Here is a 71,745-nt window from a genome sequence, read left to right as displayed (position 1 = left end):
TATTGTCCTTGGCTTGGATCACCTCTTTTAAAAAAAAAATCAGCTTTATCATTCAAGAAATTATTGCCATTTCAATTACAGCTGAGTGTTAATTTATAGATAAATTTAAGACATTATGAATGAAATGCATCAAACTACACCTCTATAAAAGCATCCATGTTTTAATTATGGGCTAAAAATGTCTAGTACATTAAGCATGAATTATAAAAATCCAGACTCTAAATACAGTGCTAGAGAATCTCACAATGGAAGGATGAAAGAAAATTCTTTTCGACCTACATCATGATCAGCAGACTAGCAAATCTTAATCAGAATGATAAGGCCAAAATAGTGAAACCTCACTTTTCCTATAAAAAGTTACACATCATCTCCTATAGGGACAGCTATCACACATAAAGAAACAAAGGCAATGTGATTGCTGCCCTGCCCACACAGGAGTGTCAGGCATCCTCCTCCTGAGGGATCTAGTCATCATCTTCCTCTCCATCATCTTCAGCATCTCACTTTCTTTTCTCTCCCCACAGACCCTCTTCTTCCTCCCCTTTCTCCCCTTCATCAGTGTAATCTTCATCCTGAATTTCTTCTTTCATTAAGTGTGAGAGGCCCACCTACCCTTCTCCCTCTCCCACTTCTGAACCAGCTTCATCTCATCTTCTTCTTCCTCCTCATATCCTTCCAGTAGACTAGATTCTTCGCCTTCCTCATCTTCATCTCCATCCTTATCATCCTCTTCTTCTGAGTCTGGAGCCTCATTGTCCTCCTGATCACATCCATTCAAGCATGTGATCTGCTGAACAGTTTGAAAATACTTTCTCTGTAATCTTCCAGGTTTCTCATCTCACAGCTAAACTAGTCAAGGCTTTTCAATATATACTCACTTTTAATTGGACACTAGCCCAAGGGCCATGTCCCATGAAAGACTTCACTTACCAGGAGATTTGGATAGATGTGAGGACTTCCCATTGGGATTCTAGGTGAGAGAAGTATGGGAGATGAGGAAATAGAAGGATCCAGAGGGTCCTAGAAACCTACAAGAAGAACATCATGACAGGCAGACCTGGGCCCAGGGGTTCTGCTCAAACTACTGTACCAACCAAGGACAATGCGTGCAGTAAACATGAACCCCTACTCAGATCCAGCCAATGGACAAGACATTCTCCACAGTTGTGTGGAGGTCAAGGACTGACTCTGATACAAACTCTGGTGCCCCATATTTGACCACACCCCCAGATGGGGAGGCCTGGTGGCACTCAGAGGAAGCATAAGCAGGCTACTAAGATGAGACTTGATATCTATGACCATATAGTGGGGGAGGAGGTCCCCCTTGGTCACAGACATAGGGGAGGGGAATAGAGTAAAAGCGGGAGGGAGGGAGGAATGGAAGGATACAAGGGATGGGATAACGATATAGATGTAATCTGAATAAATTAAATTTTTAAAAAAGATTTTGCAGCACTTCGACTGTGCTGAGCTCTTTAATTTTGTTTCCACTCAGATTGAAGTAGGTAAGATTCAGACTCTTCTCTGACAGGACTTCCAGGTCTCCAGAAATTATGTTGTCACTAAGTTCCAACTTCGGCAGTTTATTTAAGCTGGGAAGCTGCACCAAGGAACTTAGTTCCACATTGGCCATACTAAGAAACTCCAGCTCTTTTAAGTTTTCCCTCAGGCCTTCAATCTCCCCATTGACACACAAGCAACTATCAAGGACCAACAACTGTCACCTCCTCTCGGGCTCTGTTCTTCAACTCCAGGTTAACCTTCTTCATCTCCATGTCCTCCTCCTTTCCCTTCGCCTGCCCCCACCCCCACCCCAACCCTAAAAAAACCTCTAAAGGTCTGGAGACGAATGAAAAGAGATGCAAAGACAACCACCCACTACCACCCAGGTGTGGGGAGAAAGAAAAGAATAGCAAATGGAGTCCGATGACTTGGGATTAACTCAGCTGCCCCCACCTCCTAGTCCACACACCTGCGCGTGCACACTCAGGCATGAACACACTTCCACACACCTGCGCGTGCACACTCAGGCATGAACACACTTCCACACAGAGAGAGATGCGTGCCCGCCTGCAGCTCCTTCCCCTTCAATAGCTACTGCGAGATCTCAGCAAGTCTTATTTAGGGTTTCTATTGCTATGAAGAGACACCATGACCATGGCAGCTCTTATAAAAGAGAGCATTTAATTGGGACTGGCTTACAGTTCAGAGGTTTAGTCCAGTGTTATCATGGAGGAGGCATGGCAGACATGGTGATGGAAAGAGCTGAGAGTGCTACATCTGGATTAGCAGGAAGAGAGTGTGACACTGGGCCTGGCTTGAGCTTCTGGACCCTCAAAGCCTACTCCTAGTGACACACTTCCTCTAACAAGGCCACAACTCCTAATAATGTCACTCCCTGGGAGCCTGTAGGGGACATTTTCTTTCAAACTAGCACACAGCATGAAGGAACCAGCGTCTCCGCTATTCAAGCTGCTGTTTCTCTATCACCCTCTCACACACTCAAAAGATGTGGTCCTTAGTGGCAAGTGGTACTTCCATGATGACATATGACTGATGCCTGGCTCCTGTCCTACTAGGTGTGCTCATAGCAGCTGACACTATACCATTGTGACATAGCAACTACTATACACAAATAAGCCATATTGCTGTCGATCCATGTGCAGACATGTTTTTCACTCACCTACTTGCATTTCCCTGTCCTCTACAGGACACACAGGACCAGCCACTGCTACCGCATCACCTACCGCCACATGGAGCGGACACTGTCCCAGAGGGAAGTCAGCAGTGTCCACCAGGCTGTGCAGGAGGCCGCTGTGCAGCTGCTGGGTGTGGAGGGCCGATTCTGATACCATGGCTTTACCCAGGCAGCAGCCTTTGTGGAGCTCCAGGACTCACTGGAGATGGGTAAACTACAGTGCTTGTGAACTGGAGCATCTGTCATTGTTTGACAAATGGGTCTGGTTTAGGAGTTTCAGGAAATAAAGGATCACTTTGGAGAAGCATTGACATAGCATTTGTCTTTTATTTGGGGGAAGGAGAAAGCAAGCACTGATTGGAGTTCCCTGCTATTTGTTTAGAGATGCTTGGCCCATTGACTCTCCGTGTGGTTAATTGGTCCCTGGGTTCCATTAAGCACCAGGCATGATTCTCACCTGACAGGCTTTTCCACCCATGTAATGAGTGAAGCCACAGAGAGACCAGCCTCAGAAACTGTAGATAGCGCCCGCATGCCTAGTGTTTGTGTGCTTCCCTTGGCTGTATGCCACAGATCCTACATTTTGACAAAGTGGAGGTTCGTGGCAACCTGTGTTGAGCATGCCTGTCATCCCCATTTTCTTTCAGCTCAAATCATGTCTTAGCAGTTTTTTAATTGGGGTAAATAAATATATGGGTTTTCTAACATAAAGGTAATGTGCACCCCACAGAGGGTAGGTAGTATGAGGTAAGCCTAACTTCCACATGCACTGGGAAACCAAAAGATGCCTATGACTTGCTTCGTGATGAATTCACTTTTTCACAGTGGTCTGGAACCAGATCATCATCACCAGCCCAAGCCTGTCCAGGAAGCCTTTGAATTCCTGCCATCCTTTCTCCCTTCTCTTCTTTGTTTTGCAAAGGGCAGGCTTCAAAGAGGCCACTGATGAAATGCCAGGGCTTCCCTTGAAAGTGGAGAGTCACATCTCTAAACTAGGCAAGGCAGCTATTTGCTTTCATAAACCCGAGGCCAGGGCGGGGGACAGCCCCTTGGCCCTGGGATTGGACCTCCCTGCCTTCTGCCCTAATGCACAGGAAGGAAAGGACCAAGAACTGCCCTCAGTCCAGGAGACACACAGAGGGCCAGGGCGGCCAACTCCCCAGGTTGTTCCCTGCAGGATGCCTCCACTTCCTAAGGAAGGCAACCTTTAAGGGAGAGCACAGGGCTTTGATGTCTCCCCCTTTCCATCCCGGGCACTTTGTAGTCTGCTTGCTTCACTCATGACCAGCCTTAATAATCAGATTCCAGGCCTGACAAGATGCTGGAGGCTGATGGAAGACTCCTGAGTGCTGAGATAAATATTTGATGAGAGGTGGCCATTATCGGCAAGCATGTAGGGGGTGGGCAGCTGCTCAGAGTGTGGCTGTGTTTGGAAACAGGCTTGTTGCAGATATAATTAGCTAAGAGGACATCTTATGGGTGAGTAGACCCTGCTCCAAAATGGCTGGTATCCTTCTGAGAAGGGGACCACATGAAAACAAAAGAAACCAGCCCAGCTATCTATGAAATTGGAATTCCCAATGCTTGCCAACAAGCCATGGAAGACAGGGGAACAAAGATCTGCTCAATGCTTGACATCAGACTTCTGTCCCCCAGAACTGTGACAAAGTACATTTCTAGTTTGTGGCAGGGGATAGTCATGGAAACCTAAAATAGTACCTAAAACAGAGAGGCCACTTCCCTTTTTCGTTACGATTCTGCTATGAGGGTCCTAACTAAGATTCCTCTTACTACCAAGGGAGGAGACACTGAGCTGTCACGTGACTCCTATGAACCCCTGCATCTGGCACTTTCTTGGGATGGTATATGGCATGGGCATCAGAGTTAAGAGTTGGGGTCCTTAACTCTGTCTGGAGGTCTGGGACACACAAGCTTGCGAGCACTGAACTGAGGCAGCCAACCAAGGAGCCTGTTCATATCAAGAGTGTCCCACCTATCGATGACCTTGCCACATGAAGGCGTGAGTAATGGAAGAATATCGACTGTCCTCGACACCCACGACAAGAAGAGCAAATGACCAAATGTCAGTCTGCACCGCTAGGGGACCACCCCTCTGGACTCTCCAGGAGCTTGCCACCCGGTGGCCAGGACTGGAAAACAATGAGGCAGGAAAGCCCAGTGGAAGAGGGCTTGCCTAGCATGTGTGACGTGTGTGATGTACAGGTTTCCATCTCCGGTCCAGAGTCAGGGGCCACTCTCCTCTGAATGTGCCAGATCTCCTCTGACCCTGGAGTACAGCAGAGCTGAGCCTGGTTAATACTTAGAGAGAAACAACACCTCAGGGGCTGCCGAGCCCCAGGGCTCCAAGTAGCCTGGACAAGAGGGTCAGTGAGTCCCTTCATCACATCCCCTGATTGGCCCAGGAAAAGGAAGTTGTCATAGCCACGGTTCTGCGGCCAGGACATACTCCTCTTCTCCCTCCTTTCCTTCCTCTCCTTCACTCTTCCTTTTTTCTCTTTGTCCAGCATCCCCTCCCATCGTCTTCATCTCCCTCCCTCCCTCTTCCTCCAGCTCTTCTATGTGGTCCTCCCTTCATCAGCTCTCTTCTTCCCTGTCTCCTACCCAGCCCTCCTAGAGGAGGCTGCCCTAGCCTGCATATTCAGACCACTACGATACCATGTAAGCGGCAGCTTCCATCAGAGAGAAGCACTGTAGGCCTTGCTGTCCCCTGCTTACCTCCTTGATGAGGGAAAGAGCACCTGGTAAATCAGGGCTCCTTTGCCAGGGCAGCTGGCCCTGCTCCTGTCTCTGTACATTAATCACCTCCATAACCAGGCAAGCACAGGCTGAACAGCCTCTTAGCCGCACAGGGAACTTCCCTGTCTACAACTCTGCCACCACAGAACCCCAGTAGAGGAAAGCTAAAAGGCAGAAGTCTCCTTGCCTCACGCCTCAAGCTGACCAGCTCTCACAGGTCACGCTGTGCTATTCCAGCTGGGCCCTAGCCTACAAATGACTGTCCATTTCTGTGTCCATCCAGCAAGCAGCAGCTAGAGTTTTGTAGGGACTCACCCTGGACCAGGAGAGGGCCTGGGAAATCTTCCACTTTTTGTCTAGTGCAGCGTCAGGACTGGGAAACACTGTGATGGTCATGGAAGGTGTGTTGTCAAGGTGGACATGGCAGTTTTCAGGGTGACTAAGATCTCTCACTTTGGACTATGGCAGATGCAAGCCAGAGCCACACCTGCAGGAAGGGAGCCTAACTCCTAAAATTAAGTGACAGTATGTGCCATAGCTGCTGACACTAGGCTGGTGAGGAATACAGATTCCCAGAAGGCCACCATACCCACTGAAGGATTATAAGGACAGAAAGACATCTGTAAATCATGGCACTTGGAGATGTACCAGAAGATCTGACCTGAAAGAAACTTTAGGACTTCCCCAGCACACACACCCACGCACACACACACACCCCTACCTGAGAGGTGATTTGCCAAGGCTCACGGGTGTAAAATGGCTGGCGTGAATTATTTGAATAATTAGGCTGTGAAGACCAGAATGCCCAACCTAGCTGCAGTGACTTAATCAAGGGCCCCACAGAACCAGAGGTCAGAGGAGCCACACCACCATTTCTTAGCTCTGCTGCCTGTGGTGTGTTGGTCCTTCATGGTTGCAGCAGGGCAGTGGAAGCCCAAGCAACATACCCCCTGTGCAACAACTTCTGAGTTCTGGGAGGGAGAGAACAAGGCATCTTAGCTTCTCTTCATAAGTGTCTTTCCACAATAGAGAAAACATTTCTCACCCTTCCCTCCAAGTGCGTCTGGCTAGAATTAAGCAAGCCCTGTTTGTATATTCTGGGCCTGGCACTATTTCTAAATACCAACCCCTTTCCTGTGCTGTGTCCTCACTGAGTGGGGTATGGGGAGGAGGGGGAACTTAGTAAGCTAAGGCTGAGTCTAAACTGAACAGTATGGCAGAGGCCAGTCCAGCCAGCAGTTGGCTTACTGGCTCCTATATCCCAGGGCCTACAGACAAGTGAGAAGAGTTTCAGCTTCAGGCCCAAGGAAGGGAGTCAGCTGATGGTCCAGGCTTTCCCACACTCTTGCTGGTGCTGTTGAAGATGGTGGCCGGCATGACACATTGCACTCTGAGGCTGACAGTGAGGGAACATGTGTACTCACTGCCAGGGACCTTTCCTTGCAGTGTTTATGAGCTTCTTACAAAGGCTAATTTATTTATGCCCATAACGCATGATGAGATCCGTGGAAAATATTTTTTTTTTGCCATGCCCAGTGTCTTTCTCACCCAGAGAGGTGGAGGAATGGGTCCAGCTGCACACAGAGCCCCCACAGGGCTTGTGCTACTGTTGGCAGAGACAGGATCTAGTGCCAGAAATCAAAATGCTAAGCCCTTTGCCACCTTTTCAAGCTAAATGTCAAGGAAGCAATTATGGGTGACCCAGAGGCTTGCAGCAGAATAAGCGACCAACCGGGAGACTGTGCACAGCTCTTAGTGGCTCAGGCCAGGCTGTAGGGGAAGATGATGGTGTGGGTTGGAAAGGGCAGGCAGAGTCATGCCTGCCTTTGATGTAGGTTGTGCAAGGTCTCAGATGTCCATGGCAGAAGCAAGGCCAGACGCAGAGCCCCAGGCACCCAGGTAAAGGCTTCTTCGTATTATGTGCGTTGTTTTCTTACCACCAAGAAACTAATCTTCAAATTTCTTCCCAAGGATCCCAGCTTTTTAGAGTTTCTCATTTGCCAGACAACTGTAATTGTCAGATAACCAATTACTCATTTCCCACTCTAAAGACTAGTCAGTGGTATACATGCCAGCCAGGGTCCCCCATGGCAGCAGTAACTCTAATCCTGGCCTGAAGCAAGTCACTTGTCCTTGTAGATACCACCAAGAAGCTTTAACGTAGGAACACAAACCAATCCACCGCACCTTCTCAAACCATCCAAATAGCCCCCACAGCCCTGAGAATTCATAGAGCCTTCAGCCTCTGGGGACTCAGAGCCATCACAGCTGCAAGGAGAACCTATCTGTGTTTGCACATTTTCATAAACTGTCACAGGGTTTGTAGCTAGGATGGAACCCCAGCAACCCAGAGCTGAACCGTCCCATCCCCTGGGTTTCAATTTCCCCATCTGTAAAAGGGAATGAGATATATTCACTAGGGCTCTTTAAATTTGTTCACCCATATTACTGGGTAAATGTTGTATTTAAAATCTACTAATGGGATATAAGAGATGGCTCAGTGGTTAAGAACACTGGCTACTTTTCAAGAGGACCCAGGTTCTAGGAGATCTGTCGTGCTCTCCTGGCTTCTTCAGGTATGCAAGTGATGCACAAACATTCAAACAAAGCACCCATACACATTAAGATGAAAAAAAATACTTGGAAAAAGAATTGTCATTTCCACAATGAATGAAATGCAATCTTATCATGTGACCTACAGCCCCATGTAGGTGTATACTCACAAGTCTATTTGTTGCTTACCACCTTGGACAAATACTCGATAAGCAACTTAAGGGACAAGGGATGTAGGTTTGAAGGAACCCAGTACACCATTGCAGGAAAGGTGTGGGAGCTGGAGGCTCTGGGATAGCAGAGTGTGGCAGCCCAGGAAGCAGAAAAAGCCTTCAGACTGAGAAAGCAGGCCTGGGCTATAAACCCAAAGATCTGCTCCCTAGAAATCTACTTCCTCCAGCTCTATCCTCACCTCCTGAAGCCCCAAAACAGTGCCACAGGTTGGAGGGCAGGTGTTTAAACACATGCGCTTTTGAGGTACATTGCACACTCAAACCCATAGCTAGCTACAAGGAATCAACAACAGTTGTTCAAACAAAACTTACATGCCAGTATGCGTATACATCCTCTTCATGATTGTCCAAAGCAACAAACAGTTCAGTGCTCATCGTCCAATGAAGGAACTAATAAAATGGAGCCTGTACACACAGCAAAATTGTATTTCCCGCTACAGTGTGGATTATCTTAATGCTTAGGAGAGAAGCAAGAGCCCAGGGTGTTTTATTCCAATCATACAAAATACCCTAGACAGGCGAATCCAGAAAGACGGAGTGCACACTAGTGTCTGCTTGACTTTGGGGTACAGAAGGACCAGAAAGTCACTCCCTAGCACACACAGAGTTTCCATTTATGGTGATGTAGAGCTGGATTATACAATTGAAAAATAAATAAAATACTTAATGTTATAGACATCACAACAATAAAAAGCAATAGTCCTTATATTCCAAAATTAAATAAGAGGCCATAATTTAAATTTGTAAATGATGCCTGCAAAGTCATAAAATGTTGGTCCAGCAAGAGCCCTTCCTAAACCCATACCAAAGACCATCTTGCAAGAGTCACTGCAGATGCTACAGGCCATGGTGGCCCTAGTAGTCCTGGTGAAGGCACTGCTGCCCAAGGCTCTGCTCCCTGTGGCTGCTCTATTAGCAGGAACGACATCTGAGAAGATAGGGCTTGACTCCATAACACAAGGAAGACCTAGCAGTCAGCTCCCTTGTGCTCAGTATTCTACAGAAAAGAGTAACAGGGAAGTAACCTAGGATGTCCAGGGCACTCAGAGATAATGCCTACTTCACAGATGGTGAGACCATAGCTATATACCTGCTGATGGCAGGTGTGCAAGAAATACTGGTGGTCATGGTCCCTTCCTGTTAAGTATTAAGAGAAGCAAAAAAGTATAAGGTCACAATAAATACTGCACTATAAACATACTTAGAAAAAGGCACCATGCTGGGCACAGTGGTATAGGCCTATAATCCCAGCACTCTAGGAATGCAGAGGCAGGCAGCACTCTGTGAGTTTAAGGCCAGCGTGGTCTACAAAGCAAGTCCTGGACAGGCAAGGATATACAGAGAAAACCTGTCTTGAAAAACTTAAAAAAGAAACAAGCTAAGAAACAGGCACCTGCCTCTCCCATTGTCATCTTCCTCTGAACATATCAGCACCTTGACACGTGCAAAACACCATCCAAAGACAATGTTTGCTCGCCTTTCCAATCTAGAGGCTTCTAAGCTTTATCCAAGATAACCATAGCAGCCAGTCATTTGGCCAGGAAACATTAACCCTTGTCTTTGGTTCTCCGGCACTTGCTTAGCAGTCTGGCTGTTTTAGTTAGGACCTCCATTATTATGAAGAGACGCTATGACAAGGGCAGCTTTTACCACTGAAAGCATCTAAGTGGGGCTGGCTTACTTCAGAGGTTTAGTCTGTTATTATCATGGACGGGAAGCATGGCGGCATGCAGGCAGACATGGTGCTGGAGAAGCTGAGAGCTCTATACCTGGATCAGCAGGAAGACAGAGTGAGCCAGCTTTAAGTTTGTATGATGTTCAACATTCAGAGAACTGTGAGCATGATAGAATCTGCCATATACTCTTTACCTGGTTCACCAACAGTTTAGAGTTATATCCTATTTGTTTTCTCATTCTTTAGAGTTTGTTTTTGTTGTTTTGTTTTTGTTTTTGTTTTTGTCAGTGTTTCTCACTCCACTCTTCACCCACACCCTACCCCCTGCCACTGTACCCCTGTATTTCCCCCAAATGAGAACAATCCTATACATAATTGCAAGATCATTATCAAAATATGGAGATTGGATATTGACTAATATTGTCACTGTCTTAGTCATTGTTCTGGGAAGGAGTTTATGAAAATCAAGGGGCTCTCCTGACTCCCTGCTATCTGACGTTTCCTCCTTCATTTTCTGGACGTGGCTCTCCACCCTTTGAGAACTCAGGGCTGTGAGACGGGATTTCTTCATCACTTCCTGGAAGGTAAGACCAATGTCCTTCCACACAGAGTTGTCAGTGGTCCCCAGCTTGTGGTCATGCTTCTCCACTCCCATGGCCTTCATGACTTTTGCCAGGAATATGAACACCACTCTGTTTACACGTACATAATCAGGAGGGGAGCCCTGGGGTGTCCTATCACTCTGAATAGAGTTAATTTGACCCCAGGCCAGTGATTTTCAGTTTCAGTTGGGTTCAATTATTCATTTCTGGTTTCTTTTCTCTTTTCTTTTCTTCCTTCCTTCCTTCCTTTCTCTTTTTTCTTTTTCAAGACAGAGTTTCTGTGTAGACCAGGCTGGCCTTGAACTCAGAGTTTTACCTGTCTCTGCCTCCTGAGTGCTGAGACTAAAGGTATTCACCACCACCTCTTGGATCATGGTTTCTTTTTTAATAATTCACAAAATCCTTTTAGGAGTGTAACCTGAATAATTAAAGCATTGTGTGAGATGAGACTAAAGATATCCATGAAGTGAGTCAAATAGCATATGGTTAAATATGGCAGCTAATGAGTCATTGGCATGTGAGTGTATAATGAAGAAAACTTTGCTGAAACACCTCCTTGTATTTTATAAAACAGTGCTTAAATATTTGACATAATTCAGTAACGTTCTGAAAAGACAGTCAGCCTAGCTTGCATGATGCATTAGTTTGCAGTAAGGATCAGATGTAAGGTTCAGATGTATCAATTACCTTTCTCATCTTGTCACTCAGTTTCTGACAGAAGCAACTTAAGGGAGGAAAGACTTGGGCTCTTAGTTTAAGAGGAGACAGTCCTCCATGGCAGAGAAGGGGTTTCATCTGCAGCAATGGGAATTGTGGCATGCCTTGTTATGCCTCAGTGGGTCAGGAAGCAGAGCCAGCTCAGACAAAAAGTAGGATCAGACTGTGCCCCACAAGCCCAGCCCCATCCACAGCCCATTTCTCACGTTTCACAGTCTCTCAGAACAGTGCCCCGAACTGGGGACCAAGTGCTCACACACGAGTCTGGGAACACTTAATTCAAACTAGAACCCTGGGTGCTTTTACCCAGCATCTTCATTTTCTCAACAGTTGCTGGCGCTGGATGCCCAAGATCAAGGTGACACAGGGTTTGATTTTGCCTGAGTCTTTCTCCATATTTTATAGATGACCACTTATTTTCTGTGCCTTCTTGTCATCTTTCCTCTTGCCTGCTGGCCTCCTGTTTTTCTCTTCAGGGTGACTCTCATGTTGCCCCCAAGTATGATCACAATCTGAGGTGCAGGGTTTGGCTCCAGGACATGTGTTCAACATTGCTCATTTTGATGTAATAATGTGAGTGTTACCTAGTGAAGAACGGAGCCCCCACCAAACAATGGGGGATGGGAGTTAGGGACAACCAGAGCAGAGGGTCCATCAGGGACACTTCTTACTCCCCACGTTTTGATAACACTGACCCTCTAAGAGCAGCTGCTGACAGGAGGAAGAATCCATGAACAACTCCTCCTGGTGTCTGCACTCACTGGCCTGGCTTTAGCTCAGTCAGATGCCTTACTCTTCTTTCTGGTGGATTTTGTTTCTTGTTTTGTTTGGAGCTTTGTCTCTGTATCTCATGCTGACCTTGAACTGTTGATCCCTTGCCTCTGTCTCCCAAGTGCTGCATCCAGCATGCAAACTCATACCCCTCTTTTTCCTAGTGAAAGCTAATTGCAACTTGTGGCACAGTCATCTATCAGACAGCCCAGAATAACTTCAAAAAGAATTATGGTGGCTTACACCTACAATTCCAACATTTTGGACGAGAAGGCAGGAGAGTTGCTGTGAGTTTAAGGCTAGTCCATAGTACGCAGTGCGTTCTGGGTCATCCTGTAAAGCACCCTCTCTCATATATATATATATACACACACACATACACATACACAGTATGGGGCACACATCTGTAAGCTCAGCACTCAGGACATAGAGACAAGGTGACCACAAGTCCCAGGCCAGCCTGAATCCATGTCTCAAAAAAGAAAACAAAAAAAGAGTATATATACACTGTCACTTGAGCTAAATCTTTTCTTCATAAGCTTTATTCACATATATATGTTAAAAATAAATGGTATATATTTATAGTAGGTGCTGTGATATTTATATGTCTACATTTTGTGCCTGGCTTATTCCTCTTAGCACTTTGTCCTCCAGCTTTATCCATCTTATCACAAAGGAAAGACTTTCCTGAGGGTCGAAGGTGAATATCCGCACACCTGAGGGGAGCAGTAGGCTCCTGTTAAAACAGCTTGGCCGGACTCTGGCTAAGGTGACTTCAGAGGCCAAAGAGGAGCACTCATTCAGAAGAGGCTGCAGCAGGGCCTGACTTCAGCTACGTGCAAGTTTATGTTGACAAGCATGGGTCTAGAGAGGTTTAAGTGAGGGAAGAAGAGCCACTCTGGATGTGACACCATCCTGTGGGCTGGGGGCCTTGCCTGCATAAAAGGGGGTGAGGGGAAAGTGTAAGAAGCACAAGCATTAGTCTCTCCCTGCTCCCTGAACTGCAATGCAGTGTTAGCACGGCCTCACAGCTCCTCACCATGGTGGCCTCCAGCCTCGATCTCATTCAAAAGTTTTCCTGCCTTAAGTTACCTTTCTGAGGTTGCATTTGTCAGATATTTTATCACAGAAGTAAGAAAAGTACCCAGTGTTGCCATCAAAGCAGAAAGGAGGTCATGCTTGGAGGTGTTGGCCTAGCACAGCATCTAGTCCTATTTTGTCCTTCCCTCCTTTTGTTCTTCAGATGTGCTTTTCACTTACTGTATACATTAGTCAAGTTTCTGTTACCATGACAAATATCAGAGAAATAAATAAAAAAACCAAAAACTATACGGGAAGCAGAAGAATTTTGTTTGTTTGTTTTTCAAGACAGGGTTTCTCTGTGTAGCCTTGGCTGTCTTGAACTTACTTTGTAGAAGAGGCTGGCCTTGAACTCACAGAGATTTGTCTGCCTCTGCCTCCCAAGTGCTGGGATTAAATTCTTTTTAATTTAAATGCTAATAAACATTGTCATTTAACCCAAAAGAACGGGAGTGGAATAGAAAGGAGAATCATATAGCTCTGGTAAGCTTGAGCAACTAACGAGAAAGGTATTTATTATTTATTCATTTATTTATTTTTACTAATAGTCTGTTGCCACATTATTTCGGGGCCTGTGGTGAGGCAAGATATTATGGTGGGAGCACATAATAGAGGAAGTGATTTGTCTCATGCCATCCAGGAAATGGGGGGTGGGGAGGAGTAGAGAAAGGGAGGAAGGGGGATGGGGAGGAGGGGGAACAAGGGAAGGAAGGAGGTAGGCAAAGAGGCAGAGAGCGGTGGGAGGGTGGCAGGCAGAGAGGCAGAGAAAGAAAGTGAGAGAGGCAGAGAGAGGCTGAGAGGTAGCGGGAGGGAGGCAGAAAGAGAGAGAGACAGAGACAGAGACAGAGTTGGTTGAGTCTTTATAGTCCCTTTGGGCATGCCTTAAATACCCTCTACTTCCTAGAAGTACCAAGGCTAGAGATCAATCATTGGACACATAGGTCCTGGGATGGGACTATCCATCCATACACTGATGTACGTGTATATTCCCTCAAAAGTTAACAGGGTGTGATGCTTTCCTGTGTTGTTACCGAGTAACCATTTTGTCGACCCGGAAATGCCTTCATTCACATAGGCTCCCCTGCTTTTTGTTTTGTATGCCGTTGCTGTGTCAGTCACCAGGATGAAAACGGCAGTGAACCCCTTCGTGTGTAAAGCTTGTCTCATCTTATGGATTAGTTTATGTGAGCTAGATTCCCAGGTGGAAGTTTCAGAGTCAAAAGGTACTATTTCATTTTTATAAAAATGTTTCTGACGATCTGAAGGAGACTGGGGGTGGGGGTGGGGGTGGGGTGGGGGTGGGGTGGGGGTGGGGGTGGGGTGGGGTGGGGGTGGGGTGGGGGTGGGGTGGGGGTGGGGTGGGGGTGGGGTAATGAGCAAACTTAAAGATCCCGAAGGAAAAGCAAGGGCTGCGTTACCAGCAGAGACACCATGCTCTGAACGCGGGCTTTTGGGGTGCCTGTCTTTCCTAACCCTTTCTGCATGCCCTTAGGCAGAGCTGAGAGCGCCGCTGAGCAACTTGAGCGCTGGGCTCAGACCCACCTCAGGCAGCAGATCCAGAGGGTGCACAGTTACCAAGGAGACCTCTGAATCTCCCCTCTTTTCCAGGTTAACAGTCCCGAATCTGCGCTGGGTGTCTGAATAGAATTAGTTCAAATTAGGGAGATAAAGAGAAAATGGCTTTAAAAGACAACTTACCCGTTAACCTCAAGGCCCGGCACCAGGTACACAGCAGAGAACTTTCAGGCCCACTCCTTTTTCTGAAGGGCTTCGTGGTTTGATCTTTTCTCTCGGCTGCATTTGTTTTAATTTTACTTTAATAAAATATAACCACCTGTGTCTTCTATGCGCCTAATTACATACAGCCCGCGGAGTGGCAAATATCCCCACCGCGTGAGCACACGGGCTCTGATGACAAACAATGAGGTAGCTGAGTGATTATCGACGCCGTGGGGAGACTAGGAAGGAGGCTCAGGCCCTCGTGCTGAATCCCAGCAGGACTCCACTGCCACCCCACTTACCACGATGGGACTTTGAGGAGCTGGCAGCGCACCGCTCCTAACTGCTCACAGGAAGCCCAGGAGCTTCCACCACCCTCCTTACCAGATTTTCTACATCCCCATTAGCTTTTCTTGAAAAGCCAGCCTCGGGGAGCCAGAGAATGAGATGCCATTTCTGAGGTACGATGTTGCCAGACCAGCATTCCAGGTGTTGAAACTTCCTATCAAGTCAGGAACCAAGAGCAACCCTCTCTAAAGCTGTGGGCCAATGACATAGAACAGCAGAATTCACTACTAAATGGCGGTTGCACTCAGAGCCCATCAAAGGGAAGATGGAGCTACAAGCCTGGATCCTGCTGGTGAAGGGAAGGGTAGGCTGCCTGGGCAGGGTTCCCCCTCACTCTGGTCCATGTGTGAGCAAACATCACAGGGTTGGAGGTGTCCCTGAGAAGGGAGCAAAGAGAAATTTGGGATGTAGGCCTGGGACAGGCAGAGTGGGAGAGATTTCCCACCCACCCTACGTTATATGATTCAAGGATTTTCGAGACTCCTGAAAAAGACCACTTGTCACTCATGACCACAGGTCTCTGTGATACATTTCCAACAGAGTCCAGAGGTTTGTACAATACCAAGGTATCATAGTTAGGCTGGGTTCACCCCAGAAGGCAGAGATGGATGACTTAACTGAGTATGAGCTGCTGAGAGAGTGCTCCACACTGTTAAATGGTTATGCCCTACTAAAGGTGAATGAAGACAGGTTCCAGAATGTTCATAGCAGTGTTGTTTGAATTCAAAAACAAAACAAACAGAAGAGCAGTTTAAATGGTCACTAGTAGAGCTGTGCAAACATGAGTCAATCATAAAGGAGCACTGTGCACAGTGACAACTCATGACTACGATCCAGTGGTTGACACATATACTTATATGTACATACATCATATACATGTATATATGTAGGTGTGCACATGTGTAAGTACATATAAATCTCAACAATGTGATGATGATGAGGTAAATCAAGGTACAAAAACTATATATATATATGTATATGTTCATTTATAATTCATTGAAATACAAATATCAAGATTCATTTATGGTAAATATAAGACATTGAAAAGAACGCCATAGGCTCTGTGGAGAGACAAGTATACTTACCAATTCTGTAAAGAAAAGCATGCCCAGTATCAATGCTAGTTTGAAGCCTGTATTTGTTTGTGGAGAATACATTATACACCAGGGGCTGGATCCAAGAGCTTTGAGAATATTGTAATGTCTCAGTTCTCCCAATGGGTGGTGGTTGGCCAGTAGCTCTTTGAATTTAAATCTCTACATACATTGTCTGTGTGTGTGTTAAATATTTCACAATATTTTCTAACAACTATTGAACAAGCAATGAAATGAAAAGCAAAACGAAGAGAAAATAAGGGAGATAATATCTGGCTTTATTTTTGATGTATGAAGATGAATTGGGAAAGAGCCTAGACAGAAAGAAAAATGGTCATTTTAGGATTCACAGAGCTGGGAACGTACACATAGTGCTAGTCTTGGAGGGAAAATACAGGCACCACTAATTGGACTCAGTAGTGTTAGTATATATGTACACGGTAGTTATAGACGAAGAGGCCACAAATTCTGAAGGGAATGGAGTGAGACATAGAAGAGGTTGAGAGAAGAAAGGAAAGGGTGGAAACCATGCAAATACAGTGTGTTCATCTATGAAATCCTCAAAAAATTAATAAAGATAATGAAAACTAGAAACGTTATTTTATGCATAAAGACACCAAGAAACTATGTAGAGTTACAATGACAGGAAACTGTGTTTAAATTCTGAATGTTGAAGGCCAAGAAACGAATGCCTTCCTGCTCCTACACCACTGGGCTAGAGAACTCTCCTTATCAGATCCCCAAGGGCTCAGACCAGGTTCCCAATGCATAAACTCCTCTTGAGGAGATGAAAGCTTGAGGCACAGTGGCTTAGGGGTGTCATCCAAAGACTCGTGGACAGGAAGCTTGGTCCTCAATGAACCAGCACTGTGAGGTGGAGGATCTGGTGCATGCCTTTAATCCCACTCAGAAGGCAAAGGACAATGGAGCTCTGTGAGTTTGAGGTCAGCCTGGTCTACAGAATAAGTTCCAGGACAGCCAGGGTTGCACCGTGAGACACTGTCTTGAAAAACCAAACCAACAAAACAAACAAACAAACGGCAGGGCCTGGTGGCTGGTGAGTAGGTCAAGGATTCTCTACCTTTAGAAGAAATGTCTTCCAGGGGCGTGGGCAGCTGATGGGCCAAGCACAGCAGCCTCTGCACCCACTGCACCCCCTCCGCTTTGTTCTGTGGAGGATAAATTAGACTTATTCTTCCAGGAGGGGCAATCTTGTTGAGGGAGATGCTGTCAGAGTACAAAGTGCCTCTTATGCTGCAGGGAGGTGAGGAGCTAAGCACCCCCCTCCCCAGGCAAAAAAAGAGATCCCTCTGCTATGACTTACTGCATGCTGGGTTAGTTGACACTGTACCCGTGTGGCAAGGCAGGAACTTTAGGAAGTGATGAGGGCTTGAGAACTCTGCCTCATCACGGTAGTACCACAGAGCGTGGGGAGCTAGCCGGTCACTGTGGATGTGGACTGCTGCTAAATGGATGAGTTCACCCTAATCCTTCTCTCTGTCCTAGGTGCTCACTTGTCCTCCTGCCATGTTGTGATGCCACAGGAAGGCCCTCACCAGACACCATGACCATGTTCTTAGGCTTACTTGCCTCTAGAATTATGAGCACAAAAGCAATCTCACCTGGAGATCTCAGTTCTCACCAGTGCCAAAGCAGAGAAGCTCCCTACATTCATAGACAGACTTTGACTTCTCAGTCGGGTCGTGTTCTCTCCCTGTCTAACAGATTAGAAGACAGACACCTTCATGCATGCATGCATTCATTCATTCATTCATTCATTCATTCCTACCCTCAACACTTACCAATCATTATAGGAAGAGGATTAAAGGAAAATACACGGGGCTTTCTACTTTTGCTGCCTCTAGAAATGCCCTTAATTTTCCAGATCTTCCTCTCACTTTCTTCAAGAATAAATGTACCTGCCTCTGCCAGATGACACATGTAACACTCCCAGCATATTATAGATTCTCCATGGTTCTCATCACTCCTTGTGTGCTAGCCCAGGAACACATGGCTAGGTTAGCCCAAACCTGCTTCAAGGAGACTTACATTTGATCATGTCTATGTCTCCTTTTGACACTCTTGGGGAGGTCCCCAGTGGCAGCTGCTCCACCCCAGTCACCAAGCCACCCAAAGGCATGGTCTCCTATGCACCCGAGGGCTGGAAGCCCTCAACGCAAGGCAAGTGTGGGAATGACCTGACCTAAGGATGACTGGGCTCCTTCCTCGACCCTGTCAACCCAACTGGTCCAAATACTTGCGGCTTCTGTCCAGCATCCTTAGCTCCTCCCACCCTCTGGAGATCTGAATTATATAAGGAAAGGTGGGAAAAGAGCAGACCTGACCACTATCACTGCAGCTGTAGACTGGCTCCTACAGAAGGCTGACACTGAGGCATTTTTGAGCAATACCCCAACTGGGCTCAGAACCTGCAGCATGGAGAAGGAAAGCAGCGAAGGCAGTGCTGCCTCTTGGCCTCCAAAAGAGCAAATGTTTAGGAATGAGGGTGTCAGAGCAAAACTGTCTGCACTGTTGTCCCGGTCCCTGTTCAGCTCAAGTCACACATGTGCTAAGAGGCTTTGGCTCTAGGCAGCTGGTAGACACTGGCTGACAGATTTGGGATCTGATAAGAGGCTGTTGATTTCTTCTTTCGTTTGTGCAATGTCGGAGATGAATTTTAACAGTTAAAATTGGGAAAGAGAAAATGGAAGGAAAAAAGAAAGAAAGCCCTAGAATTTTGCCAGCATCGTTATGCTGGCTGTGTCTTTTAACGGAATGCCTGAAGATGACAAGTGTCTGGTTTGGTCTGGAGGAGACTGCTTATAAGGGCTGGCAGCTCCCATCTGTGCAGGGTTCTAACCTCAGGGCAGCAGCCTCAGGTGACCAGTAAGGCCTGCATTAGTGGTGCCAAGCAAAACTCTATCTCCTTTTCTGTATGATGATGATAGTGGTAGTGGTGGTGATGATGATGATGATGACGATGATAAGAGTTAAAACTTTGGGCTGGTAAGAAGAGGGATCGGAGGGTAAAGGTGCTTGCCACCATGCCTGTTAACCTAAGTTCCATCCCTAGACTCCACATAAAGATCGGAGAGAACCAACCATACAAAATTTTCCTCTGAATCTGTGTGTGCACTGGGGCATGAGCATCCATACATAGCTCACTGCACACACATACATGCAAAGTAATTACTAAATAAGAAATGTAAAATAAAAATTAGTTATCCCCAGGGACATGTTATTTTGCAACCTGTCACAACCTCCACTGTGATTTGAATAATGGCCTAGATGCCTGATATCACCAATTGCCCTGAGAGTTGACTTCTCTGTGTGTTAGTCGGCTTTCTGTTGCTGTGACAAAGTAACTGAGGCGATAAACATAAAGAGAGAAAGGTTTCTTTAGCTCATGGTTTCAGAGACTTTAGTCTATGATCACTTGGTCTTGCTGCTTTGGGCCCATGGACACAGCACGTCCTGGGGGGAACACTTGGCAGAGGAAACATTCTCATTGCAAAGCACCCAAAGGGCATTGGGTTGGGGAACCTTCTAGATAGCCCCTCCCATGACGAGGCCTCTGGTGGTCTAACTTTCCTCCTCTAGGCCTGTTTGTCAAAGTTGTCTCTTTGGGGACAGTGCTAAGCATCAAAACAGGAAGATAATGTCACTCTCACAGCCATAAAGGTACCCTAGATCACAGTGGGGACTAGGTTGTCTCCTATGGGAGTGATGATAATGTTCGGCACTCTGGGCAGTGGGCTCCCCTCAGCTTGGGGAAGGTATCCTGTCACAGGGTTGAGGTGGGGTGGTTGGTAGTATTAGGCACAGAGAGATCCCTAAATGAGTGTGTGTGTGTGTGTGTGTATGCACGCGCACGCACAAGTGCATGTGTGTATATGTGCACAAGTGCATGTGTGTGTATGTGAGTGTGTGTGTGTGTGTGTGTGTATGTGTGTGTGTGTGTGTGTGTGTATGGCAACAGCTGTGATGACAGCAGTAGCCACTATCAACAATGGCCTTGGAAGCAGTGGTAGCCATTGGAAATGGCCAAGGTGGCCCAGTCTCTGGACATTGGTGATGGTGGTGACGGCCTTTGATCTTGCTACCACCAGTGATGTCACTCCAGCAGCAGAGTCCCTACATTCCCATCTTCACCATGGTGTCTCTCATACGTGCAGCCTCCTTGCTTATGGCATCCCTCACAAGAATGGTCCATTTGTACAACTGATGTGATAGTCTTCACTGTAAACTGGACTGGATTTAGGATCACCATGAAAACACACCTTTGAACATGTCTATGAGACATTTCCAGAGATGCTCCACTGAAGACCCATCTTGAATGCAGACAGCATCACACCATGGGCTGGGGACCTGGACAGAATACAAAGACAAAAGTGAGGTGAGGACCAGCATTCATCTCTATCTGCTTCTAGACTAAGGAAACAATGTGACCACACACTCCTGCCAGCATGCTGCCCCTGTCATTATGAAATATGCCCTCAAACTGTGACCCAAGATAAACCCTTCTTCTCATAAACCTGCTTCTTGTCACATCGATGAACAAAGTAACTAATACAGCTTGTGAAACTACATAGACACCTCCTCATCACCCAGGGTCCATAGCTTCCATTAGGGTTCACCCTTGGTGTGGTATATCCTATGGATTTGAACAAATGGATAACACTATTCTATATAATAGTATATATATATATATATATATATATATATAGTATATTGTCATATACTATTATAACCTCATTACAAAGCCTAAAGACCTCTAGGCTTCATCTATTTATCTGTGTCTCCTTCCCAGCTTCTGATAATCTGATCTCTGAATTATCTCCATAGTTTTTCATCTTTTATGGAGTGTCATCTACAATGTATAGGTCTCTTAGATCAACTTCTTTCAGTTAGTCATATGAATTTTATTTCCCCTTAGTGCAGAATAATATTCATTTATTCAGATAACCACAGTTCATTTACCCATTTACCTAATGGCAGATATCGTGGTAGCTTCCAAGGTGTGGTGATTATGAACAAAGCTTTAATAAACACATGCTCTGCTGCTGCTATTTCTCACTCTCTACACCGCCCATCACTGTGACCTCCATTGCGTTCGAATCTCTCTTCTTTCTTGTTCCTTGTCTTCTGCCTCAGGTCAGCTTTGAAGGAGAGATGCGTTCAGAGGTTAGAGGCGGCGACTCTCAGATGTTGCTGTTAGTTATTGGTAGCTTGCCTTCTGGTGCTCAGATGGAAGGATGTCTAGGAAATTCACAACTCTGAGGACTGGGATTCCAGCCCTGAGGTGGGACAGAGTTGTCCCAAAGGGTATCCTGAGGCACGGGAGCCCAGGAACCACGAAGCTCTGAGAGGAAGCCTCCTCAACAGAGACATTGCAGCTCCCAGAGGAGGGTTGCCTGTTGGGGGTTGGTCTGGTTGCTGCCCAAATGAGCGGACTCACATACCCCAAAATGATGTTTGTAAACTTGCCTAAAACTTTATTCCTATTTGACCAATAGAAAGCCAACACATCTGGGCAGGGCAAATGGGATAGGCATAGCTAAGGTTTTCAGCCTTTGAGAACGGAGAGGATCTTGGGAAGGGACAGCGGGGGAAGAGCAAAAGGAAGGAGGTTCCCACCATGGGTGAGGTGGAGTAAGAAGAACACGGCCGGCATGGCTGGAGAATTCGGCCCAGATGAAGAACCTTAGTGAGTATTTGGGATTATGGATGGGAGGTAGCTCAACAGAAATTATTAGTAGCAGATGGCATGGGTTTGGGGCAGGGAGATATGGAAGGTAGTTTAGAGGATTAATATCTGCCCTGCCCCCAGGTGAAGCAAGGCCATTTTAAAATCTATCAGGTTTCTGTGTTTTTATTGATGGATAGAGGGTTAGAAAATACCACTGTAATAATTATAGGGCTAATAAACATTTGTTAGACCCTCTCTTTAACGGGAACAGATGTCCCAACCCTGAGGAGCTGAGGCATCTTGGAGCCTGAGCTCTGCTCCTTCTGTTTCTTCTTTCTTCTCTTCTCTTTCAACGAGAGAGTCAAAGCAGGCAGTACATCTTTTAAAAGAGATTTATTGAGGGGACAAACCCAAGAGAAGAGGACTGAAACCAGGAGCAGCTGCCTCTGTTCTCTGGAGAAAGCAGCAAGGAACTGGGCAGACACAGCCTTTATATAAGGTGTCTTAGGGGGAGGAGCTTTCTGGGGCAGGGATTTCCAGAGTGTGGAGTGGTGGGATTTCAAGTCCTAAGCTTGGGGGAGCTCAGGGATTGGTGGACTTTCCTGTTCAAAGATTGGTTGGTTCTCCTGCCCAGGGATTGGTGGGTTTTGTCCATACATTTTGTCTCAAATTAGCATAATTTGGGATGAGTCCCACTGGGGGTAGAGATGGCAGTTACAGAGGTCTGTTAGGGAGGAGCTGGGGTGCTAGAGTTTTGTCAGGCAAAGGTCTGGACGCTTTTCTACCTTGAGGGGTTATTATAAAGATTACAGAGTCCAAAATGTACAAAGAGTCCACTGTAAAGGTAGTAGGCTAAGCAGGCAGGGTTGTTGTCATCGTGGACAGCTCCTGCTGCAGTGTTGACAGGAGCGGCCATTTTGTCTGCCTCCTCCACAGCCCCAGGGCAGGAAGGAGGGCTGGGTGCCCTGAGGCGGGAAGGGGAAACCGTAGTGAGCCATTTGAAATTTTAGTTGCCTGCTGCTCAAGGGCTAGACATAGCTCTTGGGGAAGGTGTGGTTGGCCGCCACAGCAGGAGGCCAGCAGGCTGCAAGGATTTGCCACTGCTATGTAGGTGAGAAGTGACAGTGGGTCACAGCCTGCGGGCATTGAGACTGCTTGGGTTGTGGCTTGAGGTGGCCTGCCAGTTTGGGGCAGTATCTCTGCCGACAGGCCACTGCAGTGGGCCACCACTGAGGCAGCAGTTCACAGACCAATCGAGGTGATGGTCACTCTGCTGAGGTGGTGGGCTGCCACAACAGACCAAGGTTCCTCTGTGACACCAACCTGTCATCACTGCTACAGCTGATGGGGCCAACTGAAAAGTGGCCTCCGACAGGAGCATTGGGAGGCAAGGCATGGTGGCCAACAATCACTTTGCAGGCTAGGGAGCAGGGCCTCCTTGCCAGCTCCAGGGTGGAGGGGGGCACATCCAGTACCTCTTCGACCAGATGAGAGCCCAAGTGGGATGCCCCGCCCTCGTGGGTTGCAGCCAATGAGAAGGGCTCCCTACATTAAGCACTTGTAATGTCTTGGGCCGGGGAATGGCATCTTTGGAAATTAGGCTCAGGATATGCAGGCTCACTAGCTACCTCTGCTCTAGGGAAGCTTTGCTCCACCAAATTCACACCCAAAGGAGAAGTAGGTGCCAGGGTGGCCAAGCAGGCAACTTCTGCACACAGTGTGTGTAGGATGGGTGCCTCCTTGGGTGCAGCTTCCCAGACAGAGCAAAGCAGCCACGAAGCACTGCATTTCTGTGGGACTGTGAAGAATCTCCAAGCAGATGCATGGGGGCTGTGGAAGAAATGAAGAAATTGAAGCCGCTCTCTGACAGGACAGCGGGAATTTGGCAAGGGGTGGCTTAGGCCCAGTGTTATCCACAGTGATGAAACGCAGCAGCAGCAGCAGCCGGTGGTCATGAAATATTTATGAATGGGGAGTGGATGCTGCATTCTGCAGTGCAGCGCAGGGGAAAGCGAAGTTTCCAGAAGACTGTGATAGCAAAACCCTCCATTAATTATCAGAAGGCAAGCTCTAACACTGGTTCCTATGGCAACAGGGTCCCCAATGGATTTTGTGCTTTTTTTTTTAAAGCTGCTCCCACTTACTGTGGTACATTGCGCCTCACCCGAGGTTTTATGCTTGTCCTTTGCAAATGAATTTCTCCTGTCCTCACAGCAAAGCTGCTGGAGTGGAGACCGGCTGGCAGGCCTGGGGAACGTTAGCTTATGCAAACTGGGAGGCCAGAGCTCAGAGAGGACAGCCATGCCTCTGTAAGCAGCTGCGCTTCTGGTGGGGAAGGGAAGGAGGGAGGAAGGGAAGGAGGACAGGGGTCTGGAGGTGACAACTAGGAAGCTTGGGCAGTGGAGGGAGCTACTGCAGCCCCCAGCCCTTTGGTTTTGTGACCCACATTTACAGGAGGGGAGAGCCAGGCTCTTAAGCAGAGTGCCTCTGTAGCTGCAGTGGCATCTGGAGCTTGTGCGCTCGCCCTGCCTGATGCCCTCCAGTTGTAACTCTCTTTATCCTGGAGGCGATTTCTTCCTGGCTGCACCATCAAATCTCCTTCTCCTACAGCAGCGGTTCTCAACCTTCCAAATGCTGCGCCCCTTTAATACAGTTCTTCACGTTGTGGTGGCCCCCAACCATAAAGTTATTCGTTGGTTGCTACTTCAAAACTGTAGCTTTGCTAAGATTATGACTCATAATGTAAATATCTGATAGGCAGGATATCTGATGTGTGACCGTGACCCGTGTAAAAAGAGTAGTTCAACCCCCTCCCCCCACAAACTAAGGATTGTGACCCATAGTTTGAAAACTGCTGCTCTGGGGCTAAAAGGGAGTTTTGTTTGATGGACAGGTGTGTTGATGCGACCTCAGCTGTCAAGTTGGTGAGATGTACAGTTGCCTGGGAGAAGCGCCTCTGGGTCTGCCTGTGGGGAATTGTATTGATCAGGTTAATTGAGGTGGGAGGGGATGCCCACTGTGGGTTGCACCATTCCTTAGGTTAGGATCCTGGACTGTGTATGTGTGTGTGTGTGTGTGTGTATATATATATATATATATATATATTAATAACTAAGCGGTGCAAAAGTATTCCTGGATCTCTGCTTCCTGACACAGTGTGACCAGCTGCCTACAGCTCCTGTCACCATGACTTCCTCTCCATTCTGTGAGTAAAGATACCCCACCCCACCCCCACCCCCGCCAACCTCCATCCTTCCTTAAGTTGCTTTTGTCTGCCTATTCTATTACAGCAACAGGAAAAGTAACTGGGGAAACAGATGCTACTGTGGCTGCCTGGCTGTGCTATCTACTGAAGAAGCATGCTAGTCTCCGCCACTTGAGCACAGACAGGAGGTGGTGGCACCTGTCTTCGTCTCTAGACTGCTGTGGAGAGGCCATGCACATATTCAGAGGTTCTGCTGCTAGAGGGGAGAGCAGAGAGCTCCGAGGAGACTTTAGTGAAATGCTATCTGCATGTGTGTCCCAGAGTTGGGAGCTTGGGAACCTTTGTTGGCGCCATCCAACCCCCTCGGTTAAACCACAGGTGTGGGTAGGGACAAAAGATACACTGACTACTGACTGGACTCCTTCACATCACACAGTGCTGTGTCTCAGTGGCACTGCTTGACTAGCTCCACCCAGGAGGACCAGCTTCCCCACTTCTGCGGAGGGAATGGAGTTCCCGGCAGAGCCTCCAGGGCTCCTTTATTATTCAGGCTTTAGAACTGGCCCCAGGTGACAGCACCTGTAGAATGACCCACTGGCTACAGGGTAGGTGCTTAGTGACAAGAGTTGTCTTCACAGCCAGGGCTCTGGGCTCCTTTGTTGGACAGGGGTTTCCTGAGTCTTTTGAGCCGAGTGACCTTGGGGATGCCACAGGACCTCCCTAGGGGCCGTGCTCCTCCCCTGTATAAAAGGAGCTGGTGGAAGGAATAACAGTGCCCCACATGCACAGAGGGGGGACAGGCGTCATTAATGAAGGCTGCTCCCTAACTGGCAGTGCTTCTTTTTAATAATAATAATAATTGGAATCTGCTCAAGTGAGTGCAGCCTGGAGGAGAGTCTCATGAATATTCATCAGGGAGCTCAGATGTCAGCCTAGGAGAGCTAGGGCCTTCCAAACAAGGGAGGGCCTGGAAACCTGAGACACTCCAGAAGGGGCCAGGGCTGAGACCCCCCTTTTCTGCTGCCTCTGTGAGGGAGAGAGATGACCGGGAATCCTCTGCTGTCAGGGTACAAAATGCGCAGCCCATGTTCCGACTCAATGAATTCATTCTGTGTGCTCTGCCCGATTGCAGCCTCCTCGGAGCCAGGCCTTTATCCTGACACCTGAAGACTAGAAACAAATCTGTTTGTGTTTTTGAAATTGTACATAATAATGAGAGGCGGCATGATGCTTCAGCACAGATACGAAAGCCATGTGTGGTGGTGCACACCTGTAGTTCTAATCTTCAGGGGGCTGAGACAAGGAGATGGTCAGTTTGAGGTCAGCTTGGGCCAGGTAGCAACTTCAAGACAAATCTAGGCTACATGGTAAGTTCAAAGCAAGCACTGGCTACATACCAAGTCTGGAAACAGCCTAGGGCGTATAGAGAGAAACCCTGAATCACAGATAAAAAAAAAATTAGAAGCAAGTTACAGTAAATATACTTCCAAAAATGTTTTTTTTATTTTTACTGCTGATAATATTCGATGTTTTCTTTTCCATCTTTTGATGCAGTCAGCATGTCATTATTATCTGTAGCTATCACCTAACTGTGCAGTCACAATGCAGGACTGACCTCCCTTCCTGAATAGTGACTTGGAACCCATGGACCCTCTGTCTCCCCAGGCTTTCCAGCCTGACTGCCAGCATTCCACTCAATCTGCATGAGACCAGGTCATACATGTAAGTGGGACCAAGTAGTGTGCACCTTCCCATGCCTGTCCTATGTCACCTAACACTACGTCCCTAGGCCTGTCCATGTTGTCGCTCAGCTGCAGCTTGAACCAGGGGAGAGCCTGTGGGTGCTGGTGTCCTTTGGCCTGCAAATGTCCCCAGCTCAGAGTGCAAACTGTTCAGGCAGCTTCCAAAGAGTTAGTCTTCTGCTCTGGGCTCCCAGGAAACTGACCTTTCTGTCCTAGGAAGATTTCCTCCCAGGCAGTTGCCTGAGGGCCATTTGTTGTCTAGAGGCTAAACAGAATCCTTTCTGTACTCATGGAATGATTTCAAGTATAAAATAATGTCCGGGTCACAAGGACTTGTCTAAGAGGGCTGAGGAAGAGGGGAAGAGGTTAATAGGGGAATGAGATGTTTCCCAGTCAATTGCTGTTAAGTGACTGCTGAGCTGAGCGCCACCCCCACACCAGCACAGCTGCACGAGAACATCTGCCTCAGAAGAGGCTAAAACAAGGAGATGAATGAAGTCCTGATTCAAGCACCGAACTCTTGAGAGTGGCCGAGGACACGGTGCTGTGACGTACAGACGGATGGGGAGGAGAAGGCTTCAGGTGGCACACAAGTCAAGAGGGACAGCTGAGACTATGAACATGGCTGGTTCAGACCCTGTCCTTGCGACAAGGTGGCAAGGTTGCAAGTGACAAAGCGACTCATGCTCCACAGAATGGTGTCTAGCCCCGGCCCGCCTCTATGACCCTTGCCTCTTGAACTGAGGCCAGGAGCCTCCAGACTGCTGACTAGCTTTGTGATCACACTCACACACACCCCCTCCCCTGCTTCCTTATCCACGTGAGTTCACTAAAATGTTAGCGGGCCATTTGGGTACAAATGGTTGCCAGGCACGGCGGTTCACACTTGCCTGTAATCACAGCACTTGGGAGGCTGAGACTGGAGAACCGTGTCAAGTTCAAATCCAGCCTAGACCGCATGGAGAGCTCCAGGCTGGCCTCAGCTACAGAGTCAGACCTTGTCTTAAGAAAGAAAAACCAACAACCAACCAACAAACAAACTCAGCTGTGGTTTGTGAGTGGCTCCTACTTGTCAGGCACTGTCTGAGTTTGTTTTCTGTTGCTGTGATAAAGACAGATCTCGTCAGAGAGAAAAACCTGAGCAGTGTACACATCAGCTCCAGCTCTTCCAAATGTGGGGTTTCTCCTTGAAAGGTGACAGCACACGTTCTCTTCCTCCATGCCACACCATGCTGGGGATAAGAGGGCTTGAGGAAGGTCATTTCACATGGGTGTTGAGAGAATAATAAAATGGCGCATGGGCAATGGGGACGGCTGAGTGTAGTGCACTCACTGTAAGTGCTTCCTCTATCACTGGACATTTTGGTATGATCAACAAGAGCTCCTGGGATGGGACTTCATTGAACAGGGCTGGTCAAGATTTACCAGGTAGGCACTGAGAGACTTAAGATTAAGATGGGCAAGTGTTTGCAGAATCTATGCCAGTTCTGCTTTTTTTTTTTCTTTAAGTGCTTTTGCTTAATTAGAAGACAATCTGAAGAGCTAAGCCTTGCCATCAGAGTGCCTAGGGAACCACCCGGAAGCCATGCCTCAAGACTCTGGGACCTCTGTTATCCCACCTGCAAAGGATTGGATTTGCCCTAAGTTCAAGTCCAGCCATTGTCTGTTCTTCACCAAGTGCCTTAGAAATCCAGAATGAAAACAGGTCTTTTGGTCCATGGCTGCTATTAAAAAGGGCATTTTTCCTCTGGTGAGTCATTTTATACACTGAAATACAGCAATATAGATATATTTATTATATTATGCTACAGTATGTATGTATGTATATATGTATGTATGTATGTGTGTGTATGTGCGTATGTATGTGAGACAGACACTCATATGCCGCAGTGTGCATTTGAAGGTCAGAGGACAACTTGCAGTGGTCGGTTTCCTCCTCCTGTCATGCAGGTTCCAGGGATGAAACTCAAGGTGTCAGGCTCGATGACCAGCGCCTTTGTTCTCTGAGCCACATCACTAGCCTGGCATATTCATTCTTAAATGAAACTTAGATGAATCCAGGAACACCATTTTTGACTCTCATCTATTGAATACATCTATGCTGAACGGGTGGCTGGATGCCAAGTACCACTCTAAATGATAAACTATAAACAACACATGCTTTTACCTTCAAGAAGTTCACAGTATTATGAAGGAAACAAAGGTGGACAGTGCTCACTTGGGGATAATATGGTGGTTTTCAGATGGATTTACAGCAGGTTAACAGAGAATGAGGTCCTCGTAGGTGGCCAAGGAGGGAGGCAGGGAGAGAAGCTTTGGGAAAGGAGGCTTGAGACGGTTAATGACTTCAAACTTTCTTCTACTTATCCTCTGAAAGAGGTATGGATGTGTTTAGGGAAAATCAGGAATTACAAGACCTACCATGTGTTGAGCAGTTGAAAAAGATTTCCAATTTCCTATCTGCTGAACTAGTCACATACAAGGGGCCTCAGGATTTAACATTAATGAACACTTTCTGCTTCTCATTTTGAACATGAGCTCAATAAAAGTTAATTAAAATGTAAAATTCACAAATGACCTTGTGTGGGTTAATTAAGGCTAATGAAAACAAGCTTTTCTTCGTGATTCCTCACCTATGGAAACCTAAGAAAACAGCTCTCAAAGCAATGGGGCTCACTATGCCGAAAAACATAAGACTGAAAAGCAGGGGTCTATACATCCAAAGATGTGTTATGCTAGAATTCAGGGGGAATGACCCCTGATGTGGAGGGCTGGGGTGAGGGATCCCATGAAGGGGGAGGATGGGGTGGAGCAGAGGTGTAAGCTGGGCATTGGCACAGACATCTGTGAGCCACTCTATGGTGGCTGCAGGGAGTTAGGAGCTATGATGGTGAATACTGGTTGCCAAAGTGACAGCACTTAGAATCTCCCTGGAGACAAACCGCTGTGTGTGTCTGTGAAGACGTTCGAGATTGGGTTAGTTGAGGTGCAAAGATTTACCCTAAGTATAGATGGCATGTTCCATGGGCCGAAATCCTGGACTGCATAGAAAAGAGGAAGAGGGCTGATCCGCACTCGTTATTTCCTGACTGTGAACACAGTGTGACCTGCTGTCTCAGGCTCTGCTGCTACAACTTTTCATGACTAGGATGGACTGTGCCCTTGAACTGTGAGCCAAAACACACCCTTCTTCTTATCCATGGTTGTCAGGTCACAGCAGAGAAAGGATCTAACAGAAATGTCTGCGCGCTTCTTGGGAGCGTCTGACAAAGCAGCACTTGAATCAGTTGGGATACATTTGGCCACAAGTAACAGAATCCATTCATTATGATGAGACACAGACGCCTCTTAGAGAGCTCTCCTCAAGTTTCTGGAGGCTTCTTTGCCTGTGTGAACTGAAAATGAGAAGTGCCTGGGAGCAGACATCACTCTGACACAGCTCTGGTGTGAGTTTGTTTTTCATTATTACAACAAAATGCCTGAGGTGGGGTTCACTTTATAATCAAAATGATTAGGGTTCTTGTAGATCACGGTGTTGTAGATTAGAGGGCACAGTGTCAACTTCAGCCAGGCTGTGGTATGAGGACTTCTTTGCAAATGATATCAGAGCATGTGTGTGTGTGTGTGTGTGTGTGTGTGTGTGTGTGTGTGTGTGTGTGTGTGTGCATGTGTGTATGTGAGAGAGAGAGCATCTGTGTGTGTGTGAGAGAGACACACACACAAAGATAGAGAGACAGAGATAGAGAGACAGACAGATTGGTTTCTCAGGGGTCTGGGATCTGGTCCTCCCTGAAAGTACAGTGCCAACTGTCCTGCTGCAGCTTGAATCTGATGTGCACTCCAGGTGTCCATGTTTTCCCCACTTGGTCCCCAGCTTGTGGTGCTATTTTTGGAATCTATGAGCACTTTAGCAAGTTGGACGTGGCTCACGGAAGTAGGTCATCGAGAGTAGACCTACTAAAGTTATGCCAACCTCAGTCCTAACCCGAATGTTCTGCTTCTTGGTCTCCTACCATGTGAAGAGGTTCCCCCACACATGCCTGCTGACATAAACTTCATTATGTTACAATGAAGGACTGAAATTCCCCTAAAATTGTATCTAAAACAATCTCCTTCTCCCATAAGTTGCTTCTGTCAGATATGTTGCTCACAGTGACGCCAAAAGAGCTAATACTAGACACGGCCTCTCAAAGTTTCCACCTCACAACTTTGCCACACTGTGAACCAAGCCTTCAACACATGATACTCAAGCCATAGCTGGACAGACCATAGAAACCCTTAACTGCTAGGTGGAGAGGGTCTAGGCCTCCAGACCTCCTCATGGGACAGGTCAGTCACCCTGAAAACATGAAGCCTTGGCTGACTCAACCACTTTGCTTAGCTTCCTTCTCTGCCTAGTTCTATTCCCTACTCTCCTTTGGGGGACACTGCTTAATAACTGCCCAATGGGCCCCTTCTCAAGAGCACTCACCTCAGGGCCAGATTCTGGGGAGCCAACCTCAAAGCAGAATTAAAAATTTTTGAAGATTCTAGTCCCCGTTGGACCTCATTGAGGAGCGGCATCTTCAGTCTTGTCCTTAACTCCCACCACTTTAGTTATTCCAAGCAAGAATCAAAAGATCAGAAAGGGAGATTTGCTGGCATATGGGGCCCTTGAGTAGCATGGGGACACAAAGATGTCTTATAGCAGCTCGTCAAAGGGTTCTGAGGGACAACCTCAGCCACAGCCATCTGAAAACTGAATTTTCATCTGCACAGAGGCTCATTTCTGTCAACTGAGCCAGACTTGCTTCTCTCAACGGGTTATTCACATTGGGAACGTGTAGAATTTGGACTGCAGAAGACAAAGTTTCCCAAGATTCTTGCTGAGATGACACAGTCTACCCCAGGTGAGTTGCTGCCGGCTGGATCCGCTGGCTCTGTGGAAAGCCGTTCCTTTCTCTTTTATCTCAATACCTGTCTCTTTGGGTTTCCTTAGACCTGGCCTGGGCTCTTCACAGATTTCTTCAGGAATGGAAACAGATTCCATAACGACCTTGAGGCAGCCATATTCAGAACACAGTGGGGGTATGTACGAGGCTGATCCTCAAGCCTCTTGCAGGGCATCTGTGCCCTTAGTCATAGTACCACCCAGAGTCTCCATCAACGTGGGCTTGCTGTCTCTGTAGTGGCAAGTACTGCTGGCTCAGAAAGATCTAGCATCTCATGCTGGCCTGCAACAATCCTAAGAGGTATCAGGGCTGCCAAGGTCCACCACAGCGGGGTTGAACAAGGTGGCTTTACTTCTGTTTCTTTCTCTAAAGGCTCCTCCTCATTTATGTGGGATGGCTCCTTCACGTGACTCAGGATGCACCCCATGTTGGAGTCTAATTCCAAGACATCCATCCTGTCTGCAACAGTCCTACTCTCCTTTCCCCTTGGCAGGACTCTGGAAGGTCCTTAGAGGTCACACAGCAATGGCCCAAGTAGGCCCAGCTCTTTTCCTGCTTTCAAGCTCCCTGGGGGAAATGCTTGTCCAACGACAGGAAAAGAGCATCCCAGGTGCATCCTGAGGATGAGGTGATAGCCGGGGCACACAAAGGGGTCTAAGCAAGGAGCTGGACCACTCAAGGCCTGAGGGGCGCTCCCCACTCCTCACACAGTCTCTTAGAAAACTAGCAAGCCCTGCAGACTGCATCTGGTGGTCTTGTTCCTTCTAAGCCCTCCGCCTCTATCCTACCCAGGAGCCACAGCCATCTCTTTCTTGGACCAGCATGGATCCGTGCCTCTCCCCAACTCATTTCTCTACACTGTGGCTGGAATATGACTTTTGAACAGTTCAGTTTTCTACTTCTAGAATCACGTATTGTTTTCCCATAATTCGTTGGTTCTTTTAATTCATGAAATTTTGCTCAGTTGATGTGTAGATGCCCACCCAAACTTCTCCAAGATATTAAATAAGTGGATTTAAGCCTTTCTCCTCTGATTAGAATGTTAACTACTTCCTCAGTCATAAATCCATTCTTTTGTTGAGTCAGCTGACATTGTTTGGGTATCAATCGCTGTGTGTAAATCTCTGTGTTTGTGTTGGTCTTTGATATGTAGGCATGGTTGTACTTTAGCAAGCCTAAGGGAAGAGGGCAAAAGCCATTGCTTCAGTTGCCCAGGGAAGGGTGCCAACCATGCCACCATGAAGGCAGTTTACTGTCCCATTTACTTTTAGGGGGTGGATACTGCATATTGAATCCAGGACCTTATATAGAGTAAGCATTGACTCATCTACCTGTAGTGGCTGCTCATCTCTCCTAGCTGTTTTCAGCTTCCCAGGGATCCAATCTGGACTGGTACACAGCTTTCACATTGAAGGGGCCTATCTAGAAGCAGGAATATCCCAGAAAACTCCCTGACCATGCAAACCAAAGGCCATCTTCAAAAGCTTCTTCTTCTTCTTCTTCTTCTTCTTCTTCTTCTTCTTCTTCTTCTTCCTCTTCTTCCTCTTCTTCATCCTGATCATAGAAGTTCATTAAATATTTACTAGCTTACAAAAGCCCTCCCCAACTGAACCAAAGTCTATAAAACAGAGGCAGGGTTTGTCTGGACTACCAACCTGCACCCAGTTCCCAACACCGCACTTGACACACCTAGTTCAAGAAATAATTATTGAACAATGTCTTGCCTTTGCTTTTACATCAAATTCCTCTTTAAAGGAAGAATTCTTAGCCAAACAAGAAAACAACTGCAAAATAGGGCATGCTATCAAATGAGAGTAAAGGAGCTGTGCTTGGACTTGTGGGGCAAAGGAACAGCAGGGCTTTCTTGGCCCAACCCCTTTTCCTTGCTTCTGGGAAAATCACTTCTCTATCTCTGGCCTCCTGGCCTCTCTCTGGAGTCTGACTTCACCTTCCTGAAAGCAGCAGAGTTTTTTTTTCCTCCTAAATTCTGCTGCCTGCTGCCTGCAAAGAGAGGTGGAGCTTGCAGAGGCGGCTGCAGGACCATCTTGTGCCATTCGAGGTACATTCACATTAGTCACTGGGTCCCAGGGTCTCAGCAAGCTGCATATGAAAAGATGAAAAGAGAGAGGGCTTCGTGCTGCACCATTTTCGAGTCATCCCTGAGTGTCAGCACCCCCACCCCACCCATGAGCATGACTGTGCCATCGGCAGCCATCTGCCTAGCATCTTAAGAACTGTGCCAGCTGCAGTAGGTAAGAGGACCTCCCAAAAAAAGATGATGCTACTGAGTCTGGAGGGGAGGGGACTTTAACAACCATATCTCCTCCCCTACTGTTTTATAAGTGAGGAAACTAGGCCACAGCTGAGATGACTGGCCCAAGGTCATGCCGGCAAAGATGGGGCTGGGACCAGAACGAAGGGCTCCAATACCCAAAGGGACTTGGACTGCATCAAGGTACACTCCTCCCCCTTTCATCTTGTCCCTGCCTCATCTCCGGACTCTTCGTACCATTTCAACCCATTGTCCCAGCTTCAAGGACATCCATGCCCCACTACCGTGCAAGCTGCTTCTTCCTGGTTAGGCCTGAAGGTCTTGCTGGCCTCTGGGTCATGTGGTACTTGTCTAAACAAAGACGCCCGAGTGGTACCAGGCAGAATGTGGAGGCAGCATCTGAGGGGCAATAACTGGCTGTAGCCAGGGTGTGTGCTTGCCAAGGCTGAGGACAGGCACTTTCTTCCCAAGAGAGTAAGTTTGACTTTCAGAGCTCAGAGATTTGCTCTGGAAGAGAATCCTTCCCGGGTCCCTTTCTGGGCATGGTCTCCATTAACAAGCCCACATTGACTTAGTCTACACTACCTGCCGCTTCCTCCCTGTTGTCATTTCTCCTTTTCTTTGATCCTCTCAACAGACTGTCATTCCCTTTTTAAGAGATGTCACCGGACCTGGCATTATTTGACTCTTGCTTATTTCTCTGTCTCTTGGTCCTCCCAGGGGTCCCTTCGGGGAGAACTGTGTCCAGGACCTGTCATCTCTGGTTCAGAAAGGAATTCTTAGTCCCGAAAGCTAGGATGGCTGGGATCTGACCACCTGAGATGGAAATCTGGTGCAAGGGAGAGGTTGGGAGGCACTGCTAACTGTTTAACTGCCACCCCCAGACCTCACGTAGGATTTGGGGAGAGGGCAACAAGCAGCCACTTGGTTATGTCACAAGGCTCCACCCTGGCATGGTGGCGCCTGGAAAGCACCACCATTCGGATCTGAATGCCTGTGGGGCATGACTGTCCAGCCCTGTCCACCCCCCACCCCCACCCCCCGCCCCAAGAGCATTTTCTAGAGTGATCCACAGGATGCCAGGTCTGTGATACTCTCCAGCAATAAATGGTTCAGAGATCACCAAGCTTGGCACGCGCAGGTCCCTGCAAATCTATGTGTTCCTCTTGCCAATTTGTCCCAGCACCCTTGCCTTCAGGGACCCCGCAGGAAGAAACGTGAACAACCACTCTGTCTTCTGACCTTAAAGCCTGGCAGGTGCCTGGGCCTTGCGGGGGCCAAGAAGGCGCTGCAGAGGCGTGGTCTCCTTGTCTCCCAGAGTTCAGGGCTCAGGGACCCCCGCTTTTGCTTCGGATTTTATTTCCTCTTATTTGAATTTCTGGAGAGAAAACAAAACAAAACAAAACAAAAAACCCAAAACCCCCAAAACAACTAACTAGTTAGAGCGCAGAGCGCTGCTGGCCAATGAAAGGCAGAACTGGAGCATTACAGCATCAGCGAAGCCGCCCATTGGCCCGCCTGCCCTGAGGAGATGCGGCTCCCCGCCCCTCCCCGCGGTGCGGAGTCCGTGCGGGCAGCGCTGTGTACGCGCCCCGAGATGCCCGGCGCGTGCCCTTGGCCTCCAGCTCTAGGGCTTTGCGCGCGGCACAGCGAGCCTTAGGCAGCCGCAGGATGGCGGCGGAGTCCGTGCTCACCAGTGGCGGCTGCGGGGGACGCGAGGCGCGGGACCTCTGCACTGGGGAACTGGCCTGCAGAGCCCGGGGCTTCCAAAGCGCTTGGTCCTTGCCGCCTGAGATCTGTGTTGTGGCGCGGTGCGTTTCCTGCCAGCTTTTTAAGCGTTACATCACCCACCATCTCTGAATGGTGCTGGGTTGTTTTGTTTCTGGAATGAAGGCTGCATTCCCAGTTCCCTCCTAATGGGATATGACTAAATTGTGCCCAAGGTCATTCTGGCTGATGTCCGGCATTCCAGAGGCTGAGTCAGGATTGCTATGAGTTCAAAGCCAGCCAAATTGAGACCTTCTTCCCCAACCAACCAAGCTACAACAATAATAAAGCCAGGGAAAGTGTGTGTGTGTGTGTGTGTGTGTGTGTGTGTGTGTGTGTGTGTGTGTGTGTGTGTGTGTGTGTGTGTGTGTGTGTGTGTGTGTGTGTGTGTGTGTGTGTGTGTGTGTGTGTGTGTGTGTGTGTGTGTGTGTGTGTGTGTGTGTGTGTGTGTGTGTGTGTGTGTGTGTGTGTCAGGGAACTGGCTTATGCAATGGCATTGGGGCTACTCAGGTTGCAGGCAGGATTTCACCTGTCTCCTAAATCTCAACTGACTGGACTAGGTCCACCCACACTGTGGAGGTAGAAACACTACAACACTATCTAAATTGGATCTGGGGGAAATCATGTCTGACTCTTGTTTCCCTCTGACCCTTAGTATATAGCAGAATGTGATTATTTCAAATCAGGGCCTTCAACGTGGGAACTAAGTTCAACAAAGCTGTTAGGATACACCCGGATCTGATCCAACCGCTGTGCTTTCAAGGAGACCCATAGACACACAGGGGCCCTGGGATAGGAGGCAAGTGGGGCATGGGCCAGGGGTGGGGTGGTTGAGTGGTGCCTGAGCAGAGGCTTCTGAGAAACCAACCTGCCCTGCTTTGACCTGTGACCCCGTGACCCCCTGATCCTCTGCACTTTGTATGGTGGCCCTAGAAAACAATACTGACACAAACTTAGTCATCGCAATGCGTTTGCGTCTAGACTGCATGACAGGAGCCGTTTGTCCATTTTTTGGCAACTGCACAGGTTTTCATGTAAATGCCAAAGGGATTGGGCTTGAGATCTATTTATGTTGGGGGGACCGTGTGTGTGTGTGTGTGTGTGTGTGTGTGTGTGTGTGTGTGTGTGTGTGTGACTGTAGGCTGTGGTGGAGTACTGAAGTCAAAGTCTGTGTTCTTTCATATTCCTTTTAGTTAGCTTACAAAATAACACATCTTGTGATGGATGGCGTTCTCAACCATGCTTGTATACTCAGACCACACCAGCCATTCTCATCAGAACAGCATTGACCACTTACAAGAGAGCCTCCCCCAGCCCCCCAAGATCTAGTCTTGAAGGAAGGATTAGGGAAGGCCGTTAGAGCATACCCTGGGATTCTGATCTCTCCTTCCTGCACCTCCAGTCCATGTGTGTGTGTGATTATGCCTTAATTGATTGAGGCCTTGGGGTCTTGGGGTGTTAGAGTATGTGCCCTGTGAGAGGCTTCCTGAATGGACTTCAACTGTGATTCCATCCATGCAGCTATGAAGTCAAAATCCATGTAGAAGTGAGATTTTTATAGATGTACGGTTACTTGAGATGCCCACACTCCTGAAGCCACCCCTAAGCCACGCTCTGTGAGTCAGGCCAATGAATTCATTGGTTCCCCAGGTTGGTGGAATTGTTGGTATTCTATAAGTAGCTATATATTTGTATGTATGTGTACATGTATGTTTATTGTATGCATGTATATGTAATTGAAAATGTTTTAGATTCTGCTTATGAGAGATACTCTGTTTCTCTGAGTTGGGCTCTTGAAATCCAGTTTCATCAACTTTGCAGCAAATGATACATTTTCTTTCTACTTTGTAGTTGAATAAAACTCCCTTGTGTATACACATCACAGTGTTATTCATTAATCTGTTGGCGGTCATTTCGGCTGGCTGTGAACGGTGCTACAATAACCTTGGCTGTGCAGGTATCTCTGTGGTATGTTGCTAAGGTCAACTCTGGCTTTTAGAACTGGCTTTTAGAATCTCTCTTGAAGCAGTGATCCGTGGAGGAGAGTGAGGTTGCCCTGAAGGAGCAAAGCCGTCACAGGTGGTGTCAAGAGGATTTAAGCAAAGTGGCCAGGTGAATACTCCTGTAGAGGCCAAGCGAACAACATTGACACTGCCAACCATAGGGAAAAAAGGTAACCGATTGCTCTTTTGTGGGTAGCATATGTACAGGTCAAATGATGTGGGTTTTTTTTTATGCATGTTAAGTTCTACTTTCCTGGGACATTCCAGAGGGATCACACTGTGACCATTCATCATGTTAGCGTCAGGTTTAAGTTGGGTTAGAAGCAAAGATTTCCATTCCCTCCTCATGCAGAATAAGTAGCCAGGAATCTCCCACCATACTTGTCTTTGTCCCCAGTTTCCCAAACATTTGTAGTCATCCCTCCCCACTCCTTTCCTCCCTCTTTCCCTGCGTTTCTTCCTTCTTTCTTTAAAAAAAAATTATAATTTTTAGTGTGTGTGTTTGTGTGTGTGTGAGCACGCCACAGCTTGTGTATAGAGATCAGAGGACAATTTGAAACAGTTGGTTCTCTCCCTCTCCATGTCAATCCTGGATATGGAACTTGAGCTGTCAGGTCTGGTGGCAGATTCCTTTACCTCCTGAGCCATCTCACCATACTCGTTTTTCTTGTTTTCTTTCCCGCTTTCTCTCTTTCCTTCTCCTCCTTGTTTACTTATATGTTTGTTTTTCGAGACAGGATTTCTCTGTGTAACAGCCCTGGCTGTCCCAGACTTGCTTTGTAAACCAGGCTGGCCTTGAACTCACAGAGGGCCACCTGCCTCTGCCTCCCGAGTGCTGGGATTACAGGTGTGCGCTTTCTCTTTTCTTCTTATCACTGCCATTATATTAAGATAAATTTCAGAAAGACCTCAGGTCCCATTGAGGACCCCTCACCATGACGAAGGCTCAGTTGCCATTCATAGACAACATGATTTGTAGTCTGCTAGTCTGAGGCTTATGTTTTTGCTTTAAAATTTAGAATCTTTGGATGTCTTCCGCACATATCTAAGATGGGATTGAATGTGTATAGAGATGCGTCTGAGATGTGTAGCTGTCCTTTTGAGGTCCCTCTCTCCCCTTTTGGAGTGTTCTTCCATGAACACATGACTTACTTGTATTATTTTTAAACATGTGGATATGTGTGTCTGTATGAGTAAGTCCCCTCAGAAGTCAGACATGCCAGATCCTGTTGGAACCGGAGATAGGTAGTTGCGAGCCACCTGATGTGGTTGCTGGGAACTGAACTCAGGTCCTTTGAAGAACAACCCTTGTTCTCAACTGCTGAGTCATCTCTCCAGCACCCTCAGTGTCTCCCACCACTGGCCCAGTGCTTGCTGCCAGCGCCCTGAGCCTCTGGTTTTCTCTGAGCCCCAGCGTCAGTGGACAGAAGAGACACATACATCTGCCTTGCGGGGTTACTGTGATGAATCAAGAGAAATAACAAACATGGAGGAGCCTCCCACGAAAGCCAGTAACACCAGACTCTTCTGCTCCTGAAAACTGCCTTTATAATTACTCTCTGACCCTTCCCAATTAGATAAAGCGGAGCAGCGGGAAAAGTAGCCACAAAATATGCTCTAAGATGCTTTTTAGCCACTCCCTGCTGGAGGAGCATCGGCATCCCCAGAGGTTATGAAAGCCATGCCTCTCCTACACCAGGAGCCCCAGGATCAAGTGTCTTCATCTTGATTGCTTTGTTTCCCTCCCTCTCTGTCAGGTTCACAAGGGCTATGTTGCTCACCTCCATCTATTAGGCATGGCAGCTGCAGGCAAGAACTAGATTTGGCTGTAACTCATTGTTGCCCAGTAGGGACTTCTAGCACCCCAGGGGCAATAGCTGTCCCTCTGCGCAGCTACAATTTCCATCAGCAGCCAGTGAGCTTCTTTCTGAAGTGGCCTTTGTGTTTTCCGGCTTCCCAGCGGAATTCGAGAATGCTGGAGCATCTGCTGAGTTCCTTTTCCCCTGCTCCTTTGGCTGTGTGCAGTCTTTAGTGCTGCCCCTCAGAGGGGGCTTGCATCCAGTGGCCACAGGCCCTCTGATGAGCCTGCTGCAGTCTGGAAAGTCCTGTTACACATCGACACCCAACAAGCCCTTTGTTTTGTGAGCCTTCATGAGCAGGGGGCTACAGTGTCTCAGCCTGCCTCGGCAGAGCCACTCACTCTGTTCCCCACCACACAGGCATGGTCCAGAGATGTTCTCTGTGCCAACAGAACGTGATGGTGGCAGTGAGGATGTCCACAGGCATGCATCAAGGTCCTCCACCAGTGTGTGCATGTGCATGTGTTTATATGTGTATGCACGTGTGTACTGGGGACAAGACAAAGTCACTGTCACACTTTCCTTCACAATCCACAGGAAGGGGCAACATCCTGCTTTATAAGTGAGAAGATGGAGTTCCAAGCCATAAGATGCAGTGCCAGACCCTGCACCTTGCACAAACAGATCTTGTGCCCAGATTGCACTGCGTGAAGCCGATCCTTCCTTCCGGCTTATACTCCAAGTTGTCTTTCCTGTGAGATACAACCCTCTGTTTGGTGTGACCAACCTTGTCAACTGCTTTCTGTCATACCCATTCTGATGTCACTCTGCCCTCTCTCCCCAGCCCCCAGGCAGGCACTCGAAGCTAGTGGCTCTTCCTCCAGGGCTCCAGGACTCCTCCTGGTCACTAGCAGAGGGAGGACGTGGGCTCTGTGGCTCTGCCCAGCTGGGAGGATGGGGCTGAGAGGCCCGGTTGTCTATTGATTGACTGAAATTGGATTTGTTGACACAAACTGCCAGTATTTCACAGTGATGAAAGGAATGCCCACCGGCCTTATAACAAGCAGAGATTTCCCTGAGGGCCTCCAGAGCTGCTGGCGTGGTTCTTTTGTGAGAAGAAGGAAGCAATTAGGAGAATGGGGTGGAGAGTGGGGGTGTTATTAGGTCTTACTGCTCCCCTCAGCTCCTGAGCACCACTCGCAGCGCTGCGGGGGATTTGGGGCTCCCAGTCCTACCTGCCATGATTTCTGTTTGCCCCCCTCTCCTGCATCAAACCAGCTCAGAGACCAACACAGCCCGTGCTCGCCGACTCCAAAGCATATGGCGAATGCATACACAGATTTGGGTCACCCAAAGAAACCAGCAGGTGGAACCAGCTTTTAGCAGACTTTAAAAATAACAACATCACTTGGGATAAATACAAACCCATGAACGCAGGAGAAAACACACATCTCTCTCCCTGGCTTTCTCCATCCTCATGTTTTGTCTCACTGAAAATGTTCACAGTGGCATGGTTTAAAGGTGTAGTCAGTGAAGACAGCCAGCCACGCTCAGTGGCAGATGCGAGGGGAAAGAATAAAGGGAAGAGGTTAAGTCTGCAGGGATGCAGTTACTTGCAGACATCAGGATATGTATGGGAGGGAGTAGGGGCAGGTGTGTGAGGGGGAGAGGTGACAGCATCAGAAATAATGCCACCTCATACTGTACAAATGTTATTTTTGCTAGGATAAACTATACATAGCATAGAGTGGACCTTCACAACCATTTTTAGCTGTACAGTTCTGGGGCACCGAGAGTGTCTGCAGCGCTGTACATCTGTCACCTCCATCCCACTTGAGGACCTTTCCTCTTCAGAGCAGAAGCCCTGCATTACATCCATGAGTCTCTACTCCCCAGAATTTCTCTCTCAGCCCACATGATGCCGTCTGCATAGGGGCCTCACATGAGTGGAGTTACACACTCCGCTCTGTGTTTGTCCTCTTGAGATTGGCTTATTTTGCCTGACATAATATCTTCCACGTGACTCATATTGCACCATGGGTATTTTCTTCTCTGAAAGGTTGAATAATAAATCCCATGTGCAGAGAGCACGTGGTGTTGTTATTTGTCTCCTATCCACTGATGGACACTTGGCTTTCCTCCATCTATTTTTTTTTTCTTTTGTGACAAAGACTGCTATGGACGCGGGTATGCAGATGTCTGCTTGAGCCCCTGCTTGCTGTTTGTCTGTGTACCTAACCAGAAGTGTGACTGCTGGGACACATGGAAATGCTATGGGTTTTTTAAGGACCTGCCATAGTTTTTCCCACAGCAGTTGATCCGTGCCACTACTTTATGCTCCCACGGGCAATGGGGAAGGGCTCCAGGTTTTTTTTTTTTCAGTGTCTTCTACATTTACCATTTCCTACTTTGCTTTTTATGTTACTTATTTTTCTTGTTGCTGTGGGCAGAAATACCTGGGCTTATTTTGACTTACAGTTCCAGCTTGGTGGTGGTGGTGGGGGGGGGGGGGAGAAGACATGGCTCCAGGACCATGAGGCAATTGGTCACATCACAGCTACAGTCAGGAAGCAGAGAGCAGGGAGGAAATAGGACTGGGCCAGAAAAATGTCAAGGCCAATCCGCATGGACCCACTGCATCCTTCCTCCGGCAAGTTTCCCCCTCACCAAGATCCCACGAACTTCCAAACAGCACCCCCAGCTAGGGGCCAAGCCTTCAAATATGTAAACCTATGAGGGATGTGTGTGTGTGCACATGTAGGTATGTGTGGCCATGTATGTACATGTATGTGGAGGCCAGAGGGCAGCCTTGGTTCCTGATTGTCATTCCCCAAATATTGTCAAACTTCTCTTTACTTCTTTTCTTCATACACTCTTTTGATACAGAGTCTCCTGTTAACCTAGAACTTGCCGGTTAGGCTGGTTTGGCTAGTCAGCCAGACCCTACAGATTCTTCTCTCTGGGTCTCCCTAGTGCTGAGATTACAGCTACACTACCTCACTGAGCTTTTTACATGGCATCTGTGGCATCTGACACAGGTTCTCGTGCTTGCAAGGTGAATGCTTCACCTATAGAGCCCTTCACGCAGCTGCACAAGGTCCATCTCGCATCCCAACCACAATAGCTTCATTTATTTGTACATAACTGCCATGGAGTGATAGCTCACTGTCATGGCAGCCTGCATTTGCCTAATGACTGGTGATGCTGAGTGCCTGCTAATGAGAGGCTGGCCTTTCTGTATCTTCTTCGGGGAAGGTGTATTAAACTCCTTTGTCCATTTGTAATTGAGTTGGTTGGTTTATGGTTGTTATATATTGCTATTTTGACTAGAGTTATGGGCTGACTCCTTATTGTAAAGAAGAAATGAGGCTCAGAGGTGTTGGGGAACTTGTTTCCGGTTTCCCAGATTTAGGTCCCTAATTTCCCATCTTCATTCTTTCTACCAGGCACACTATCATCTGCTTCCAAGAGGTAGAGATGTGGTCCAAACTTTTGCTGACTTTACATTTCCTTGTAGATATAAAACATATGCGAAATAAAGGTTACAAATGACTCATTAAAGGTGGACATTCACAAAATGGGGACTGAAGACTGGATCATTTGAAACAGACTCAGTGGCCGAGGGACAACCATAGCTGAGTGTAAAAGTTATTTTATATTTTGTGCTCAAAAATCAAAACTAATCATCAGTGATGGCTAAATTTTGTTGTCCAAAAAACCTAGGAAGAGGGAATTTCAAATGAGAAATTGTCTCTGTCAGGTTGGCCTAGAGTCATGTCTGTAGGCCATCTTCTTGATTCTTAATTGGAACACACAGTCCACTATGGGTGGTACCATCCCCAAGTAAGTGGACCTGGCATATAAGGAAGATAACTGGATGTGGACCTGGAAGCAAACCAGTAAACAGAAGTCTTCCATGGTATCTGGTTCAGTCCCTGACTCCAGGTTCCTGTCTTGGCTTCCTTCCCTGATGGACTGTGGCCTGTAAGATATAATAAACCCTTTCTTCTCCAAGTTGTTCTTTGTTAAAGTGATTTATTATAGCATGAGAAAGTGAACCAGAACATCATCACACCATGTTAATAGAATTAATATTAAAATTTTCAATACTACTCAAAAGACTTAATGCAGTATCAGTTAAGATACCTATATGATTTTATTTTTACAGAAACAGGTAAAATAATTCTAAAATTTAAATAGAATCACAAAAGATTTCACATAATCAAACCACTTTGAAAAGTAGTTTGAACAGTGCTGGAAGCATCATTCTCCTTGATTTCAAAATATATTACAGAGCTAAGTTATTTGAAACAGCATGGCATGGACACATAGGTTGACAGAACAGAATGGACAGCTAGAAATAAATTCATGTATATAATCAAATAATCTTTGGCACTAAGAATACACAATAGAGAAAGAATAGTCTCTTCCATAAAAATGGCTGGGAAAACTGGGTATTCAAATGTAAAAACAAAAAAGAAGAACGAAATTAAATCTGCAAACCTGACTGGCTACTTGTTTCATTTTTTTAATTAAAAATATTATTTATTTTATGTATATGGGTATTTTGCCTTACATATATATCTATGCACCATATGCTGCATGCCTCGGCCTGTGGAGGCTAGAAGAGGGCATCCAATAACCCGGAACTGGAGTTACAAGTGGCCTTAAATCTTTGTGTTTAAGTGTGTGTCCAATGTGTGTTTGATGTGTGTGTGTGTGTGTGTGTGTGTGTGTGTGTGTGTGTGTGTGTGTTCATGAGTATGAGGGTATGCTGGGGTACACATGTAGTGATGAAAAGACCACCTCAAGTGTTAGTAAACATCTTCTGCCTTGTTTGAGATGTAATCTTTTGCTGATGTGCACATCAGGCTAGCTGCTGCCCAGACCTCCAGGGAGGGATTCTTGTGCCTCCTTCTCCCATTTTGCCACAGGACCACCACAGCATGGACAGGGACTTGCCCAGCCTCCTGCAGGTCCTGGACATTTGGTAGATCCTTGTGCTTGTATGGCAAGTGTTTCTACCTAGTGAGTCATCTCCTCAGCTTAATAGTGACAATTTTGCCATAACATTAAAAAAGAGGTAACAAAATCCAAATGAACAAGTGATGCCGCACCAAACTGAAAGCATTCTAGACCATAAGGGCATCATCAGCTGAGTGAAAAGCAGCCTGCAAACTTGAAAGAGATATCTACAAGAAATATACAAAGTAAAAGATTAATTTCTAAGATCTATAAGGAATTCATGCAACCCGATAGAAAAAAAAAAAACACTGGATTTAAAAGTGTCCAGAAGTTTTCTGTTAAGTTTTCCTAAGAAGACAGAGAAATTGCCAATAGCTGTATAGACAAATGCGGACAACATTGATCCCAAACCACCCCGAGACCTCACCTAGACCAGGCTTGGGTGGCCAGAATGAGTGGACAAGGGTATTCCTTGTATTACTGACAGAATATAAAGCGAAAGACCATTATGGGAAACATGGATAGCCCTCCTGAATCAGTCACCTGGCATTACTGTTAGGTGTATGTATGTGTTCAAAAGACAGAAAATTTGTATCTTGAAGCAATTCCTTGTGTTCATTGTAGGATTGTTCCTAGTAGCCACATCATACAAAAGGCAGCAAGTCAAGTGACCATCCACAGACAAGTGGATAAAGAAAATGGATACAGACTGTTATACTCATGTGTAAAGTCGGCCTCTAAAAGGCAGAGACTCCTGCCTTCTGCGGTAACAGAAACCTGAACTACATTGTGCTAAGTGAAATAAGCCAAGACCAGAGATGGCTGTGGAGAGATGTTGAACAAGAGATGCACAGTTTCATTAGTGCGAAGTAAATCCTGGAATTCAATTGTAACCACAGCTAGCAGTGTTTTTGTTGTATGCTTGAGTTTGCTGAGAAGGTAAACTTTGGTTTTCACCACACCAAAAACCAAACCAAACCAGCCAACCAAACAAAACCCTACTAACAATAAAACAACAACAACAACAACAACAAAAACAGGAGCTATGAGGGACAAGGTATACTTGCTGGCTTTGCTGTGAGTATTTCACGGGTATCTATCTAGCAAGTCATTGAAGTGTATACTTTATCTATGTATACTATTTAACCATCAACTGTACCTTAATAAAATTGGGAGATGGTTTGATTGAAAGGAAAATGATCTCCAAAGGTGTCCCTGTCCTGGTGCTGGATCTGTCACTCTCATTACTCAGCAAGGGGCAATTAGTTGCCTGTGGATTTAAAGTTGCTAATCAGCAGACTTTGGCAGGGAGCACTAATTATCTAGGGGTGATTACTTAGGGGTGGGGACCATGAGATCCCAAGAGTCCCTCCTTGTAAGTAGAGCAGGCAAGCAGGGATGTGGTGCCAATCTTAGAGAGTCAAGCTAATTAGACAGGAGAAAGCCTGGAGTGGCTGTGGCTGCCTTTGAGGAAGGGGGAGAGCTAACAAAGATACACAGAGCTGAGCACGAATTAGAGCGGTCAGGGCAGATTTAAGTCAGCAGTAACGATCGCAACAAGGGAACAAGTCCCATGAGGAACCGCGCTCAGCTTTGATTTGTGTAGAGATGAGTGGGCACTGCAAAGAGAGAATGAGGGGGCTCATAGAAGGGGGGAGGCAGTGGGATCAACGGATCCAGGAAAGTGAAATAACCAAGGCTTAATAATCTGGCACAAGCAGTTGGGCCAGCTGTGTACTTGCTGGAGGTGGGGTCCTTCTCCCACCACAACTGGGAAGCCTGGGGCAGCTTTGAGTTGTCTCAGGCAGGCACTTTAGAAGAGGCTTAAGGTCATCCTCGAGAGGTGCACTGAGCTGTTACAACTATGTAATGTTTGCTCAACGCTATAGACCAAAGAGGATGTCTTGTGGAGGATGCCCAGAAGAGCTTCGTGAGAGTTTGGTCAAGGAGAAAAATCCTCCTTAGAGCTAGAGCTAAGGACACAGGCAGCGTGGGAAGCTGGAGGAAGCCAGACACCAACCTCTCCTCCAGAGCATCCAGGATAGACCGCAGTCTTGCCAGAGCCTTGACTCTAACCTAAGAGGTATGGGGGTGGATCTTTGGGACTCCTGACCTCCTGACCTTAAGCCTACATCAGTATTCATGGATACCCAAGTCTACATTGTGGTCATTTGTCACAGTGGCAATGCAAACTAATGGAAGTAGCCAAGACAGGAAAGACAAGATGCCAGGAATGTAAAGAAGGCCTATGTAGGGTGGAGAGGGATCTCCCTAAGGCAAAGGGCTTGCTTTGGGCAGCATCACTGCAGCCATGCCTAAGGGGTTTTCCTTGTGCTGGTCTGCCCCAAACTCTCAGGAGTGTTTCTGCAACACTGTTGTGATTCAAGTGAGAAGGTCCAAGTTGACTGAAGTGACTAACGTCACCATGGTGGTAGCTGCTGAGGGAGAAAGGCGGCAAACAATATGTGATCACAGTGTATACACAGTAGACCTCAGAGCTAATGTGGCCCTACCTCAGTCTAAAATGATGGGTGAAACATTGCTAGGCCTGTCTCTGGCCCTCAGAGCCTAGGTTGTATGTCTTTTGGAAGCAAAGGGAAGCCCTGGGGAGCCCTGCTCCTGTGTCCCTGTTGATAGTCAGCTAGAGTCAAAGAGGCCTCACTGTCCCCCCAGACTCTCAGATGGGGCTGCCGGCTTTGTGTCTGGCTGGACCCAGCAGCAGCTGGCAAGTGCTTCTAAAGTTCTGGCCTGCCTGTGACCTCCTTGCTTCTCTGTGGTCAGTTTGGGAGAGCAGCGGAGAGTCCAAGAAGAAATGCCTTTAGTGTCAAGGCCAAGATGTCAGTTTTCTGCATCACTATGCTTAGCCGGAATGTATTGGCAGCGAGACAAAGGAAGAATTCATGGGAGTTTCCACATTAATAGAACCATGAAATTATGTGTGACTGCAGGCCAAGAGACCCAAATGTCCACCCGCCAATGACTGATCTGTCCACACAATGGTATATTAGTCAACCATTAAACAAAGAAAGTTATGGTGAAGCCCAAGGACATTTCACTCGGTGAAGTAAGCTTGTCATCAAGGTCCAAGGACTGCATGATTCTATCCCATGAAGTGTCATCAAGTTCTAGGGGCTGCATGATTCTATCCCATGAAATGTCATCAAGGTCCAAGGACTGCGAGATTCTATCCCATGAAATGTCATCAAGGTCTAGGGGCTGCATGATTCTATCCCATGAAATGCCATCAAGGTCTAGGGGCTGCATGATTCTATCCCATGAAATGTCATCAAGGTCTAGGGGCTGCACTATTCTATCCCATGAAATGTCTGGGATAGATACATTTAAAAGAGACAGAAAGTTTACCAGTAGTTGCTAGGGCTTGGGGGTAGGCAATAGAAGGATGGTAACTAAAGGTGGTAAGAACTTGTCCTGTATTGACTGTGAACCATGTTTGCACAGATCTATAAACGTCAGGAAACCCACTGGACTGGACTCTTCAGAGGCTGAGTTCAGTGGTGTTGTTGGAAAGAAGTAGCTGGGGAGCTGTTCGAGGCCAGCAGCCCGGCTGCGGTGGTTTGAATATGAATGGACTGATATACTTGAATGCCTAGTCACCTGGGAGTGGATCTGTTTGAAAGGATTAGAAGGATTAGGGGGTGTGACCTTGTTGGAGGAAGTCAATTGCTGGGAGTGGGCTTTGAGATGTCAGAAGCCCATGCCAGGCCCAGTCTCTTTCTACCTGTGGATCAGGATGTAGATGCTGTTGGGCACGTTCAGGGTTGACCTTTCCTCCTCGGCTAAACCTTGCTGGAAATGTTCTCGTGGATACTCCCAGATGAATGGTTTCAAGGTAATTCAAATTCAGTCAAGAGGCTGGTGAGATGCCTGCCAATAAAGTGCTTGAATGTGAATTCAAGTATGTGAATCTGAGTTCAGATCCGCAGCAGATTCACAGGATTCAGTATGTCAGATTCACAAGAAGCTAGGTGCTGTGTGCATACCTGGAATCCCAGCACCAGGGAGGCTGAGATAGGTGGATTATCTGCAGTTTGTTTGGTTCAACCAGTTGGTAAGCTACAGGTGTAGTAAGAGACCTTTGCCTCAAAAAATAAGGCGGAGAGCACATGTGGACATGTCTTATTTCATGGATGTGCCTACCCAGAGTGCCTAGCTTGCTTTCCTCTAGGTGAAGCTGCTTGAGGCTTCATCAGTATGTTGATTCACTGGCCCCTTATCTCAGAACTTGCTCTACACTAAAATTCCCATTTGGAAGCACTGTCCTAGTAGGGTCACCAGAGATGTGACACATACAGCACTGGTGATGCCAGGCACATCTTCTCCTGTAGTCTGGACATACCATGCTGTGGGCTGTGCAGGCAGTTGGGATTGTAGGCACAGGTGTCTAGAATTCTGGTCCTGTTGCTTGGTGACTTATAATTGTCCCTGGTTTCATATTATCACAGATTGATCAATTACACCATGCCTCTTCCTCCCCAGATCGTTTATCACAATGCTGGAGCATTCTGCCAGGAGACAGAGCTGATAGAGACCTCACTATCGGTTGACATTTGTTCATTAATAGGCCCTGCTGGGTGTGTTTGTTCAACCAGTTATGTGTGAATCACCCAACACTTCTGCTCCTCAACCTACATTTTTTTCCATCTGTTTCTGGAAATATTCATTTCGGCCCTTCAGCATATATATTATGTTCTGGTGTAATAGCTGCTGCTGTTTGCCTAACTGGGTCAGATGCCACTGCAGCGGATGCCACGGCCTGTTCTTCTTCACTTGACTTTCTTTGAACACTTGAGATTCCCTCGCTGAACCTTGGGGTGAGCCCTTGCAGCTGGCCACATAATTAATTTGCCTGCTTTCTTATTTGAACCTGTTCTGACTCTACCATATCTTTTTTGTTCAAACTTTGCTTTGAATTCTTGTTGTGGGTGAATCAACTACGTGTATTCTAATAGTTGGATTATAGGAATGTGTATCAGGCAGGGAAGAATATGTGTGAGACGCTCGCCTTCGGCTCTTCTAGAACAGGCCTCTTGAGCTTTGAGAGGATAAACAGCTCCCAGACACTAAACTGACTGAAGACCAGCTGGTGCTGAGAGAGGCAGTCTGTGCTATGTTAGGAAAAAGGAGATTGCTGGAGGCGAATACTCCATAGTCAGAACCTCTCTCCCCTGCCTGTGGGAAGGTAGAGTGGGGCATCTACCATGGAAAGCAGCATGGAAGCCCCTCACAATGGTAAAAAGGGAAGTTCGACATGGTCCAGCAATCTACTCTTGTGTATGTACCCTAAGGACTGGAAATTACTGTGTTGAAGCCTCGGCACTGTCACAGCAACACTGTTCACAACAGCTCAGATTCAGAAAGAAGCAGTAGATGGGTGGATAAAGAGAATGTGTTATGCTTTTCACAGATAGCTCATTTGTAAAGTAGAATGTCCTTCAACCTTTGGAAAGGAAGGGATCAGGGGCTGGAAAGATGGCTCAGTGTTTAAGAACACTTGCTGCTCTTGCAGAGAACCTACATTTGGGGAGGCTTGCAACTACTTGTAACTCCAGTACTAGAGGATATGGTGCACATAGGGCAAGCAGACACACATACATACACATAAGTAATTACTAAAGCAAATAAATAGATTAATAGACTAATTAAAAGGAGGGAATACCACCACTGAGACAAAATGGCGGAACCTGATGCTAGTACACTGATATCTAAGAGCAAGTAGTGGAAGTACTGCAAGATGCCAATCACACGAGGTACCGAGAACAGCCACAGAAGACACAGTAGAATGCTGGCTGCTAGGGAGTAGGGGAAGGTAACAGGAAGCTGTTGTGCAGTTAATATAGACTTTCAATGATGCCAGGAAGACTGGTTATAGACATCTACCCCCACAGCGTTGAGCCTGGAGTCAGCCAGACTGTACCACACACTTCACATTTGTAATAAAGATCAATTTCATGGTAAATGATCTTCCCACAAACAAAATACAAAAGAACAGAAGAGAGGCGCAAGCAGCTTTCTGAAAGTCTTGGGTGCATCTCGATCACATCTATCCCCAACCCCTCTCTCCCACTTCTCCAAGACACCGCCTTAACATGTTGTTTTTCTACATTAATATCCTATTCTTTTGGGGGGTGGGTGTGAGGGTGGTAGCCAATTAGTGCAGCCTGGGATGTTGCTGATCTTCTTGGCTCGCTCTTAGTATAGGTCTTGTGCAGGCAGCTGCTGCTACAGTGAGTTCATGATCTCTATGGCTGTATCATGTTCATAAAGCATTTCACTGCATTCCTCCACTTCCCTCATCATGCATTCTTTTTGCTTGCTCTTCTGTAATGTTCTCTGAGCCTTGCTGAGCAGGGAAGTGTGGTGTATAGGTCTCATTTAGGACTGAGCACTCAACTGTCATCTATTCTTAGAACTTGGACCAAGTTTTGTAAATCTCTGCATTGACTGCCGACCACTTCAAAAAGAAGCTTCTCTAGCCAAGGCTGAGAATAGACCTAGTCATCTATGGGTACAAGGAAAAATATTTGGAAGACAGTTTGGCAACATAGTCATTCAGCAAAATAACAGTAGTCCATTGCTCCACTGGGGCCTATAATCTCCATGGGATTTTAAGCGTATTTACAGTGTCAAGCATGAATTCTTTTGATACCATCTGCATGGCTTCTGGGATTAATCTGACTGGAGCTACCAGGTAATGAAGAAAGAAAAGACCCTCAGACAGGTACAGGAGAAGTAGGGTCAGGCAGGCTGTGCTAGAAATTGTGGAGGCCACAAACTACAACAGCCTGAAAACTCAATGCGTTTGCTTTATACATGTGAGTCAAAGAGGCAGGTTTATTGTATACAGCTGAACAAGGAGGCAGGTTTTGCTAATCTTATTGGGGTGGGGGGGGCAGTCTCTGTAGGAAACAGTCTTAGGTTACACATCCATCTAGAGGAAGATGTGGTTATCACATTGGCCAATTGTTTATAAACATTCACACTTAAACCAGAGGAAGGTTTTGCCAACTGTCTGAGCCTCACCCAGGGAAGGCTTTGCCTATTCCCATGGGTTTGAGGTATTGGGATTGTCGACACACCAACAATATACATTCACTCAGAACTTCACCCACTTTCTACATCTGCTCCTGTGGAGTGGGCTTCAGATGCAACTGGGAAGTGGTTGGTTGCTCCTATCACCTTTGTACCACTATTGCACCATGGGTCATCTTGCCTGACACGTCAGTGTGGTAGCCATAAGAGCCCATCGGTGTGTAATGCCACTGATGACTCTTCTTCTCCAGTAGGCTATGTAACACTTTGCAGTACCATGAAAGCTATCCAAGAAAAAGAATGTTTCTTGTCATTTCTAACTTGATTTCTTCATGTGCTATATCCATTGTGGTATAATGTCTCAAAAGGGTCTTATTGTCTAGTTCTGATGGACAACCAAGAGCAGTGGCAGTAACTTGGATTGTTTAGGGGAGTCTTTGGGATCTTCCTGACAAATATCTCATAGGGAGCAAGGTTGGTTTTTTTTTTTTTTTTTTTTTTTTTTTTTTTTTGAGAAGCAACCAGATCAGGTGAACTTGTAAATCAGTAAGAAACCAAGAAAAATATGTAGAAGGACACTTTAGTTAGTGTATTCTTCATCTAGAGAACCATGACAGTCAAAGCATACCTGCTGGGCCAGATTACAGAAGTAGTCATTTAGCGATTGCAAATCTTTGCTTATTGACTCCATTTTTATTGCTTGGTTTAAATTCCTTGTCTTATCAAGTCACTGTTCGCTGTATTAGTATTGTGGAACATTCCTTGCTCAGACTCCAGGCAAGCCATTTTGAAGCTGGGCCAGCTTCCTCCATAGCCTCAGCTTCAGGCTTAGCTTCTGCAGTGTGGGGAATATCACAGGATGTTTTGCGAGACTTGTAGCTGCTTAGACCAGTGCCCAGTACTTAAGCATTGCTATGTAAATGACACTTGTTACTGTTCATGTTAAATATTCATGTAGTATTTGCATGGGGTTAAGAATCCAAATCATGAAATTGTCAACTCTAAAATTAAAATAGACCAGGGGCTGTGTGAGTCGGTATCTGTCCCAATGTTCTGAGCAGCAGGTCCCTATGGTGGTAAAAGAGGCAACTGTTTCTCTCAGTCCGGGCATAGAGCTTGGGGATGGTGTAGGGGCTTGGACTCTCTCTTCTTGGCACTACAGTAGGAAAGAAGGGGAGAGGAGGTGGCTTCTAGAGTCCAGGAAAGAACGCCCAATGTACAACAGCAGTACACTATGCTTGCTGCAGCAGTCATCCTTGGAGGAAGCACATCACTTCTCTAGTCTCTCTCTCTCTCTCTCTCTCTCTCTCTCTCTCTCTCTCTCTCTCTCTCTGTCTCTCTCTCTGTCTCTCTCTGTGTCTATGTCTCTTTCTCTCTCTGTCTTTCGCTTTCTGTCTCTGTCTCTGCCTCTCCCTTCCCTCTCTCCTTCTGTCTCTCCCTCCCCCATCTCCCCTCCATCTGAAAGGAGCATGGCAGGATAACTACCTGCAAATCTACCTCCCACTGCTGGATGCTCATAAACTATAACCTGCTACTCCAGTGTGGGTCAAGGTTGTCACAGTGAATGTGACTTTGGCCAAGAGGATACAGCTAAACTAACAAAACCCAGCATGTTCTGACTTTGAACTCTTAAGTTGCTCTAAATGATTTACCCTGAAGGATCTAGAAGCCATTAAGTCTCCTGGAACAATCTGTGGAATGTGTTTTTACTTCCCATGGTTCCTCATCAAATCGAGTCAACTCACGGCCTCCCTGGAGCATCTATAACATTTCCTATTTGGAACCAAGTATTGTTTCCATCCACCAGTCCACTGGTCACTGATTTCCTGTCTTAGGAATAACAGAATAACTAGCACTGGGCAAGTTATAAAAGAAAGACTTTTATTCAGTTCAGGGTTCTGGGGCTGGAAGCCCAGCATCAGCTGCTGTATCTGCTAGGATCCCAGTGTGGAGTGTACTTCGCATCCCACCATGGTGGGAAGAGTAAGGCTAGTGGGTGCAGGTGGCAGAGACTGTGCCCAGGCAGGAGAGCTCACTATTGTCTAAATCAACTGACTACTGTATGGCAGGCATTCATTCCTTTTAACCTAATGGGGCAACATGAACTTGAGAGAGGATGAGCCACAAGCAAAATTTGGTGGCACTGGGAAGAGACCAGCCAAGAAAGCTGATGTTGTGGACAGCAGGAGCCCTGCATCCAGAGCTCTTCTTTTGGTGGCCCTGCTCTCACGTTGACCTCCGATGGCTACTGACTCCTGCTAAGGAGTTCTCTGCCTCAGCCTAGTTTCTCCTCACTGCACAGGATGAATACATGTACAAACACAGCCAGGGAGGACAATTAATTATGAATGTGGCCTGATCCAAAAAGGACGCTGAGAGGAATGTCTTAATCTTCTGAGAGTCATAAATAATGTAAATAATTTCCCCCATGTTTTATGCAAGTAGACTCTTTTTGGTGGTAAACAGTGATATTACGTATACACACACACATATATATTTTCCATCCAAAACTGTACGTAATTAGCATTCAGAAGATTGTAATTATAGCATGGCTGGGCTTTTTTGTACGTGCTAAAATTGATTTCTTAGCTGAATTATTTTGCAACAGACTTAAACCACTAATTGTACACCTAAATGAAATTGAGTGTGAACAAATCGAATAACTTTTATTTTACCTTGGATAATAATTTATTGATGCAGATAAAGCTCCTTAATTAAATTTGGCATAGCCGAGCCTGCAGAGGCCACACATAAAGGTATTCTGTCACCCAGCTTTAGTGATTATTTTAATTTTAGAATAATGCTTTCCTATTCTTGGAGAAAATTGGGTATCTATTGAGCCCTGCAGAGGGAAGGGCTTGTTTCAAAATGGTAGCTTTTGAGTTCCAGGTGGATAAAGATGAACCATTTGTAAGACTTTCTCCTTTGTAATACAACCAAGATGGAAGTATCTGTTGCTCCCTAACAGTCTCAACTCAGAAGCTTCCAAAGTCCCTCCAAAGAGAAGAAATGGGTGAGAATTGGTGACACATTTTTTTCCTGACCAATACATGTTAGCTATCTCACAAAGATGAACTATTCACACACATCTATTTGTTTCTTTGACTGCTATAACAAAAGCACCCCAAACCCGTTAGTTTAAAACTACACACACCGTTCTGTAGGTCTGATATTCAAGACCAAGGTGTTGGCCGGGCTTAGCCCCCTCCGAAGGCTGCAGGGGTCGCCTCCACTCTCCTGTCTTCTGTTTTGTCAGTGTTGTCAGTCTCTGCGTGTGCAGCCACTTGGCATTTCCCCCACCGGTGTCTCTGTTCACACACACTGTCTTTTTGTAAGGATATTGCCTTACAATAGCCTCTTGCTTTTATCCTAGTTACTTTTCCCATTTCTATGATATGAAATCGTAACTGAAGGTTATAGCTGGAGGATGCAGTCCACCATGGTAAGAAGACCTGAGGGGAGCAGCTGGCCACATCCTACCTGCGCTCAGGAAGTGGAGAACAATGGATGCTCTTCCCCACCTAGCTTCCTCCTTTTTATGCAGTCCAGGACCGAGCCCCAGGAAGTGGTGTGGCCCACGTTTAGCTTTGAGCTTTTCACCTCAATTAGTCTAATCAAGATACTCAAACACGTGCCTAGGGGCTCATTTAAGTTAAATAATTCCTCACAAGGTGTCTGCAAGCCTGTCTTCTAGGTGATTTCAGATCCCACCAAGTCGACAATAGCATTCGTCATCAGAGACACCAGTCACTTTGGTTTAGAGGCGGTCACACTCTGTTTCACCTTCACTTGGCAACAATTCCACTTCCAGACATAGTCAAAGTATGAGGTACTGGGGTTGAAGACCATCTCTCTGGAGGATAAGGTACACAGTTCAGCTCTCAGCAGAGAGAAAAATACAGTGTAAGCTATAAATCTGCTTGAGCAGCAAACACAAATTTCACTCACAAATCACTCTAATTAAGAACTGCATCCAACCTTGGTTCCTTTTAATTCCTATTAATCGAGAGCATGATCTAATTTAAGAACCATTAACTAGCTTGAGGTTTGTAAAAGGATTGCACAAAATGTGTCAATGTTGTATGGTTTCTGCTGAGGTTAGGATGGAGTTTCAGCTAGACAGCATAGACAACACTGTGTCAAGTGGCTCAGAGTGACAATGCTTCACAGGGTCTTCTGGGCTTGCGACCTCCCCAGGGCACGTTACCAAAATGGAGAAACTGTCTGCTAGAGATGCCTAGAAAAGGGGCTTGGCTTATTTCAGGTTTTCAAAATATTATATCCAGTGCTCCAGGGTCCACAGGACAGATGACTCTTGAATCAAGTGTAGTCTCAAAGCCCAAGACGGGTACTGAACCCTGTATGTGCTTGTTTTTCCAAGTACATACACTTCCACAGGAAATCAGGGAGTAAGAGATTAATACGATAGCCAGTAACAGAGTAATTATAACAACATACTAAAATGTAAGTAAGAATGATGAAAGTCAGATAAATGCGGCCTCTCAGTATCCTAGTTACAGCACCTACTGTCACAGTGATTGGATGTGATCTGTTGCTGATGTGGTGTGGTGAATGACATTGTAGCCTAGCACTAAGCTACTATGTAGAGGGATGCTGTAACTGGTGATCTGATAACCAGCACAGCTTCTCAGTGACTTACAAGAGGGTGGCATACACAGCGCGGATACACTGGACAAAGGTGTGATGAAAACTCAGCATAAGTTTTCATCATTTTTCTCAGAATATCATGCATATTTAAAACTCACGAGTCATTTATTTCTGGAATATTCTGTTTAATAATTTTGGGTCTTGGTGGGTTGTGGATAAGTAAAGCCACAGATAAAGAATACAACCCTGCATGGTTCTTGAAAGTGTTTCCAGCAGCAGGCATAATTAATATGCAAACACACATTCTCTAAATGTGAAAATGACAACCCTGTGCTTTGTGTTTCCAGTTCCCACATGTGTTTAGGTATATCAGACTGTTCATTCATTATTTCTTAACAGTCTCCCATTAGTGATGCCTTCCTAATGTTTTTGAGATCCAAATAGCCAGGCACCCTTATGTAAATACTGTGATTTCTTTTTATAGTACAATACACATGTAGATAATGCAATCCAAGGAGAATGGCAACGCCCTATTCCTTTCTAACTGTGTGATATTCCTAGCTCTAAAGGAAACTCTCCATCACTCATTCAGTTTATGCTCCCTCCACTCTTGGCAGTGTGTTAACTGATTCAGGTTGTTCATCCAGTAGAGTGACCCAGTAATATGGTAGGAAGTTTGAGCCCTTTGAGGAGGCTGCCACTGTCCACCTTGCATTCGCTCACTTCCCAAGAGTGAGTGGTCCTGGTCTCAGCCATTCTGCCTGGCTCTCATCTCAGCCACGAAAGGCACTTTCTGCATTTTCCATTCATTCCTTCCAACCTTCTTCCCTCTTATTGCCACAGGGCAAGGAAGCTGCTGAGCTTAGCCATCTCAGTGATGTATACAGAATGGAGGAAGCATGCCCAGGATGACTCACAGACCCTCAGGTCCACTGTGGAGGTTCCATTCATCCTGCAACTTCCGCACTCTGATTCCTTACTATACAAGCACCACGGCACCTTGGGTTTTACGGTACCAGTGTCAGGTTAGATCTGCATGCTTGAAACTTGGTGCATTTCCATTCGTCTAGCATAAAGTGACACAGTGCCTTGGGTAGGCTTGTGACACACTGGGGTCTTTTCTCAAGGGAACCTAAGCATCCCTTCAATCACTGAGCCATGGGTGGTGAGGGATAACAACTTCTCCTTTTGGCAGTTGACATCAGATCTCTGTGCACCTTCTCCACCTTCTCTACATAGCGCTTTTCTTGTTATAGGAGTAGATAAAACCATATTATCTGTTCATCTGCGTCTCCTCTAGGAACATGGCCATCCTTCTTCACCTCTGCCCATAGCCTCACTGCTCACTAAGGTCACCTTATCCACCTGCCTCTGAGGATTGGACTCTGCTCCCTGGCCTGTGACACTCCATGGTTTCCCTCTTTACTGATGGTGGCACTTACTGTTATGCATACAGTTATGCATATGTTACTGTTTACTGTTACACATATGTGTGATCCTTCACCCAGGAGGTTTCTGTGCTATAAGCGATGCAATCATTGGGTTCACCGAACAGCTCAAGGTCTCCGATGTTCCATAATAAACAGTCCCTGGACTTTCTAAGGCCTCTGACCCTTTCCTCAATGCCATGCTAAGACATATTCTGGGGCTTTCCCTGATTAACCATATGTTGTACTTATGTTCAAGCATCAAGTGGCTCATGATCAGCCTATTAGGGATGACAAATTTGTTCTTGTGAGAGCACAAAGTTACAAATGAGTGCCCAGGAGCACTGTCCCAGTCAATCTTATGATTCACGCACTATCCGTAAAGCTCACTCCCATAGTTTCTCTGGTTTTCATGGGTTCATATTAAGGCCTTCACAAAGTTGGACAAATTGTTTTCATTAGTGAATTTGTAATCTGACTGCATGTCTCTCCCCCTGAGGCTCTGTTGAGTATGAACTCCAGTCGAGAGGTGCTGCAAAGGCAGAGGAAGGTGGATCTTGTAAAGGATGGGGTTGTCTGGTATGTGGCCCCATTTGGCAAATGCTCTTGATGGTGTGTGGGTTTCAGGAGGCTGTGTTGCTCTTTCAAGGAAGGAGATGTTGCTCTTACTACAGGTGGGTCAAGGAACTCCGAGGGTTCAAGGAACTCAAACTCAGCGGCAATGATACATAGTTCTAACTAGAGTGTTCAGGGTCTATGGTATCTATGTAGACTATCCATTTTTTACAAATTTTCATTTGGTTTCTGAGGGAGGGTCTCAATAGTGGCCCAGGCTTGTTTTAGACTCATAACTCAGACCCTTTCATTTGCTTTTACTCCTCAGCTTCTAAGAAATGAGTCGCCTCCTTTGCCATGTGCTCCCACCATGATGCTCTCAAAACAATGAGGTCATTTGACCAGGGGCTGTAAGCCTTGGAACAAGGAGTCAAAACAAGCCTTCCCTGCTGTAGGCTATTCTGTCACATGACAGGGAGGTAACACAGTCAGAAAAGAAAGGAACCAGTCTTAAAGTGCTGTGCCTGTCAACCTGTAAGAACTTTGGCTTTTATCCTGGGGCAGAGATGGAAACCATTGGAAGTGCCAACACCTGCTTCAAGAGCACACTCCTCAGGGCCTAGCTCCCAAGTAGGCCCACACCTTAAAAGTTCTACCACCTTCCACCAGTCACAAGCTGGTGGCTAAGCCTTTAGACAAGGATTCTTTCATAGCACAGACTGTCTCGCACTTCTGCCCCTTTGGTCATTCCTTGACAGCCACTCTGGTCTCCTGCCACTCTTAAGCATGACCAGCACACTTCTGTATCAGGTTTCTGCTCTGAATAAGTCCTTCAGCCTGGAGCTCTTCTCCTAGTGTGGCTCATATTTGTACCCCCATTCAAGCCTCCATCTGGCATCTCCTCTATTCACCTTCCTGGTGCTCTTGGGTCCTCTTATCTTCCTTATCTCCTATAGTATGTTTCTAATACAACGATATTCATTGCCTATTATCTCTTCTACAAGATTATAGAACCTATGAGCTCAGGATTAGTTTTGTTCAATAATGTGTCTTGATGCACCAAGCTTGACACATCATTGAGGCTTAATAAATAATTAATAAATACATTTTTGATGTTGCAGAAGTAAGTTGAGGATAAACAGGTAAATACCAAAGAGAACCTAGCCTAGGTCCTAGGCATTTTTCTTTCTGGATCATTAGTGTTTACAAGCTGTAATTAAATGTACATGCAGATATCAATAAATCTATGCATTCTCAATGGATCTGTTTTCAAATTCCACATTAAGCAGTCCTGTTAAGGCTGGCATAATTATGTTATACTAGATGACATTAGCTTTCTGGCCTAATTTTCACACTGATCACATACCTCTGTCAAGCTACTACACCTTTTTGTCTCCTTTTTCTTTTCAATGAGACAAAATGTGTCAAGCCTTGTTTATCCAGCACTTATATAACAGCACACACACACACACACACACACACACACACACACACACACACACGGAAACAGAAAAGGGGTGACAATTTGAAGAGAAGAAAAGAATGCTAGGAAGGGCAGTGGAAGGAGTAGAGGGTAAGTGTGGTCAAAATGCCTGATATACTCAAATGAAAATGTAATTAAACTCATTACTAATTTAAATATTACAAGGTTTAGATTTAAGGGCTGCCAGTTGAGAATGGCTCTGGATGTACCTATGTGCTATAGGTGATTGTACAGGCACAGCCTTGCAGTGTTCATTTATGCCTTACTGAATGTTTATTGAGTGTAAGCGTACTTGGTGAAGTGCATTGCACAAAACAGTCAAAGTCCTTGCCCAGTGGGGCACGCATGTCATGGAGGGAGGGAGACAGACATTAAGCAAGATAACATATGTAAATTTCAAATAAAGCAGATAGCATAATGGTTAATTCTTTGTGTCAACTTGCCTGGGCTAAGGCATTCCCATGTAGCCAATAAAATATTATTTCCAGTATAACTGTGAAGATGTTTTTGCATGAGGCTGGCATTTGAATTGGTAAGTCGAGTAAACAAATCTTGTCTTCACCAATGCAGGTGGGTATCACTCAGCCCATTAAATACCTGAATAGAACAAAAATGTAAAGATCTGGTAAATGTTCTTTCCTCTCTTTGTGAGTGAGGATGCCCATTTTCTCCTGTATTTCATTAGAACTTCTGGTCCTTGGACCACTAGACTCTGGCATTTAAAGTACTATCCTTCCATTATCAGTTCTTTGGCCCCAGATGCCAGACCAGTGGACCTATCAGTTGTCAGGCCTTGAGATTTAGACTGAATTATACCACCAATCTTCCTTTTCCCCAAACTTGCAGGTAAGGGGTCATGGGACTTCTTGGTTTCTGAATTAGTTATTTTTCTGTTGCTGTGATAAAATAGCAAAGCCACCTTAGGGAAGAATTTACTTTTGTTTATGGCTTCAGAGGGCTAGGGAAGGAGGCAGAGCAGTGGGAGCAGGAAGCTGACAGGTCACATCCTGACCACACACAGGAAGCAGAGATAGTGAGCACCACAAGTTGGTATGAGGCCATAAACCCTCAAGTCTCACTCACAGGCCTCTGGCAAAGCTCCATGTCCTCAAAGTTCCATAACCTCCCCAAATAATGCCACCAACTGGGGGCCAAATGTTCAAATATACAGGGGACATTTCTCATCCAAATGTCCACATTTTATTATCCTCTTTGTCATCTCTCTCTCTCTGTATAAACCATCTTTGTATTAAGAGTTCTACCAAATGTTGCATAAAATAAACTTAGATCCACTCTCTGTGCTGAATTTATAACACCATTTATGGTTCCCATAAAGGAATAAATGATAATGGAAAGATATATTTAAATACCAAGGTATAATCCATTTATTTAATTATTAACTACGAGATGGTAATGTTAAAATGTTGTGCTGAAGAAATGAATTTCTTAAACACATAAACATCATCGTGCATACAACTTAAAGGTTTCACTTTTGGATGGTCATTGAAAAAAAAATGAGAGAAGGATTAGTTAAGTGATCCCAGATATAGTGGACTTTTCATTTTAAGCAGAGAGGAAATTTATTTCCATGGACAGGGAAAGTGGTTATTATACAATTACTATTGGAGCCTCGGAGGAGGAGGGCTGAGTGCCTGTAAGAGAACTTTCCCCAAAGAAGCTGGAAACATTTACAACCTGGATTGCCCCACCACCACCACCACCTTGCTACTCTGTAGGGACCCTTGTCCTTCCTTTTTTGTCCTTTAGGTTGAGGTCAGGTGCTACAACTTTCAGAGTCATCCCTGCTTAGTCTTCCACCACCTACCTGTCAACCTCAGTGGCATAAAGTGCACAGTCAGCTTCCTTACTTGTCTCCATGTACGCCTTACCTGAGGAAGCAAAGGCCAGGCCTTCCATAGCAGCAGTCGTGTGGTGCTTCCAACTGTAGTCCATCCTTGTCTGGACCTGTATTTATGTCGATCATTTGGTGTGAGTTGAAATTTCAATTTGCCCCTACTAGAACATTCTTAATGCTCACCCTGAGTTCCTGAGGCATGGCCCCCCACTCTTACCTACCTGGGATTGATCCTAAAAACAAGGGTTGTTAAATGGCTGCTGTCTTCCGCTTCCATGAAAGCCAGAGCAGAACAAAAAGAGGTGTTATAAAGTCATGATTGCCATTGGTGAGCCAGGGAAGACCACAAGGAAGGGAATTCTAGAAAACTCTTATGGTCAAATTTGGGTTCAGAAGATCGGGAGGGGCATCAGGTATCAACGGTTGCTTTTCTTAGTTGAAATCTGCCTGTGGGGGCGTGTGCTTGTAGTTCAAGCTACTTGGGAGACTGAAGCAGAAGAATCACCTGAACCCACACCAGGCTTCTCAATCCAAGGCCAGCAGAAAGCACAGCAAACTTGTTTCTTCAAGGAATTCTGGGAAAAAGAGAAATTAAATCAAGTCAGCCACTGCCTAATGATGATCTGAGAAATACATTAGAACGTGATTTTGTCATTGTGCAAACACTGTTGAGTGAGCTTATACAAAACAACTGTGGTACCATGGGGGACAGGATCTTAGGGGTCTATTATTGACTAAAATGTCATCATATGGGATATGACCATATAGACAAACAAGAAAATCAAAACCACTGAAATCCTTCTTGAGAAGAAAACACTGTTCAGTTGAGAACCTTTAAGCACTTTTTCTGTGTCTGCCCATGTATGTATTTTCCTTTCCAAAAATAAAATCACTTTGGCCATGCTGTTCCATAACCTGCTTTTTCACTTAGAAACATCCAAAACCTTCTCTCGGGCCACTGCACTTTCTCTTGCACATCATTCTGAATAGTTAATTCTCCTGACTTCTGCCTTTTCATCTCTCCCTGTACCCAACACACTGACAAATCCCATTGGCCCTTCCTTTGCCAACATAGACAGAATCCCTTAATGCTTCTGTCTCATCCAAGACATTGAATTGCATTAGCTTGGCAGCTCTTACCCAACTACCCTGTCTAATATTTCCCTGATCCCAACATTGTCCATCTTCCTGCCATGCTTTATGTTTCTTCTCTGCAGCCCACTAACACTCTTCAGGGAGCCACATGCCATGCTTGTATGGAACATGGGTGGTCTTGGTTGTTTATTGCTCATAGTTCTTGAGGTCTGCAAGGAAAGGTTATCTGTCTCTTCAGCGCCTTGCTTTCTTCTCACATCTGGAACAGGCCTGGTGCACAGCAAACTCTTGTTTAACATTGTTTGGCTGGAGCACTAATAGGACACATCTGGATAGAGCACAATATATTTCGTTGGCCATCTGCTTATATCTACTTTTTCCTCACCCTATCAGATCATGTGGGGATCTCCCACTCTCCAAAAGAGCCTTTTGAATGATATACAACTTGCAGTTTTAGAACAAATTCTCTGCACAGGGTATATATTTTAAAGGCCTTCAATATGTCTTGCCAATTTGCTTCCCCCAAATGCTCACATTGAAATATTCTGACAGCAGTAGGATAAGGCAGCAACAGTTCCCCACCTAACAAGTTTGAGCCATGCCAGGGATTTCTGTACATGTGCACTCCAAACAGTGAATGATCAGAAAAATACAGCAAGTGGCCCCTTGATATTGTGGGTAAAAGAATTCACTGAGGCAAGAATTTGAACTTAACACAGCAGAGGCAGCTGTGTTTCCTCTGCCACAAGTGGGGCCTCAGAAGGAAGGGTGCATGAATGGGTTGACTGAATTTGTTTGGAACCGTCTGGAAGCAGCCATACCCAACAGCCAGAGAATATTGCTGAACATCAGCTAGAACTTAACTTGGTGCAGTACTCAGGTGACTTGGGCTTCTGCAAGACTGATGATCTCAGGGTGATGACATTTCTTACTTGGTGGCTTAAGGCCATAAAAACAAGTGTTCAAGGAAACTAAAAAGCAGTGGCCATTCTTTCGTGACCTAGTCCCAAAATGGCCAGTATGCTCTCTCGCCTACCCAGATTTAGAGGGAAAGGCATGCAGACTACCTGCCTTTCAGGGAGAAGGATGAAAAAGAATTTGCAGCTACTTTTGGTAAGGCAATACTTTGAAGAAAAGTTTTAGATTCTCAGCACAACTGAATAGAAGCCACAGACATTTCCCATGTACCCCACACCTGGTGCATCCCCCATTAACAACATCCTGCACCTCAGGGATCCATTTGTTTCCCCTGATGCCTTCATTGCCTCCCCCTCCTTATCAGTCAATCCAAGTCCTCAGTTTACAGCTGGGCTTGCTCGGCGCAGTTTAGTGTGTGAGTTTAAACAAACTACGATGTCCTGTGTTCACCATTATCTCATACAGAGTCTTTAAGTTCTTTGCATTCCACTAGTTCAGCCCTCCCTCCCGCCCCAAATATCTAGAATGTATACAGTCACCACAGTTTTCTTTCTCAGAGTGCTATATAGTTGGGATCAGGAGTCTGTGACCCTTTTATATTGGTTTCTTTTGAGTAGTGATATGCACTTAAGGTTCTTCCCTGGCTTAAAAGCTCCGATCTCTTAAATCGTGAGTAATAGTTGGTTATCTGTCATGACACATGTTGAAGGATATCTTGGCTCCTCCCAAGCTTTGGCAATTATGAATAAAGCTCCTGTGAGTGCCCAAATGTAGGTGTTATAAGTTTCATCTGCTGGACTGTATTGATTGCCAGACTGTGTGCTAATAGAATGTTTAAAGAATGGTTAGTTTAAAGAGACCACATAAGCTGTCTTCCAAAGTGGCCGTTTGTTTCTTACTAGTAACAAATGAAAACCTGCTTTGCTTATAGCCATCTGTGTGTGTGTGCGTGTGCGTGTGCGTGTGTGTGTGTGTGTGTGTGTGTGTGTGTGTGTGTGTCTGTAACTGTCACATAGTACAAGGTTTTTGGTTTTTTTTCAACTTGCCTCTCATTTTATTTATTTATTTTTAAATATTTTATTAATTTATTCATATTACATCTCAATTTTTATCCCATCCCTTGTATCCTCCCATTCCTCCCTCCCTCCTGCTTTCCCCCTACTCCCCTCCCCTATGACTGTGACTGAGGGGGACTTCCTCCCCCTGTATATGCTCATAGAGTATCAAGTCTCTTCTTGGTAGCCTGCTATCCTTCCTCTAAGTGCCAACAGGCCTCCCCATCAAGGGGACATGGTCAAATATGGGGCACCAGAGTTCGTGTGAAAGTCAGACCCCACTCTCCACTCAACTGTGGAGAATGTCCTGTCCATTGGCTAGATCTGGGTAGGGGTTCGAAGTTTACTGCACGTATTATCCTTGGCTGGTGCCATAGTTTGAGCAGGACCCCTGGGCCCAGATCTGCCCATCATAATATTCTTCTTGTAGGTTTCTAGGACCCTCTGTATCCTTCTATTTCCCCATTCCCCCATGCTTCTCTCACAAAGTGCCCAATAGGATGTCCTCCCCTCTGACCCACTTTCATGGTAAGTGAAGACTTTCATGGGACATGCTCCTTGGGCTAGTGTCCAGATATAAGTGAGTATATATCATTTGACTCTTTCTGCTTCTAGGAGAACTCACTCATTATGATCATTTCTAGTTCAATCCATTTGTCCACAAATTTTGGGAATTCCTTATTTTTAATAGCTGAGTAGTACTCCATAGTATAAATGTACCTCAGTTTCTTTATCCATTCTTCTACTGAGGGACACTTAGGCTGTTTCCAGGTTCTGGCTATTATGAATAAGGCTCCTATGAACATGGTTGAACAAATGTTCTTGTTGTGTGCTGGAGCATTTTCTGGGTATATTCCAAGGAGTGGAATAGCTGGGTCTTGAGGAAGCCCTATTCCCATTTTTTCTGAGAAAGCACCAGATAGATTTCCAAAGTGGTTGCAGTACAAGGTTTTTGAAGCTTGAGACCTTGAGCTATGGATGAGTGAGGTTCATAAGTGGAAAGAAGAGAGAAGAGAGTCTAGATTCATGCCATGTTCTGGGGGAACAACCAATCCTGAAAAGATAGAGGAACTGGGATTGCTTTAGTCCACCATTTCCTAGATGCTCCTGTCCCCCAGGAAACTCCCCAAGGAAACCCAATGTGGGGGTTTCTTCTCCCCCGGAGCCTATATAATAAGAAACTTGGCTTTCTTTAAAGACAGATGTGGTTTTTGTCCCTTGCTCCCAGATGTGATCCAAGCTTTATATCTTTAGACTTCTGGGGTGATAGTAACAAGAAAGCCTGTCATTCATGGTGGGCCCCCTACACTACCCCTGAAAGTTTATACTAATGAAGGTCATCCAGGCAGCCAGTCAAGCAACCAGACACATTAGAACTCTAGGCACCGTCGTTGCTGTGCATCGTCTCGTGTAGATGGTGGGATGCTCCAAAAACAACAGCTATATCATGTATGTGTCTGGAGCCCTCTTCTACACTGCCTCCTGTGTAGCCACACTTCTTTCTCGTCCCAGTGCTTCTCCCATAACTAACTGGAACTGTGAGTGCAGCCATTTTCAGTGAGCTCAAGGGAGTGTCAGAACTGGAGGTAGGATTAGCGTTCCCTATCTCTGCAGAAGCAAAGGATGCCCTAGACCTGTTCCTTCGAGCAAGACAATTAGACAAGCTCTAGGTGGGCTCTACTTCTGACTCTTTGTCTCCCCCAGACAATACATGAGATTAAACTGTCTTTGGTTTTGGGTGTTTCGCCGACATCATATTGTTATGGTCTGTTGTAGACACTGAGGGCGCTTCTTGGAGGAGACAGTTCTTACCGTCACCTGGATCCTGAGAGTTCACACATCATCGTGTGGTTCCGGACAGATGAAGTGTCTGGACATGAGTAGGCAATTGTGTGTCTTGCTGTTCCTTTTACAGAAAAAGGTCATTCCTATACCACATGCCAAGGCCATTTCGTATCATCACATGGGGTGTTTGCAAAATAAGCCAGTGTCCTCTATTTGTGCTTACTTTGGCCTTTCAGGTTAAACAAACCCTTTACATTGGCAAAGGGCCTGACAAGCATTTAGTATTAATTAATTCCTGGAAGTCTCAGGGGGAGAAGGTAAGTATTCCTAAGAACTGACAAAATGGATTGTTTCATTAAGTAGGTCCCCATTTCCCCAGCCCTGTGCAGCACCAGACCCAAGAACTCCTTCCTCATTCGGGCTGACTGGGGGATCATCCATCCTTCCAGAGTGTGGAGGCAGGATTGGACAGGGCACACTTTGTCAGGTGTATGTGCCTCCTTCCATTACCAGCTTTTCAAATCCCAACTTTCCCTTCTTTAGTAAATGAACTTCATGTTCTACTCCTCAAGTTATTGGGAAGTTCAGCCAAGGGTCAGCAGTACCTGATGCTGACAAAAGCAGACCTCACTTCTAGGCCGCCTTGGACCACCATCCAAGTAATTGATTGTGTTTTAAATGCACACGTTTTCTTTTGCTCGTTCGGAGATTGTGTTTGCTGCTTCCCACCCTATTGTCAAAAGACCCACATTCTTCTCATGGATGAGTTGGCTGGAGGCTCATCCAGGCATGCAAAATATGTGGCTATGCACAGTCATCTGAGCTTACATTGCTCGTTGACTATGGGAGGAGTTGGGGTTCCTGCCCACCTCCCTGGTTGTGTGTTGTGTTTTATGTTTATTACCATGTGTCGCGTTTATTACAGAGTTCAGGGCCAAGGGCAGTCCTAGGAGCAGTCTTTTACCAGCTGTCTCTGCAGAGAGCATAGGTCTTAACCATCGGGCGGAGCAGTGGCCTTTGTAACAGCTTTCTTTTGAACAGGACTGGGCTCTGACTAAAGCTTCTTGAGGAGGACATTACTGTGATTCACTATTTCTCACTTCCTGTCTGACTGCAGATTACGGTTCTCCCCAGTATTGAATTTAGAAGTATGTGCTCAGGTAATGAGTTCCGGACTGAGGCATGTCAGGTGATGTACCTTTTCCGGGTCAAATGCTTGCTTGTTGGCCCTGTCTTCTCCCAGTCAGAAACACTTGAAGCCTCATATAGAAACAATGCTGTCATTACGTAGCGTAGAGAAACTTTGTGCAACAAAAGTCTGCCCGCCCCAATCTAGAAAAAGAAAAAAATAACTTTGCAGTGTGTTTACCTCTGAGATTTCTTGGCACTTGATACTATAGCCTCATCTAGAGTGTGAGTTGAAATGCTATGGTTCATGTGCCAGATCTGTCTACCTGTTCTTATAAGTAAAGTTTATTAGACTACAGCCTTGCCAACTCAAATGCCGTCCTATAGCTGGTCTCAAACTGCAGTGACAGCAGTTGTAATGGGCATCACGTGGACTGGAAAGCAGAGGATTTTATACTATTTGGTTCTATAGACAGAGGGGTTGCTATGCCTACCTCTCCTGAATAGCAAACGTAATGAAAGCTTTCTGAACTACCTACATTGACAATACAAAAGGTAGGAATGTAAAGCTATTTCTAAAATAATGCCATATTATGTTGCGTGATAATATTACTGCCCAACCGGAGAATATTTACTGTTAGTTTTATGTCAGACTTGGGGGTGATGCTTTTCCTTTGGGGCCCAAGAGGTTCAGAGATTGGAGAAAATGATTCCTTCCTTTGTAACTTTGGAAAATAGAGACTCACTGTGGGAAAGAGACATTCTGCACTAGCAGAGAGATTTTTCATCACCAGCGCCATACAAAGTCATTTATTCAAATTTATTCATCCGTGTCTACTGCCTCTATAACAGGAAAACCCAGCCAGGGTATTATTAGGTAGTTACAACTAGCATTGCTAGGACCGGCGACCCGAGCGGTGCAAGAGGCTGGAAAAGGGTCTTCTGTCTTCCTAACTTACCTGTTCGGAGTCAGAGCACTAACTAACTCTCCGAGACGAAGAATTGCTGATTGACCTATACTACAAGTACTTGGGACTCTTCCTCCCTGGGGGAAAGTCCTGGGACAACCATTTCAAGCTCCAGATTTACACAGCAGGTCCAAGATCCTGGCTTCAGGCAGCAGCTCGCTGCTCAGTCTTATAGCACACAGAAGAGCTTTTTGCCCAGGCGCATCGCCCGCTCTTTTCATCCTCCGAGCCTCTTTCTGACAGGTAGCCTGGAAGGAAGCGTACTCATATTGATTCCGACAGCACGGTTGGAACTCCGGCATTCTCTTCTGGCCTCTGGGGTCGAGACGAAGGGGCTAGCGGTGCTGGGTGGGAAGCGGGAAGTAAAGAGCAGCAGGCACACAGGAGCTGAAGGGACGACAAATGAGGCCGGCGTCTTCAGGCTTATGTGAAGTCTGCGTTCTCTCGCGCGCGTCTGTACCTCCGACAAATGGATTTGGTTCTCAGTTCCAGCCATCATCTGATTTCAAGTTTGGTTACCTAGGAAACAGGGGGCGCACTGCTGGGACAGTCAGCCCCTGTTCTGTGCCGACCAGAGCTATTAAAACCCATCAAGTCAGCCTCCGAGAAGCTGAGCACGGACAGTTTCAACTTCCAACCAGGTATTTATTTATTTATTTCACTGCGTCAGCAGCAAAATGAGTTATTGAACCACTCAGTCTATCGATTGGGGCAGCTTTCTCCTCCACATCCTCTCGGTCTCCCGAAGCCCCTGTGGAGTTGGTGGCAGCCCAGAAGCCCTTTGTTGACAGCTAGTCCACAGCAGGGAAACCAGGCAGCATTAATCCTCCAGGAGCCAGGACTGGGGTCAGGGCTGTGGCCAGACAGGCAGCCTGTCTCAAATCTTGTTTCCTCTTTCACTCGAACAGTACACCGAAGCACATGCATACAGTCTCAGCATTAAAAGGCAGAGGCAGGAGGACCACTGTAAATTCAAGGCCAGCCTAAGCCACATACCAAGATTTTCATTTCAAAACCCAGAAATTAAAAAGTCTTTGCTAATTTGTTGACAAGGACTCTCACCCATGAACAGCAGCTACTCTGGGGTCTTGTCACTGTTCAGACATTTAAAAAATATCTCAGACAGGGGGCTGGGAAATGCTCAGTTGGGTTAAGAGCACTGACGGCTCTTCTAGACGACCCAGGTTTGATTCTCAGCACATATATGGTAGCTAACGACTCTCTGTAACTCCAGTTCCAAGAGACCCAATGCCCTCTTCTGGACTCTGAGCCAAATACATATATGGCCTGGCAAAACCTTCATACAATAAATAAAACTTGGTAGATCCTTTTTAAAAAATAGAGCAATTAAAAGTATTACCATCAGCCTCATTTGTCTGCAGGGTCCACATTCATACACAGATCCCACCATGAGTGGAGACCACTGGTGGCAGGTGGAGTTGAACCTGCACTGAACACACACACACACACACACACACACACACACACACACACACACACACACACAAACACACACACGGGGGGGGGGGATTTTCTGTCCTTATTCAACAATACAGTGTAACAATTATTTACACAGCATAAAACTGTGTTTGATAGTTTATCCTCTAGAGGTGATTTAAATTGCAAGAGAGGGTTTGTGTGGGCTCTATGCATATGCTGCTGTGTTGTGTAACAGACTTGCGAATTTGAGCCTCTGCAGGAGCCAGTGCCCCTGGACCCTGAGGTTTGTCACCATTGTTTGTGTACTTCCCTGTTATCTGCTAAGAGTTGCTGGCCTTCTCCAGACACAGCCCCTCCTCAGCCTCCCCCCCAATCCCCCTGAAGCTCTCTCATGTATCCGAACTATCAACACTCGCCTAGATGGATCTGCTCCAGCATCTGCCACTGGTCTCCACACAAACCTGGTTGTGCACAGCATTCATTGTTTTGCATAGTATTCATGCCTCTTTTTTCTTTTTTAATTTAACTTTTTATTGAGCCTTTGTGAATTTTACATCCTGCACCTCCACTTCCACTCATATCCCCATCCCTTCATGCCCACCCTCTGCCTTTACAATCTCCCCTGGCTACCAAAAAAGAGAAAAAAAACCCCTCCCATTGTGGAAGCGATAGTGTGTCACAGTGCGCCCTACAGTATACCCTTTGTCCACACTTCTTTACTTGCAAATGTTTATTGCAATGAGCCATTGCTGTGGTTAGAGGCTTCTGGCTCCTGCTACGTTCTCAATACTGGATCCTCACCAGGGTTTCTCTGATATCCAGTTGTTGTCCTGTGTCGTGGAGATCCAGAAGCCTTGGGTCCTTAGCACCTGCCCCTTTATGTAGTTCAGCAGTTTGTAGGTGGGGTAGATGTTGGGGATGGGCCAACTCAAAGCTCTGGATCTGGGCCAGGGTGGGAGTTGAGCTGGTCATCTCTCCAGTTCTCCCGCACCCCACACCACCACGCAAGCTCTCCTAAGCTGCTCCAGCTAGCTCACCCAATGCTGCAGCTGGCAAGTGGCAGAGACAGTTCTCCCGCTCTCCTGCCCTCAGGGCCAGCTCACCCACACCAAGAAGGGTTTGGTTGTGGTGGTGAGTGAAGGTCGGTACAGTCTGCATGAGAAGGATCTCTTTGGTGTGATGATTACACCCCCTTGCTCCTGGAAAACAACCCCTCAGGCCTCCTGCACACACACACACACACACACACACAGTGCTGGGTTCTGTGGATGGAGCCATTCAACATGACCGGCCTCCTCCAGTGTTTCTCTGCAGCATAGAGCGGGAAAGCTGAGCACTAGGTCTCGTCTCCTCCTCCCTGCTGCAGTACTCACCTGCTGCTGAGTGCAAAGGCCTTCAGATTCCAGAGGCTTCAGACAGTAAACCTGGATTCTCTTTCCCAGTCTTGAAGATCTCCTCTCGCTGCAGGGTCTGACTCTGGATCTTTATGGAGGACAGGTCAGCTGCCAGCTACAGAAGCTGTTTTGATGTCCGCCTACGTGGTTGTTGGTGAGAGGTTCAGCTCCCCACCGTGTGGGCTTCATTGAAGGATCGCCAGAATATCCTCAGTCCTCAAGATGAGACGGCTCTTTCCCTAAGATATGTGATAAGGAAAGAACCCAGAGCATCTTCCGCAACCCAGTCTAGTAAGAGGCTCTTGGGTGTGTGTCTGTGCAATGACAGATCTAAATTAGTTTGAAAAAAAAAATTGCATCTTAG

At 46.3% G+C, this 71,745-nt stretch overlaps 1 protein-coding gene, 2 long non-coding RNA genes and 1 pseudogene across 12 annotated transcripts in view; 2 read left to right on the top strand and 2 right to left on the bottom strand.

Moving 5' to 3' along the window:
• Positions 1–3,005, top strand: part of FARS2 (phenylalanyl-tRNA synthetase 2, mitochondrial) — a 402,529-nt gene extending 399,524 nt beyond the window's left edge. For all 9 annotated transcript variants that reach the window (XM_084795449.1, XM_084795446.1, XM_084795443.1 and 6 more), the window contains one exon: positions 2,711–3,005. In XM_084795449.1, the coding sequence (XP_084651575.1) occupies positions 2,711–2,849 (139 nt within the window). In that variant the 3' untranslated portion in view covers positions 2,850–3,005. The remainder of the gene's footprint in view (positions 1–2,710) is intronic.
• Positions 212–1,959, bottom strand: LOC311605144 (acidic leucine-rich nuclear phosphoprotein 32 family member E-like; annotated as a pseudogene). Its single transcript has 2 exons — positions 1,457–1,959; positions 212–891 (listed from the first exon to the last, which is right to left on the bottom strand). The product of its transcript is annotated as an acidic leucine-rich nuclear phosphoprotein 32 family member E-like (transcript).
• Positions 3,006–24,134: 21,129 nt separating the features above from the next.
• LOC311605139 lies at positions 24,135–28,968 on the top strand. Its single transcript, XR_014781820.1, has 4 exons — positions 24,135–24,245; positions 25,093–25,141; positions 25,227–28,633; positions 28,834–28,968. It is a non-coding gene; the product is annotated as an uncharacterized lncRNA (long non-coding RNA).
• Positions 28,969–33,251: 4,283 nt separating this feature from the next.
• On the bottom strand, positions 33,252–36,321 carry LOC311605138. Its single transcript, XR_014781819.1, has 3 exons — positions 35,329–36,321; positions 33,763–33,914; positions 33,252–33,368 (listed from the first exon to the last, which is right to left on the bottom strand). It is a non-coding gene; the product is annotated as an uncharacterized lncRNA (long non-coding RNA).
• Positions 36,322–71,745: the final 35,424 nt, after the last annotated feature.

Source organism: Acomys minous (assembly GCF_964271855.1).
Source record: "Acomys minous genome assembly, chromosome: 9".
Classification (NCBI taxonomy): Eukaryota; Metazoa; Chordata; class Mammalia; order Rodentia; family Muridae; genus Acomys; species Acomys minous.
This window is presented reverse-complemented; position numbering and strand designations above follow the sequence as displayed.